At 42.8% G+C, this 72089-nt stretch overlaps 1 pseudogene; it reads right to left on the minus strand.

Moving 5' to 3' along the window:
• Positions 1-1698: 1698 nt before the first annotated feature.
• On the minus strand, positions 1699-41184 carry LOC114261285 (cytochrome P450 76C3 pseudogene; annotated as a pseudogene).
• Between the last annotated feature and the right edge of the window lie 30905 nt (positions 41185-72089).

The raw sequence follows: 72089 nt of genomic DNA on the forward strand, positions 1-72089 counted from the left end.
AAATTTGCTTTCTATTATGGCTAAACACAACAATACACAAATATATCTATATATCATATAAGGAAAAAGGATTTTTAACCCCTAAGTCTTGTGGGAGCTCTAATATCCGAATTTAAATTTCTTGATTTTTTTATTTAAAAAAAAAATCTTAGCATTTATTAACTTATCCCAACTCCCAAACCTTACACTTATAATAACACTTTAATGCATTAAGAACAAGCATAAAAAAAATTTCTTGAAAAGTTCAACACATGAATTTCTTGAAAAGTTCAACATATATGATTTTATCCCTTATAATAACACTTTAATGCATTAAGAACAAACATAAAAGAAATTTATTGAAAAGTCCAACACATATGATTATTATCCCTCATAATAACACTTTAATGCATTAAGAACAAAGATAAAAAAAAAAAATTCCTTGAAAGTCCAACATATATGAATTTCTTGAAAAGTCCAACACATATAATTATTATCAAAATATTAAACTTTAATATAATATAAAAAAGTAAAAAAAAAAAGACATATAAGAAAAAAAAAAAGACATTTAAAATCGCAATTCACATATATAGATAATTGTAAACACAACCCGTATATAGCACGGGTGATATGCTAATATGAGATTATGCGGAATGGGATTCCTTTCTTTGATACCATACCATGTAAATCAAACGAAGCCTACAGGGTTCATTTTGACTATTACCATATGTTCTTCATTTTTATTTTTATTTTTGTTGATAAATTATACGGATAGTCTTTACATTTTGCAACTTGTGTCATTGGGGTCCCTACAATTTCAATTGACTTAATTTTGACTCTTAATTTTAGATTTTACATCAATTTGGTCTAATTGAAAAGGCTGTTAGGATTTTTGACAAAAAATTATCACTAAGTTAATTGAGGTTAAGTTGTTAAATTGATAGAGTTTATAATTTTTTCCCCTAAAAGTATGACACATGTTGATCATGTGTGTATTTAATTGGTCCAATGGGCTGGACACCGAGTTATGAAAAAAAAATAAAAAAATGCTAACAATTGAATTAATTTGAGACAAAGTAAAAATTTTATGATCAAAATTGAAACAATTGAAATTATAGAAATCAAAATGACACAAAAATCAAAATATAGGGACTAGATGTGTAATCCGCCTTTCTTTTTTCCCACTACCATGTGTTCAGAAGGGTGTTGCTATTGTCTCTATGTCTTCTCTCATCATTATATTTTTATTATGCTTTTACCTGTAAACTAAATTGTTATTAAGGTAAAAAAAAAATTTAAAACTAAATAACTTCTCATTATAAAGAGATGAAATAAAAAAAATAATAAATTTTTAAATGAATGTATTGGGAAGAAAGAGCGCTATAAATAGAAAGAAAGGATCATTTGTGATTGCGGTAAAATATGCATCAACTAACAAATGATGTAATAATAATGTAACAAATAGCTTACAATGTGTCCCTTGGAAACATGAAGTAGAAAAAGTCACGCTGTGTTTGGTTGGATGATTAGAGAAAGGATTTGAAAAGAGAAATAGAAAAAGAAAGTGAAATGTGAATAAAATATACCTACATTTCATCTAATTTCACACTTTTTCTCTTTCCTTTTCTCAAATCTCCCAACCAAACACATAAAAGTAAATTGAATTCACTATTATTCTTGATTTAGCACATTGTTGTGTTGGTTGTGATTCCCTCAAGTTCAGTTTCTTTTGGTAGTTGAGATAGCATGAAGCGGCGTTGCCCTTTGCAGTGTGAGACCAAAAGTATCAGTCATGTCCAAATTTTCTGGCGTCAAGCCATCAGGAAGCTTCCAGTCAAAATGATACACAAGTGAAGCTATCATCAAGCTCACAACCCATTGAGCAAGAGGAATCCTGGGACACATTCGACGCCCAGAACCAAAAGGAAGAAAGGGGAAATGTTGGCCTTTGTAGTCCATTTTCGACCCCAAAAACCTCTTTGGCATGAACTGAGTTGGGTTTTCCCAGTAACTCGGGTTTCGAGCAATGGCCCACGCATTCACAAGGACTTGGGTGTTCTTCAAAATCAGAAAATCGTGCAGCTTCAGGTCTGTTTCGATCTTGTGGGGTACAAGAAGAGACAACTGATAGGTGCAACCTCATTGATTCTTTCACAATGGCGTGTAAATAAGGCAGTGCAAGGATCTTGGATTCTTCTATTCTTCCTTCTGCTCTTATTGTTTTTGTGACTTCTTCGCGCACTTTCAACATTATATTGGGATGAAGTAGTAATTCAGTCATCGTCCACTCGACTGTATTTGAATTACTTTCAGTTCCTGTAAGTATCAAATCCTGGGTAAAGAATTTGGTTAGAACTTGTACTAAAGCGAGCCAAATCGTTCTCATTTTTAAACTTTAGTCTGCAAGGTAAAAAGTATTATAGGCAATGATAACAGTGTTCTAAAAGTAGAGTTCTAATCTCTATTGCGCTGGCAAGGGAGGAAAAAAAAAAAACATCATAAGTGAGACTCATTACTATATTAAAATTCTACTAAAACTCTCTTTTTAAAGTTCCAAATCATTTTTTAATTTTTAAACCTTAGTCTAGTAAAAAGTATTATTGTGTTAAGAGGAGGAATCAAAAACCAATTTTCAATTAGCTTTATTAGATCGATGCACCAGCCAACACACAACAAAGCTGTTAAATTTGTGAGAATCTCGTACAACTATTGTGGGGGCTGGATAATTGGAAGAATTAGAAGTGTACTCTAGAAGACAGATATTACTCAGCTCTTTCCTGCACGATTAGGAAGCCGAATAAAATAGATAAGCGAGTAGATACCGAACTATGGAGCCGAGTAAATAAAAGGATAATGAGTGAAAAGTGGACCTGGCCCCGAGGCCCAGGAAACGAGTATAAATAAAGGAACAACAGACTAAGAAAGGTATGTGAGAATTGTTGTGCTTAATTTAGAATATAAGTAATCTTGAGTGTTGAGAATGACTCGTCCGTCGGAGTGCTAATTCCGGCACCCCCGACCGGAGGGTTTATTCCTTTTCGGGTGACTATCAGCGGATCACGAGCGTCTCCCAAGATCAAAAGAGTATTTCCAAACCATTTCTCCACAATTGGCGCCGTCTGTGGGAATACTCAAGCATATCCATGGCGGACGTGACGGAGGACCCTCCAATAGTTACTGATGAAACAACGCAGATAGACAATTTCACTCCAACAAACATGCATGGACCGGAGATTATCCCAGCAAGACGCGCTTTGCACTTCGCCTCAACTTCGACTCCAGAGCATGAGGCAATGCAAGTGATCATGGAACAAGAAAAGCAAAACGAGCAAAGGTTGGAGAACATGATCGCTGAGAACGAGCGTCTCCGTCAAGATTTGGCCTTGGAAGTGGCAAAGTCCAAACAAGCCGTGCGCCAAGATCCGGAACAACCTCTAAAAACAGGTGGTCGACGACCTCGAGCCTGGCAACAAGACGCTGATAGCGACTCCGACTCATTATCCCCGGAGCCCAGAAAGAGGGGCGAACCAATCAGCTCAGTCATGTCCAAAGTTCAACACCTTTCGTCCTTCAAATGGCCGTCCAAAGAAGTGGGACCCCCCGATATGAGACGACGAGATAGGCGCTGTGAATCTCAAAAAGATCACGGTCATGACACCGACAGTTACTATGCTTTGAAAGACCACCTTGAGGAGTTGGTGCAAGATGGTCAGCTCCAGCAATATGTCTGAAAGAGCACAACCAAAACAGTTGCACTGCGGTAGGATTCAGCCCCGCCCGACGTCATTTATATGATGTACAGCTTGCCAACGCCTCCAACTGTGCATGCAATTCAGTCACACCCAGTACCCCAAAAGCAACTAACGCCGGCAAAAAGGCCACGTGAAGCTCCGTGTATTACCTTCGACGATTCCGATCTTATCGACATAACAGTCCCTCACATTGATCCACTGGTCATTAAACTACGCGTAAATCGATTTACCGTTGAGCGCGTTCTCATAGACCAAGGGAGTACTTCGGAGGTTATGTATTACAAGACCTTCATCAAACTCAGCTTCAACGAATCAGACCTGTCCCCGGCTCCTTATCCACTATTTGGCTTCAACGCAAATCCAGAGTATCCGTTGGGAAAAATCACACTACCCGTTTGAGCGGGCTCCCGAACAGTGGATGTGGAAATCTTGGTCGTCAAGCTTCCTTCGCCGTATAATCTCATCATGGGGCGAACTTGGTTGCTTACAATGCGCGTCGTTCCAAGCACCTATCATCAGCTGCTGCGCTTCCTGACAAAACACGGCATTGAGCAAATCCGTGGTTCCCTGCAATCGGCATAGGCATGTTATCTCCTTTCCAGAAAGTCGCCAAAGGAGTTGCAAGTTAATTCCATTAAGGTGCCGGATTGAGACAGCCTCGACGATGTCGAGCGACTCCCAAATGAGAAAGTCGCGGAAGACCTAGACTGAGTTGAGATTGACGGCAATCTATAGAGGTTCTTCATGGTCGGCGCCTCCCTGAGTCAAGCCGACCTATAGCAGCTAGTATCCTTCCTACTCGGCAATCTTGATGTATTCGCGTGGACTCCATATGAAATGCTGGGCGTAGACCCATTTGTTTCGGAGCACCATTTGAATGTTGACCCTAAGTACAAGCCGATCATTCAGAAAAGCCGACGATCAACCGCAGAGCACACTACCGCCATCATTGAAGAGGCAAATCGGTTGCTTGATGCCGGAGCAATCAGGGAAGTGACTTACCCCACATGGCTCTCTAATACTGTGGTTGTGAAGAAGAAAAATGGGACTTGGCGAGTCTACGTCGATTTTGCAGATCTAAACAAAGCTTGCCCCAAAGACTGTTTTCCTTTTCCCAAGATAGACCAACTTGTAGATGCTACGGCGCGTCATCAGCGTATGAGCTTCCTTGATGCCTACAGAGGTTATCATCAAATCGCTATGCATCCGGAGGACCAAGAGAAAACTGCATTCCTCACCCCAAGAGGTACCTATTGCTATAAGGTTGTACCTTTTTGGCTGAAGAATGCAGGGGCAACCTACCAGAGATTGGCCACCACCATGTTCAAGGAGCAACTCGGCAACACTATGGAAGTGTACATTGACGATATGGTGGTCAAGTCCAAGGAAGAGCAGAATTATATAGTCGATTTGGAAGAGACATTCGGCATCCTACGCAAATATGGAATGAAGTTGAACACTTCCAAATGTGCGTTTGGTATTGGCTCTGGCAAATTCTGGGGTTACATTGTCAACCACAGAGGAATCAAAGCTAACCCAAGGAAAATCACAGCAATCCTGGAGCTCGGCTCCCCTCGTTCAGTAAAAAAGGTTCAAAAGTTGATGGGGATGGCCGTCGCACTCAACAGGTTAACCAATCCACAGATCGCTGCCGGCAATTCTTTTATACACTATGGCAGGGCAAGGCTTTTGAATGGTCCGCCGAATGCGAAGCCGCTTTCAACGGCCTAAAGACCTACCTCCGCTCAGTACCACTCCTGACAATACCCTTTGCCGGCGACTCGCTCATTTTGTATCTAGCAGTTTCTGACCGAGCCGTCAGCGCCGTACTGATAAAGAAGAGTTAGGAGAGCAGCAACCAGTGTATTATGTGAGCAAGGCAATGGTCGACGCCAAAACACGCTACCTTCTGTTGGAAAAGCTCATCTTCGCCCTAGTCATGGCGGTAAGGAAGCTGATACATTACTTCCAGGGGCATAGCATTGGGGTGCTAATAGATTATCCCCTCCGATCAGTACTACGCAGTGCGGAAGCATCTGGACGTGTTTCAAAGTGGACTCTGGAACTTGGCCAGTACGATATTCAGTTTCTACCCAGAACTTCAATCAAGGGACAGGTGCTTGCTGACTTTGTCGCCGAATTCACTGGGGGCCTTACCGACTTCAAGTCTAATGAAATTCGACCAAAGCCGAACTGGAGGATTTATGTTGGGGACATTTGGCAGTTGTATTGTGATGGATCGTCCAACCAGCGGGGCAGCGGAGCTGGAGTTATAATCATGGCCCTTAATGGCGCAATAATTGAGCAGGCCGTCAAGCTTGGCTTCGAAGTATCAAATAACGAAGCCGAATACGAAGCCCTTTTGGCCGGTTTACGGAATGCGCATATCCTGGGTGTTCAGCGTTTGCTTGTGTTTTGCGACTCAAAACTGGTGATCAATCAGCTAAAGGGGGAGTACGCGGCAAGAAACGACCGTATGGCGACCTACATGAAAACGGTTAATTCTTTGTTGGAAAAATTTGACCATCATGAGTTGAACTAGATAACACGTGATCAGAACACCCATCCAGATTCCTTGGCTTGCCTGGTCTCCGCAATCAACTCAGAGATTAAACGGACCATCAAAGTAGGTTTCATCCCGGAGCCAAGCATTGGCCCTTCAGAGGAAGTCCAGATCAACGTTATAGAATCTGCACCGAGTTGGATGGATCCCATTGTTGCATTCCTATCTTCTGAACAACTCCTAGAGGACAAGAAAGAAGCGCACAAGCTGCGAATCAAAGCCATGCGATACTACTTGTTGTAGACACCCCATTTTTGACCGTCCTCAAGACTCGGACGTCACTGTTTGAACACACAGTGATTATCCATGATCGTGTTCGTTTGGAGTTCCCGGAAGTCTCGGTTCGCGCGGCTTGCTTCAGGATCCCCGAACTTGACCGTTTAGTGTCTGGTTTTGCACCGAACACTTTTGTTTTGCCTTGAAAGGGCAGGGAATGCCTTATGAGGCATCCCCACACACCACCGGCAGTGGCTGGAGGCCACCGGATGGTCTTTCTCTTCCATCGGCACTTTTGTTTGCCGGTCGGCACACTTTATTGCCGGTCGGCATAATATGTTGCCGGTCGGCACTGTTTTTTGCCGAAATAGCATTTTTGGGCAGCCGACCACTGTTCATCCACTTTATGGAGATATTTTGTGCCAGCTGTGATAGCTGGCACCAACTCTTCCCCCCTCCATACACGTGTATGGAGGGATTTCCCTCTAGCCAAGCTTGTTGTATAAGCTTTGCAAGAGGGAGTTCTATAAGAGAGGGGCTTTCCTCTTGGTTCTAGGTTAGAAAGTTAGAAGAAAAAACTAGCCTTTAGAGATATAGATACATATTATCTCTATATCTCTCTCTCTCTCCCTTCTTGTGTGTGTTTCTTAGCTCAAAAGGTGGTTTTTACCTTACTTTTGCACCATTACACACACCATTACACCTTATTCCAAGATTGAGGGACTTGGGGGGTTGTTTCTTGAGTTTTTGGACTGGTTTTGATCAAAAGAGGAGGGCTAGACCATTTGTTCTTCAAGGGTTCTTCAAGGGTGAGCATCTTGCTTTTTATTCCCCAAACTTGCAATAGTTTTCTACCTATCTTGCTTGCTGTTTTAGCTCTTATGTATAACATGAAAAAGGCTCATATTTTCCTGCTCTAGCACTTTCATTAAGGTCACTTTGTGGTTTGAGTGCAAACTCACCCTTATAGGCCTTGTTTGATCCATTTTGTTGCTCCTTTCATAAGGTTTTGTTCACTTCAGTGTTTTGGTCTTTTGACCACTGAAAAATCAGTGTATTTTAGTGTCAAAAAAGGATGGTTTGAAGTCTTGCATAGGGGAGGGACACCCCTCTCCCTTCATGGTTTGTTTCTTTGCTTGTTGAGCTCAAAAGGGTAGCATGTGTGCTTGATGATCCTTGGCCTCATTTCAGAATTTTTTTAGGCATTTTAGGTCATATATAACCTCGGTTTTTGGTCGGATTTGGGCCTCCTTGTATGCTTGTAATACTTTCTTTGTATTGCTTCATTTTGCTCAAAAATACATCCTATGATTAGGCCATGATCCTTGTGTAAGTTAGCTTAGTTCCATGAAGTTTCTAGTGTTGTTTTTCCATGCTTAAAGTTTGGTGGTTATCCATGTGATCATGCTTGACATGTGTGTTAAGGTTGCTTTGTATTTTGGCTTAAAGGCTTTGAGCATGTTGGCCTCTAGTATGTATGTTTGTGATTACCCTCATGATTTAACATCATCTAAGGACCACATTTTAGTCCAAGAATCATGCTTGTATGTGTGCATGCATGGCCTCTTTCATGCCTTGAGGGTATGTCCTCTTATGCCTAGGAATGAGCCTTAGCGCATATGCTTCATGGGAGATACTTTAGCTGCCATATTAGGGGTTTTTGGGGTCCTATTTTGCATGCAAAAATTCTTTTTTTTTTACTTGCTTTGATCATGCCATGAGAGGTCATGTTGGTGGGGGAAAGTTGTCCCCTTTTGTGCCTTAACTTTGGGACCATAAGTTTGCTTGTTCACATGAGTTGATCGTCTATCATTTTGAGCATGTTTTGGTGCTGTTTAGAGGAGAATAAAGGTCTGCGCCTTTATCACTTTTAGGCCCTCTTGCATGCTTACTTCATGTTTGTTGCATGGTTATTCCATTAAGCCTTGTAGCATATCAATCCCATGGTCGAATTGGTCCATGTTTGCATCATGTTTGTACCTTGTATGCTTGGCATCTTGCATTTTGTCATGTTGGTTGCATAATGCTTGTTGTGCTTTACATCTTGGTGGCATAGTGCATTTGAGCCTTATGAGCATAACATGCATTGCATTTACTTGGTTTGGGGTGTCAAACCAAGTGTGGGAATCAAGGACCATTCATACTTCAAGTGATGTAATGTGTCTCGATTCCCGGTCATCGGGACCTTTGACTCCAACTTGATAAGGCCTCGGTTTTCATTTTGTTTGTTGCATACATCCTTACATTAAGTGGCAAATTTGATCCCTTGAGCCATCATGCGCCATTGATGGCTCAAAGATCGAAGGTCATGCTTCTTTGAGTTCAAAATATGATAAGAAGTATGACCATGCTTACATGTGTCCAAAAACTCCACACCATGCATTGTCTGTTCTCTGTTTGCTGTCAAATTGTCTTCTGCAGGAAGTTTCTGCCGACCGGCAGAATTTAGTGCCGACCGGCACTATCTGGAGTGCCGATAGATCCAATACAATGCCGATGGGAGTTGTGAAGTGCCGGTGGTAATTCTGTCCGGCCGGCGGTGTTCTGCAGAATGCAAGGAACTTGCTCCAGTACTTTGGTAATTTTCAGAAAGACAAGGCAGTACAAACAGAGGCGACAGGAGTACAGTACGGGTTTTCCGGACGAGACGGATTCGAGCATGCATCATTCACGCATCCCGAGGCAGAGGCTGCGGCTACCCTTTTCTTTCCTTCGCCACCTTTCCTTTAATTTAAATTAGAATTTTTTGTAATAATTTCATTTGTCTATTATTTGGGACTGTAATATTAATTCGGACTCTCTGAGTGAGGGTAAACATGTAATAAGTGTGGGTGAGTGTGTGTATGTCTTCCAATCCCCATTTCTTTCTTCCCTTTTATTTACCTGCTTATGATGGTAGATTAGGGCATTTTTTGAAATTAGCATACCATATGATATGCATGCGTGCATTCATGCATTTGTTGACATGCACCGGGCTCGGTACATCATACTAACCGCATTCGTATTTTCAAATTTCAAAATTGAATACATGAATCAGTTGATTGCATATCGTATGCCATATTTAGGTTAACAGAGCCTAACTAAAATTGCATCTTGTATGTGTTGCATTAGGCAAAATAACATGAACTAGGACATGCACATTTGCTAACTAGTTTATTGTTTTGGCACGGAGTACAATGTAAGTGGTTATGCTTTAGCATCCAACATGTGTGTGAATGTTGCCATAATAAGTATGCTTGCCATGCGGCTAAGTGTTTACATGAGATAAATTGCTTGAATGCCTGTGGGTGAAGGTTGGATTGTTTGAGTTGGAAAAACTCATTGAAATCCGTGTTTTTAGCCTACTTGCGAGTAGTAAATTTCAAAGCATTTTCAAAACAAACGGATATGCAATGATTCTTTCCAAATTAGGCAATCTAGTCTATACTTGTTTGCTGCGCGCATAACATAGTAATTCTAGGCTAATGATCGGGATAAGAATACATAAAGTTTTCAAAAACGGATATCACGGTTAGTAGAGGCCGGTCTTCGGACCGGGCGAAAGGGGGTGCTCATAGCTGACCTTCCCCGATCGTACCCAAGCTCCCGAGCCGAGACAACTCCGGTGATGACGGACATGTGGCCTTCGGCACCGAGTCAGGGTTTCCTAAATTCTCCCAAAATAAAATATTTAGGTGGCGACTCTGTATCTGGCAAAGCAGTCCATGTTTGGCACTTCTTTTCAAAAAATCTGTTTCTCAAAACGATTTGCCAGATTTGGACTCTTTGGTTCAGATTAAGAACCGTGACACCAAATCGAGTCCGAACTGTAGCACGAGGCCCGCGGGGGCGCTGTTACAGTTTCTGGCGACTCCACTGGGGAAATTAGAAAGCTTGACTCGAACTCATGATATCCTGTTTTGATCTTGAAAAATCTAGAAATCCCCTAGATGTTGATTTGTGATTATGTATCAATTTTAAGCAGAATATAACAATCCCAATCAAACAATCAAGACAAAGAGACACAGTGATTTAACGTGGAAAAAACCACAATTGGACACCTCCAACTGTGATCAAAAAACCACGGGCAACAGCCACAAGAACAATCCACTAAGAAGAATTAAAGGAATTACACAGGTATACTCTCAATTACCTAGCGAATCCACAACGCCTAATTGAACCAACCTCTATGTGCCTCTTCCAACCCCATCTTCACCACGGAATTGTCTTTTTGATGAGCCACTCCGGATTCCACCAAAGCTTCAGGCTCGAATTCTTCAGAATCCACAACTGAAGAATAACTCTCTCTTTTGTGTATAACAAACAAACCTTTGATGTACTCTCTTTAGATCATGAGTTGAATACTCAATAAAAACATCAAAGAAAACTCCCAAAGTATCCCCAGATATAAACCCTAGAAACCAAAAAGAAGATCTGGAGAAGTTATCCTAAAATCTGTCCCAACACGCGAATTTATAGAATCTGTCCCGCGATCTCCGCTCGAGCTCAACACAGCCCGCTCGAGCGGACTGACCAAAAACTGCGTGCGAACAAACTGAGATGCGCTCGAGCGTAGCAGCATCCGCTCGAGCGTAAAATCACACCTTCCAGTATTTTTACAGGCGACTGCAGAGATGCTGAGAGCTTCCAATCCCCGCTCGAGCGTCCCTTTCCCCGCTCGAGCGGGAAGGCCAAAACTGGAAAAACTGGAAAAATAAAAACATTGAAAGCATTATCAACACAAACTTCTCTGAAAGGCTTGATTCGGGTTGGATTCGCATCTAAACACTCAAAGTCTCACTGAAATAAAAATGCGAATAAAATTACAACTCAAAGGAGTTTTGTCAAACGGGTTTGCCAAGAAATAAAACCTAACAGATCTCATTTATGTGTTTCTTTGCATTGCATGTGCATTGGTGCGCCTAGGAACACAGTGTTTGCCATCTGCCATTCCTGAACGGTTTGCTGGAGGCTTGTCTTGTCAAGGCATGACCATAAGGCTGACCGGCTATGGGCTCTGACAGTATGGGAACACAAACCCCGGTTTACCGGGGCACCCTTTTTGACCATTCGACCTAGTGCATATTCGGAACCATAGTGACCATTCCAAGCTAGGACAGGTTGCTTATCCGATGCTAAGTTGTTTGAAACCGCTGTGTGCGTAGTGAAACCCTAGTTCCTGACAAAATAGGACAGGGAAACCCTACCCCAACATAGGGGTGTTTTGGCTCTCTTTACTTGCTATGTGCTTTTAGAATGTATTTCTGCAGGGGAAATGAACACACCAGTTTGTAAGTCTGGGCATCAGGCCTGAGGGCATCAGTATCAGCTTTAAGAGAATCGGTTATCTGCGGGTATCAGGGTTCAGTATTGGGAATAGAGATTTTGAGAACAGTGATCAGTATCGAGGAACAGTGTGTTCGGGTTATCGACTATGTGTTTTGAATATCCAACTGTATATTATTTGTTTATTTTATGCCGTTGTGCTGTCCAGTTGTTGGTTTATTTATTGCTTTATTTATCTTTTTGCTAGGTAGTTTAGCATCATTGCATCTAACCCAGTAGACATTCCCTAAGCACTCTGGATCAGAGGTCGCCGGCTCCATCGATCTGAGGATCTGATAAAAGGACAACCAGTGTACCATTCTCTACCCCCGGTTACTAAACGGAAAGCAACTAGGCAGAGGACATCGGTTCAACAGTCAGTGCAAAGGGCTTCGTCTACCCCGCCTGTGTACAGTAGGGATCAGGATCCCGTTTCACCCACAGAGAGGGAACGCATACCAGCAATTCAACCAGAGCAGAACAGTATGGCTAGCTTAGAGGAGATGGTGCGCCAACTTCAGGAAAGCATGAAAATGATGCAGCAAGATGCTGTCCGACAGGCAGAATTCGCCAGACAACAAGCTACAATCATGAGTGAGCAAGCAGATTTAATTGAGAGATTGCAACAGCAAACTGGGGCATCACTTTCACAGCAAATCCCTCCTCCATTAAGGGTTCCAATACCCGAAGAGACACCAAACGCCCGGAATGTCCAAGAAGATATAGACATCCCAACGGGGCCGGCTCCACCCCCGATTCCGCCTCAACAATCCAAGGCACCCACCCCCATCAATCTATCGGATTCTCCCGTCGCGTCCGAGGTGGACCCTGTGACATTGAAAATGCACAAGCTTGAAAAGCTGTTCAAGAAATCCCAAGGTACGAAGTCCATTCCCGACATTGGAGATGGATACATCGACACAGCTGTGACGCTGCCAGATCGGTTTAAGATGCCACAAATTGATCGTTTTGACGGATCTGAGGATCCCATGGTACACCTGCGATTATTTTCAGATGTCTTGCGGCCAATGGGCCTCACCAGATTACAAAAGCTGTCTTTGTTTGGTCGAACCCTGTCAGGTGTGGCGGCCGCATGGTATGCCAAGTTGGAGGACGACGTCAAGAGAAATTGGGACGAGATGGCTGAGGCCTTCATCCTGCAGTACTCGTACAATACGCAAATCGAGATCACGACCCGGGATCTCGAGACAACGAGGCAAGAACCCAAGGAAAGCTTCTCAGAGTTTGTAACTAGATGGCGGGCTAAGGCTTCAATGATGACCTTGAGACCCACAGACAAAGACCAGATTCGGATGATTGTGCGCAATCTTCAACCGAAGCTAATGCAAAAGATGATTGTAGTCCCCTTTCCCACCTTTGCTGATCTGCATGAAATGGGGGTGCAGATCGAGGACGCCTTGAGACAAGGTTGGATTGATAATGACCGGGAGCAACCCCGTAGAAATTTCAGTCGTAGTGCTAATGTAGGCCCGAGCGGCGCTACGACTGCCAGGACCTCCGAAGTGAGTATGGTCACCACTAACCCTTCCCCAAGAAACACGGCAGCCACACCATTCTCCGGTGCGTCCGGAAGCAGCTCACAAACAGCCAAGTACCCTCTCAGAAACACCAGAACCTCCGCTCCACTTTATATGCCCCTGTCCAAAGCTTTGGGGGTTTTGATCAGAAAAGGGCATCTGAAGCCCCTAGAGCCGCGACCCTTACCTGAAAGACTACCCGCCACCCACAATCCAGCCAAATATTGTGCGTTCCACCAGCAGCACGGTCATGACACCGACCTATGCTTTCAATTACGTCATGAGATTCAAGATCTCATTGATAATGGGGTGATTTTACCCCCTGAGAAACCCAATGTTACTACAAATCCTCTCCCCACACATAACCAAGTTCCACCACCCAAAAGAATCAACTTCATCTACACTGGGGTCGCATCCTACGATCCTAGTATCTACATCACACCCTCCTACCTGCCTAAACCTAAAGTTTTCCTCCCTGATTGCACCGATTTGTGCATGATGGACGTCTCCATAGCCCAACCCAAGCCAGTGGTGGTGACCATCGAGAACAGGAAATAGGTTGTCAAACCAGGGTCTGCGGAGTCTGAGAATGATGTTGGGAATGCTTACAGTCCGAGTGACTACATTTCACCAGTGGGCCAGAATAGACCAGATGTCGAATTCCCAGTCGGGGGAGAGCTGTGTATAATCTGAGGGGACAATTCAGGACAGGGAATGGGTGATTTGACAGCCGTGGAAAAGGACGTTGTCAAGTTCCAATTTCACGATGACCAAGACTCAGCCATCAACTGGTTCGATTATGAAGAGTCAGCAGAAGCCACGGGGTGGTTAGATGATCAGCCGGATGTGATAGAGGAGTTCCAGTCAGAACAAGGCCCGGCAGGGGCAGGAATGTCAACAACGGCCGGGAGTGTCGAAGAGCAGAATACATCGCCGGAGAGCGCCGGTGTCGAGAGTTTCGCTCGGGAATGGAGCATTTTGGGTACAGGGATCAATGAGCCATCTACTGCATTGACACAGTCAGAACAAGAAAGATTCAAGGATTCTGAGAGGATCAGGAAAGCAAAAGGCCACGTGGGGGTCGAAACCGCCACAAGTACGGAAATGAAGGATGCTGCGAGCATAGGGATAAAAGGTACTGCAAGTATCGGGATAGTTGTGCCAGAACCAGACAGATGCTTGTCGGCTGCAGATGGTATGTGGTGGGAAGACGACGATCTATGTCTTGCCCACACAGACGAGGATTGGAAAGGTAACCAGCCAGATGATACCTGGTATATCGGCGAAGTCGATCACATGACTAGGAGTGGACGGTATTTCAAGCCTCCACACCTAGATCAACCAGAGGCGTCTGGAAAAGATAATGAAGCAGAAAAACAAAAGGAGAAGCAACTCGAAGATGAGGCCGTATTGAGACAATTGAAAAAGATACAAGCAGACATCTCCATCTGGGGACTGCTTATGGCTTCTCGAGTACATAGGCAGGCTGTCCTGTCAGCCATGGATAAGGCCAAACTTTCCACAGATACCACGCCCGAACAACTGGTGGGCTTAGTCTTTTCGGGAGGAAGTTCCCCAGCATTGAGTTTTTTTGACAAAGAGCTGCCACCCGAGGGTGCGAACCATAACAAGCCGCTCTACATCTCTGTCGAGTGCAGGGATAAATGGATACCTGTGGTACTTGTCGACACGGGGTCCGCCATCAACGTCTGCCCGGCAAGGACAGCTTATGCGATTGGTTTGAAAGTCGCAGATTTTGTGCCAACGACCCAGGTGATTCGGGCGTATGACAACACAAGCCGGGAAGTGATGGGGACAGTTAAGATTCAAACAAAGGTTGGGCCAGGACAGCACGCGATAGATTTCCATGTCTTGGAGGTTCCTGCAACGTTCAACTTACTTTTGGGTCGGCCGTGGCTGCATCAGGTAAAGGCAGTCTCCTCTACCCTACATCAAGTGGTGAAATACCCCTATGGGAAGGGAGTAGCCATTGTTTTTGGAAACTCATCAATTCATCCACCACCGGAGGTATCTACGCCTGTTCTAGAAATTGAGCACGGTATAGAAGATGTGTTCATATCAGGTTTTACCTTGGCCGAGGCTCGGGTCGTACAGAACATCATGGCAGCTAACGAAGGGGTGTACATCAGTGCCCAAGCAGTTTATCTCATGAACAAACTCCAGCATATCCCCAGGATGGGATTAGGTAAGAGCGGCAGGAAAGGTGCCGCAGCATCGGCCGAAGTGCCACATAACCCCCATACCTTTGGTTTGGGCTACCTACCCACCAAAGAGGATTGGATAAGGAAAGGAAAGGAAATGGCCGGAAGGGCCAGAGCGAAACAGATGGGGAAGCCCTTTGACTTAATGCACCAGCCCATTCGGGGGACCCTGAACGGACGTTTCGTCCGGGAGGGGGAGGACTTTCCGTTCTGTGGCTTCCCAGAGCCGTGGCTCAACGCGGAGAAGAAGCGCGTACCAGGATTTGAGATTTTCTTTGATTTACAGTTACCTGAGGATGACACCGCCGAAGGGCAGGCAAATTTATCGGCTGAGGCTGAGCAAAGTAAGGAAGTGCAGTCTGAGGACGCCGAAAATGAAATGGGGGCAGCGCTGGCGTGTCTGCTTTCAGATCCTCCGATCGAACAGAGTTGCTTGGGGGATAGCTCCTCGGTATGTGTGATTGGGAATGAAGCGGCTGCGGGCCTACCATCAGCTATTCTGGATGCATCCATCGCACCTTCTCTCATCTGGCAATATGAAGAAGGCTTTTTATCAAGCAGCACCGGGTCAGGTAGTGAGTCGGAATCTGATTCTACCGAATCTTGTACGTCGGAATCAGATTCCAGCTCAACTGAGTCTGAGTCCGGTATTCCCGGGGGTGATAACCCGGATGCCACAGTCTTGTCTAGGTCATCTTTTTCATTTTCTTTTGAGTCTGTTGTAACAGAGGAATCCGACGGCTCGGAAGTATTTAATGAGAATGACGTGGATGTGGTTTCGGAGTACTTTTCTGTGCCTTTGATTTATTGCTTAAATCAGGATTTTCAAAATTTTGATGAAAACGACGAGGAAGAAATTCCTCCGGTTTTGCAACGGTTAATTGATCAAGAGCAGGAAAGATTTGTTAAACCTTTAATGGATGAAATCACTACTGTGAATGTTGGTACTGAGAAGGACCCGCAGCCGGTCCAGATCGGGTCCACGTTGTCTTCTGAGGAACGCGAGCGCTTAGTCGCTTTGTTAAAAGATTTCAAAGATGTTTTCGCGTGGTCCTACGAAGACATGCCTGGAATCGATCCTGAGATTGTACAGCACCGGATCCCTCTTGATCCCGAGGCCCGACCTGTCAAACAGAAGCTCAGGAGGATCTGCCCTGATTGGGCCATTAAGATCAAGGAAGAGGTCACCAAGCAGATTGATGCAGGCTTCCTGTTGGTGTCTGAGTATCCGATTTGCTGGCCAACATTGTTCCGGTGCCGAAGAAAGACGGCAGAATTCGGGTCTGTGTAGACTTCAGAGATTTGAACAGGGCTAGTCCGAAGGACGACTTTCCTTTGCCGCACATTGATGAACTGATAGATTTCACGGCAGGACACGCCTTGCTTTCGTTTATGGATGGTTTCTCAGGCTATAATCAGATAGTAATGGCGCCCGAAGACTGGGAGAAGACTGCATTCACTACCCCGTGGGGTACATATTGTTATCGAGTGATGCCATTTGGGCTGAAAAACGAGGGAGCTACCTATCAACGGGCAGCAACCACAATATTGCATGATATGATCCATAAAGAGGTCGAGGTGTATGTGGATGACATGATTGTCAAGTCCAAAGAAAGAGAGGGCCACTACACCGCCTTACAAAAGTTTTTTCAAAGGATCAGAGAATTTCGGCTGCGGCTGAATCCCCAGAAGTGTACTTTTGGTGTTACAGCAGGGAAGATGCTAGGGTTTCTGATAACGCAAAGGGGCATCGAGGTCGACCCTTCCAAAATCAAGGCCATCTTAGAAATGCCACCACCGAGGACTGAAAAGGAGGTGCGAGGCTTTCTAGGTAAAGTGCAATTCATAAGGCGGTTTATCTCTAAATTAACCTTGACTTGTGAACCACTTTTTGGCCTCCTGAAGAAAGGAAAGAAATTCCAATGGGACGGCCGATGTCAAGCAGCTTTTGAACAGATCAAAGAGTATCTACAGAACCCGCCTGTGTTGTCACCGCCAGAGCCGAGGAGACCGTTGATATTGTATCTTTCGGTAACTGAGACCACCATGGGCTGCATGCTCGCACATGAGTCAGAAGACAAAGTGGAAAGGGCTATCTACTATCTGAGCAAGAAGATGCTGGATTACGAGACCCGCTATACACCACTGGAGAAGGCTTGTTTGGCCTTGGTATGGGCTACCAGGAAGCTGCGGCATTACCTGTTAGCTCACTCTGTAATGTTGGTTTCACGTTTGGATCCCATCAAATATCTTTTCGAGAAACCAACACTTACGGGTAGGCTAGCTCGTTGGTTGCTATTGCTTTCCGAATTTGACTTGAAGTATGTAACACGCAAGTCGGTGAAAGGGAGAGCGGTAGCGGAGTTCCTTGCCGACCACCCGGTTGAGGGGGATGAAGCGGTTGAGTACCTATTCCCAGATGAAGCCATTCTGCATATCGAGGATGAAACTTGGACGATGTATTTTGACGGAGCGTCAAACCAGTATGGGTATGGGATAGGGGTGTTGCTGATAGCGCCTGACGATTCCCGTATCCCTTTAGCATTCAAGCTCCAGTTCAGAGTCTCGAACAATGAGGCAGAGTATGAGGCGTGTATTGCCGGTCTGGAAGCAGCCCTAGAGCTAGGGGTAAGACGGCTGGACGTCATTGGGGACTCGAATCTTGTTGTGTCTCAAGCAAAAGGAGACTGGAAGGTCAAGGAGGAAAGGATGATAATTTACCACCAAACCTTGGATTTGTTAATTCCTCGGTTCGAGAAATTAAATTTCACCCACCTCGTAAGAGAGAACAACAGGTTCGCAGATTCACTAGCAACTCTATCTTCCATGATAGACATCCCGTCGGGAGTCCGGATGCGTCCAGTCATCATTGATCAGAAGTTTACGCCAGCATACGAGTCAATTTCCGCCATAGATGAGGCCCAAGACGACAACCCCTGGTATTACGATATTTGGAACTTCTTGGAAAAAGAGACGTATCCCCTAGGGGCAAGCGCCAAGGATAAGAGGGCCATTAGAAGAATGGCTATTCAGTTCATCATCTGCGGAGGTAAGCTGTACAAAAGAGGTCATCTGGGAATGCATAAGCTCTGTGTAGAAGCTGAAGAGTCGAAGCGCCTAATGGAGGCCATCCACGGAGGAGAGTGCGGTGCACACATGAATGGAGTAATGCTGGCCAGAAAGATCCTCAGACAGGGCTATTACTGGTCGACCATGGAAGAGGATTGTATCGGCTTTGTTCGGCGATGCCACAAATGCCAGATCCATGCAAACCGCATGAATATCCCACCATCCAAATTGTACAACATGACTTCCCCGTGGCCGTTTTCCGTGTGGGGGATCGATGTGATCGGAGCTGTTACCCCGAAGGGGTCGAACGGACTTGAGTATATCCTGGTAGCGATAGATTATTTCACAAAGTGGGTCGAGGCCCAATCATACGCGGTGTTGAAAGCGTCGCATGTCGCAAAGTTCATCAAAAACAACATCATTTGTCGCTACGGGGTGCCAAATGAGATCATCTCGGATAATGGATCCCACTTTAAGAAAGAAGTGGTCGACTTGTTGGAAAAGTATAACGTGGCTTTTCATAAGTCATCTACGTATCGGCCGCAAACCAATGGAGCAGTTGAGGCCGCCAACAAGAACATCAAACATATACTGCGGAAAATGGTGGAGACCTATCGAGATTGGCCAGATAAGTTGCCGTTTGCTCTGTGGGGCTACAGGACTTCAATTAGAACTTCTACCGGAGCAACTCTGTATTCGTTAGTTTATGGAATGGAGGCTGTTCTACCTATTGAAATTGAAGTTCCGTCTTTACGGGTATTGGCCGAGTGTCAGATAGCTGAGGCAGATTGGCAGCAGAGCAGGTTCGAGGAACTAATGCTCTTTGACGAAAGAAGGCTGAAAGCACTGTACCACGTTCAGAGTTATCAGCGCAGGATTGCTCGGGCTTTTAACAAGAAGGTTAAGTCCAGAAATCTAAAGGAAGGAGATTTGGTACTCAAAGACAACCGAACTCCCATCCCCGACCCAAGGGGCAAGTTCAGACCCAATTGGATTGGTCCCTACATTATCAAAGCTATCTGGTCAGGCGGAGCTGTGGTTCTGATGGACTTAGATGGCTTAGAATTCTCTCAACCGATCAATATGGACAAGTTGAAGAAATACTATCCTTGAGAGGCTCGCAAGGCCGAAAACCCGAAAGGGCGACCTAGGCAAAAGTTAGAGCGCAAAAAAATTAGAAAATATAAAAACTGAGCTCGCAAGGCTGAAAACCCGCAAAGGGCGGCCTTGGCAAAAGTTAGAGCGCAAAAGGAGAGTGAAAATACTCGAGCGAACCCAAGCCGGAACTACGTAAGGCTTGATTCCCATGTTTGGGATACGTAGGCAGCTTTATCCTGAAGTTCAGCCATAACACTTCCCCGATCAACTTTGTCCATTTGATCATCTCAGCCATCTTTGTTCATCAGCATTCGTTGGAATCTCCGGTGCGATGCCACTCAGACTAGGGGCAACTTTCCGTTGCAATGCAATGTTGCGGCGCTCTTCAGACTAGGGGTAACTTTCCAGTTGCAGGAATCTGGGGTTGTGCATCTCGAGTGACAGATCTCAGGCGTGTCCAGTTCTGATCCACATCAAAAATATCTTTGAAAAGTTTTAATATAAGCTGACTTTGTTCAAATAATCTTTTTACAACTTTGATCATTTTTGGACCAAGGTGGAAAATTTTCAGTGCCACAACTTTCAATTTCTTTGATTTCAAAACAGAGTTCTCCTGCTCTTACATACAATTGAAGTTGCTTTTTATTACATTCATAGAAGAAAACTTGAAAGTACTAATAAAGCAATAAATCTAGGGCATGGTCAAGTCAGGTGTTCCTGCGCCCCCTCCCAGAGCTGGTCGAAGCCTCTGATGCCAAGCTGGGCCCGATCTGTGCTTCTTCATTGAGCCAATCCATGCACTCGTCAGACAAAGTGCAACTGAAAGTAGGAGCGGGGGCCAGGATTTCTCTCATCCTCCACGCAGTGGCCTGCCAAGCAAGCTGCGCGCCTCGGGCTGGAAATGCAGCAGGATACTCTATCCCCTCTGGCGGGCAAGTCTGATCATGGCCAAATTGGCGTCGAATTCGAAATGGGAAATAGAATACACAATGAGTGAGACCAACCAGTTGAATCCCAGTCTGCCGAGGCATATTGTAACTCATTGCCGGAAGGTTCAACCAAGAGCACCGCCAAGCAATACGGTCTGCGGACAAGTGGCACATCCAAGCGAACCACCATTCCTCATCCAAGGCATTGACTAGACGATGCCGGAAGAAGTAGCCGCGAGCTGAATATGCTGGGCAGGAGTCCACAACCTGCAGCTTATCCATCAGCCACACCTGGGGAGGGATTGAAAATGAGAGAATAAAGAATAGAGAGATGTACGAGGAGAGAAAAGTGAGAATGGGGCTTTGTGAGAAAAGACTGAGCTCGAGGGCCGAGTGATGTGAGCAATACAGAAATGCGAGATTGGGTGGAAAACATTACCTGTAGTAGTAGTGGACTCCCCGCCAATCTAGACGTCTCATGGCGATAAAAGGCGTCTAAGCCCATTAGCGTCTCGGCCAGAGTCATCGCAATGCAGCTCTTGCCCTCCTTCAAGCCTTGGGCGACCTCAATCAACCGGACACTAGCCCCTCCAGAGCCCGAGACAAATAGAAAATGGGATAGCATGCACAAACAGAGGGCATGCCGTTGGAAGCCTTGCCAGTGATGGTTGCTGCGATCACCAGCATCAGAAAATTGATTGGCCAAACTCGGAATGTCTAACATCCCGTCGCCCATCAGAGACCGAGCATCGCGCATGCTAAGTCCGCACATGCACCCTAAGGATTGGGCATGACCAAAATTAAGTTGGGGCAAGAGCTCCTCGTCGCGCTCGGACTCCATTAAAGCTCAGAAATCTTCGAAGGTAGGACACATCTCTTGCCCGGCGAAGCTAAAGACATGTCTCACCGGATTCCAAAACCTTGCCGTGGCATGAAGAAATGGGAAGTGCAAGGGGGTACGACCCAAAGTGAATAGTGCATTTATGCCAAAACCCCGGAAATTCACTTTTTCCGAGCCATCCAAGCTAGCAATCCAAGCTGTGAGATTTTGAGCAAGAAACTCTTCCATTGGAGCAAATCAGTGTGAAAATGAGAAAAACTACGAAGCTAGGATCTTTTGTAGGAGATAAGGTTGAGTGGGGGACAGGTGTCAACATTCTGGTGGTCCCCCTCGTTTAGTGCCGGCCGGCCAAAAAAATCTGCCGACCGGCCATTTTAGTTTGCCGACAAAACAGGCATATGGCCGATAGCCACTCCTTGCAGCCGGTGGTCCCTACACCGTGCCGGTGGGCTTCCTCCTGGTTTCTTGAGCTGTTTATGCTAAGAATTGGGGAACTTCACCACCTCCAACCCCCTCCTCGGCGGTTGATTCTTGCGGAGCCACGCCTGTCTGCTTGACGAGTTTTTGAACATTTGCTTATTGAGTTGTATTTCGCTCTCTTTGAGCTCTTGATTTGTTTATCGAGTTGTACTCACACTTGTTTGGTTGCATCGTGTCTTTGCTTTGCTTATCGAGTTGTAAGTCGGTTCACTACCTGATTATTACGATGGCAAATTTCCAAAATGAGTTCAATTTCGTTCACATTGTGGTGTGATACCCTGCGATGCGATGCACAGAAGATCCACAAATACAACACCTTTTGAACAAAATGGTTCGTTTCATTTCCATCACATGTTTTGCAAGTGCGTGAATTTTGAGAAAGAAAATAAACCTGCCTGAGGCAGTGCAATGTGCTTAAACTACTAGTAAAAAAGAAAATAAAACGTAGAATGGCAGGGTAGCCAAGTATCAGAATTGATACCGGTGAAACTCCCCTTGCGGTTAACGCACCTTCCGCATTTTTGTTCGGGTCAGCCGCGTCGTTGGACGCCCTCACAATACGGGAAATCACACCTTTGAAACGTGAACCTTTGAGTTGACCTCAGGCCACAACTTCTGCGAGCAATGCTCGATGTGTGCGAAGAATGTCCCGCCCCGTATCCTTTTCATGCTTTGTGAACTCCGCAAATTGTTTCAATTATGCTATGTAATGGTACATCCTTTCATTACCTGCGTAGACCGCATATTTTGATTGCGTAGACCGCATGTTTAATTTCATTACCTGCGTAGACCGCATGTTTTGATTGCGTAGACCGCATGTTTAATTTCATTACCTGCGTAAACCGCATGTTTTGATTGCGTAGACCGTATGTTTAATTTCATTACCTGCGTAGACCGCATGTTTTGATTGCGTAGACCGCATGTTTAATTCCATTACCTGCGTAGACCGCATGTTTTGATTGCATAGACCGCATGTTTAATTTCATTACCTGCGTAGACCGCATGTTTTGATTGCGTAGACCGTATGTTTAATTCCATTACCTGCGTAGACCGCATGTTTTGATTGCGTAGACCGCATGTTTAATTTCATTACCTGCGTAGACCGCATGTTTTGATTGCGTAGACCGCATGTTTAATTTCATTACCTGCGTAGACCGCATGTTTTGATTGCGTAGGCCGCATGTTTAATTTCATTACCTGCGTAGACCGCATGTTTTGATTGCGTAGACCGCATGTTTAATTCCATTACCTGCGTAGACCGCATGTTTTGATTGCGTAGACCGCATGTTTAATTTCATTACCTACGTAGACCGCATGTTCTGATTGCATAGACCGCATGTTTAATTTCAATATTTGCGTAGACCGCATGTTTTGATTGCGTAGATCGCATGTTTAGTTTCATCACCTGCGTAAACCGCATGTTTTAATTGCGTAGACCGCTTGTTTATTTCGTTACCTGCGTAGACCGCGTGCTTATGATCAATTTCGTCGCCTGCGTAGACCGCTTGCTCCGCTTGCCTAGTTGTATTTCAATATGCATTGTCATGCTCCCTACTTGCTTTGCGTTGTCACGCGTTTTGGGTACACTACTTTGCATATTGCTAACGATATTGTACCTGTTAAGTTTGTTTTCTTTTCAGGCACGATATTGTATGTACGGTTCATTCGAGGCTGGTGCAACCAGACGAGCCACACAGGTATTGTATCTCCCGAGTGAGACGTATTGAGAATTCCATAATTCTCTTACATCCTTTCTGCATTGTAGTGTAGTTTGGTGTGTGCTAGCTTAAAACTGTTGCGTGTATGCTTCGTTACAGCTTTCTTTGCATGATCATAAGTTATGTCCGGCTCTCTGCATTGTCTTGCATTTTGCCCCTGCCTTCGGGCGCATATCTTGTTTGTCTTGCATGTTTGTCTAAGTCTTCGGCCTTGTCAAAAATGGGTCGTCTCTGGGCTTTGACATTCACTCCCGTCATTGTTATGACTTTCGAGTTCTGTCAAAGAGGGGCAACTGTAGACACCCCATTTTTGACCGTCCTCAAGACTCGGACGTCACTGTTTGAACACACGGTGATTATCCATGATCGTGTTCGTTTGGAGTTCCCGGAAGTCTCGGTTCGCGCGCTTTGCTTCAGGATCCCCGAACTTGACCGTTTAGTGTCTGGTTTTGCACCGAACACTTGTGTTTTGCCTTGAAAGGGCAGGGAATGCCTTATGAGGCATCCCCACACACCACCGGCAGTGGCTGGAGGCCACCGGATGGTCTTTCTCTTCCATCGGCACTTTTGTTTGCCGGTCGGCACACTTTATTGCCGGTCGGCATAATATGTTGCCGGTCGGCACTGTTTTTTGCCGAAATAGCATTTTTGGGCAGCCGACCACTGTTCATCCACTTTATGGAGATATTTTGTGCCAGCTATCACAGCTGGCACCAACTCTTCCCCCCTCCATACACGTGTATGGAGGGATTTCCCTCTAGCCAAGCTTGTTGTATAAGCTTTGCAAGAGGGAGTTCTATAAGAGAGGGGCTTTCCTCTTGGTTCTAGGTTAGAAAGTTAGAAGCAAAAACCAGCCTTTAGAGATATAGATACATATTATCTCTATATCTCTCTCTCTCTCCCTTCTTGTGTGTGTTTCTTAGCTCAAAAGGTGGTTTTTACCTTACTTTTGCACCATTACACACACCATTACACCTTATTCTGAGATTGAGGGACTTGGGGGGTTGTTTCTTGAGTTTTTGGACTGGTTTTGATCAAAAGAGGAGGGCTAGACCATTTGTTCTTCAAGGGTTCTTTAAGGGTGAGCATCTTGCTTTTTATTCCCCAAACTTGCAATAGTTTTCTACCTATCTTGCTTGCTGTTTTAGCTCTTATGTATAACATGAAAAAGGCTCATATTTTCCTGCTCTAGCACTTTCATTAAGGTCACTTTGTGGTTTGAGTGCAAACTCACCCTTATAGGCCTTGTTTGATCCATTTTGTTGCTCCTTTCATAAGGTTTTGTTCACTTCAGTGTTTTGGTCTTTTGACCACTGAAAAATCAGTGTATTTTAGTGTCAAAAAAGGATGGTTTGAAGTCTTGCATAGGGGAGGGACACCCCTCTCCCTTCATGGTTTGTTTTTTTGCTTGTTGAGCTCAAAAGGGTAGCATGTGTGCTTGATGATCCTTGGCCTCATTTCAGAATTTTTTTAGGCATTTTAGGTCATATATAACCTCGGTTTTTGGTCGGATTTGGGCCTCCTTGTATGCTTGTAATACTTGCTTTGTATTGCTTCATTTTGCTCAAAAATACATCCTATGATTAGGCCATGATCCTTGTGTAAGTTAGCTTAGTTCCATGAAGTTTCTAGTGTTGTTTTTCCATGCTTAAAGTTTGGTGGTTATCCATTTGATCATGCTTGACATGTGTGTTAAGGTTGCTTTGTATTTTGGCTTAAAGGCTTTGAGCATGTTGGCCTCTAGTATGTATGTTTGTGATTACCCTCATGATTTAACATCATCTAAGGACCACATTTTAGTCCAAGAATCATGCTTGTATGTGTGCATGCATGGCCTCTTTCATGCCTTGAGGGTATGTCCTCTTATGCCTAGGAATGAGCCTTAGCGCATATGCTTCATGGGAGATACTTTAGCTGCCATATTAGGGGTTTTTGGGGTCCTATTTTGCATGCAAAAATTCTTTTTTTTTTTTACTTGCTTTGATCATGCCATGAGAGGTCATGTTGGTGGGGGAAAGTTGTCCCCTTTTGTGCCTTAACTTTGGGACCATAAGTTTGCTTGTTCACATGAGTTGATCGTCTATCATTTTGAGCATTTTTTGGTGCTGTTTAGAGGAGAATAAAGGTCTGCGCCTTTATCACTTTTAGGCCCTCTTGCATGCTTACTTCATGTTTGTTGCATGGTTATTCCATTAAGCCTTGTAGCATATCCATCCCATGGTCGAATTGGTCCATGTTTGCATCATGTTTGTACCTTGTATGCTTGGCATCTTGCATTTTGTCATGTTGGTTGCATAATGCTTGTTGTGCTTTACAGCTTGGTGGCATAGTGCATTTGAGCCTTATGAGCATAACATGCATTGCATTTACTTGGTTTGGGGTGTCAAACCAAGTGTGGGAATCAAGGATCATTCATACTTCAAATGATGTAATGTGTCTCGATTCCCGGTCATCGGGACCTTTGACTCCAACTTGATAAGGCCTTGGTTTTCATTTTGTTTGTTGCATACATCCTTACATTAAGTGGCAAATTTGATCCCTTGAGCCATCATGTGCCATTGATGGCTCAAAGATCGAAGGTCATGCTTCTTTGAGTTCAAAATATGATAAGAAGTATGACCATGCTTACATGTGTCCAAAAACACCACACCATGCACTGTCTGTTCTCTGTTTGCTATCAAATTGTCTTCTGCAGGAAGTTTCTGCCGACCGGCAGAATTTAGTGCCGACCGGCACTATCTGGAGTGCCGATAGATCCAATACAATGCCGATGGGAGTTGTGAAGTGCCGGTGGTAATTCTGTCCGGCCGGCGGTGTTCTGCAGAATGCAAGGAACTTGCTCCAGTACTTTGGTAATTTTCAGAAAGACAAGGCAGTACAAACAGAGGCGACAGGAGTACAGTACGGGTTTTCCGGACGAGACGGATTCGAGCATGCATCATTCGCGCATCCCGAGGCAGAGGCTGCGACTACCCTTTTCTTTCCTTCGCCACCTTTCCTTTAATTTAAATTAGAATTTTTTGTAATAATTTCATTTGTCTATTATTTGGGACTGTAATATTAATTCGGACTCTCTGAGTGAGGGTAAACATGTAATAAGTGTGGGTGAGTGTGTGTATGTCTTCCAATCCCCATTTCTTTCTTCCCTTTTATTTACCTGCTTATGATGGTAGATTAGGGCATTTTTTGAAATTAGCATACCATATGATATGCATGCGTGCATTCATGCATTTGTTGACATGCACCGGGCTCGGTACATCATACTAACCGCATTCGTATTTTCAAATTTCAAAATTGAATACATGAATCAGTTGATTGCATATCGTATGCCATATTTAGGTTAACCGAGCCTAACTAAAATTGCATCTTGTATGTGTTGCATTAGGCAAAATAACATGAACTAGGACATGCACATTTGCTAACTAGTTTATTGTTTTGGCACGGAGTACAATGTAAGTGGTTATGCTTTAGCATCCAACATGTGTGTGAATGTTGCCATAATAAGTATGCTTGCCATGCGGCTAAGTGTTTACATGAGATAAATTGCTTGAATGCCTGTGGGTGAAGGTTGGATTGTTTGAGTTGGAAAAACTCATTGAAATCCGTGTTTTTAGCCTACTTGCGAGTAGAAAATTTCAAAGCATTTTCAAAACAAACGGATATGCAATGATTTTTTCCAAATTAGGCAATCTAGTCTATACTTGTTTGCTGCGCGCATAACATAGTAATTCTAGGCTAATGATCGGGATAAGAATACATAAAGTTTTCAAAAACGGATATCACGGTTAGTAGAGGCCGGTCTTCGGACCGGGCGAAAGGGGGTGCTCATAACTGACCTTCCCCGATCGTACCCAAGCTCCCGAGCCGAGACAACTCCGGTGATGACGGACATGTGGCCTTCGGCACCGAGTCAGGGTTTCCTAAATTCTCCCAAAATAAAATATTTAGGTGGCGACTCTGTATCTGGCAAAGCAGTCCATGTTTGGCACTTCTTTTCAAAAAATCTGTTTCTCAAAACGATTTGCCAGATTTGGACTCTTTGGTTCAGATTAAGAACCGTGACGCCAAATCGAGTCCGAACTATAGCACGAGGCCCACGGGGGCGCTGTTACACTTGTATCCGCAAGGAAGGCTTTATAAAAAATCCCTCTCTAGCCCATATTTGAAATGTGTGCACCCGGACAAAGTCGAGGAGCTTCTGTCCGAGATACACAAAGGCAGTTGTGGTGCCCATTCTGGCGGATGCTTTTTGGCCCATCGAGCTATAACGCAGGGGTATTATTGGCCGACAATGAGAAAGGACGCCGAATGTTACGCAAAAAAGTGTGAACAGTGCCAGAAGTTCTTCCCGTTAAACCATTTGCCTGCTGAAGAGTTGAACTCTATCACTAGTCCCTGGCCATTCGCCCAATGGGGGCTTGATATCGTAAGACCATTGCAGAGGGCCCCAGGGAACAAGCGATACCTGATCGTCGCAACAGATTACTTCACGAAATGGGTCGAAGCGGAGGCATTAACACACATTCGAGATGCTGATGTTAAGCACTTTGTGTGGAGGAACATCATAACACGATTTGGCATCCCAAGAGCTCTTATCTCAGACAACGGCACCTAGTTTGATTGTGGCGTGTACCGAGAGCTGTGCAGCAAGTATGGTATCCGGCCTTACTTTTCTACGCCGGCTTACCCCCAAAGCAATGGTCAAGTAATGGTCAAGCTGAAGCCTCTAACAAATCCACCTTGGACGGCATCAAGAAGAGGCTGGAGAAAGCCAAAGGCAAATGGGTCAAAGAATTGCTGAGTGTATTATGGGCCAATAGAACTACGCCGAGAAGATCAACCGGAGAAATGCCGTTTGCCCTATGCTTCGAAACCCAGGCGATCTTACCCATGGAGATCGGCCACCTGACCCTCAAGTCGCAAGTTTTTGATACGGGCCGAAACGACATGATGCTGGCTTTGGATTTGTTTCTAATCGAAGAACGAAGAGACCGAGCCCTTGCATCCATGGCACGGTACCAGCAGCAGCTGGCAAAGTCGTATAATCAACGCGTTTAGCTGCGCCGCTACACGCCAGGAGAGTTGGTCCTGAAGAAGGTGCTTCTAGCCGACAGGAAATCGGCCGATGGAAAACTGGGTCCAAACTGGGACGGCCCCTACCAGATTGATTCTATTGCGGGAGCGGAGGCGTACCGGCTGAAAGATATGTCAGGAAGGAATCTCCCACGATCTTGGAATTCAATGCATTTACGTAAATTCTATCATTGACCCGACTTGTGGGACTTGATATTTATACAAATTTCACTTCTGCAATTCGAAGTTTCTTATTTCTTAATCACGCGATTCAGTTCACGAGCTCTCTGGGCCGATTAAGCCTCAAGATTCGGAGCGCCCTTCGTGGATATCACGATTGGCCGATAAAGCCTCCGGATTCGGAGCGCCCTTCGTGGATATCACGATTGGCCGATAAAGCCTCCGAATTCGGAGCGCCCTTCGTGGATATCACGATTGGCCGACTAAGCCTTCGGATTCAGAGTGCTCTTCGTGGATATCACGATTGGCCGATTAAGCCTCCGGATTCGAAGCGCCCTTTCGTGGATATCACGATTGGCCGATGCAAGTCTCCGAATTCGGAGCCCCATTGGCACACGACGTCTTTGGGCCAACAAAGTCTCCAGATTCGGAGCGCCCTTCGTGGATATCATGATTAGTCAATGCAAGTGTCCGGATTCGAAGCCCCTTTGGTGCATGACACCTTTACGCCGGTTAAACCTCCCTATTCGGAGCCTCATCGGCGCATGACGCTTTAGAGCCGATAAGGCCTCCCTATACGGAGCCTCGTCGGCACATTACGACTTTGAACTGATAAAATGCCCCGAATTCGGAACCATGTTTGATGAAGAACTCATGACAAGCCGGCAAAACCCGTTTACACATTAAAGCATGTAAACGTTCGGAATGAAATGCTTATACAATGAAACACGAAATACGTGTATGCCAAATAAATATTCAATGTTTATACATTTATTCAAAAGTTTATGCAAACACGGGAGTGCTGAATGAAAATTACATAAAACATTTTACTCAATCAGGCAATAATTACATAGTTTTGAACGCGCTCTGCGTTCGAACGTTACAATGTGTTTTTATACGGTGTCGCCCTCACCCTCACTCTGCTCGACTTCAAAGGCGGAAAACGGAAAATGGTTACGTTGGTACAGTGGCAACGCCGAATCGACGCCCGCTGTTCGAAGAGCTTTCTTGGCCTGAAGCGCCTTGATCCAACAGTGCTTAAATCCACGATTTTCACATCAGCAAACTTCCTTGACAAGCTTTTCCTTGGTTTTTTGTATCCCTACTTTCCGGCCTTCATGGAAGCCTTTTTCATAGGCCCTCCCCTTCGCGGACTCAATTGCGAACATGCTTGCCATATTGCGGTCGGCAAATGCGGTACTGATAAGCCGCTGGGTAACCCTTTCTTCCACGATTTGGTTAGCCTGTCCGGTGGGTTGTGTCTAAACCGCTTTGACCTTCCTTAGCTCACGCTTAGCCGCTTCCGCGCGAGCCTCCAAGCTTCGAATGCATTCATCCTTCTTCTCTATTTCTCGGCGGGTAGCACGGAGACGCATGTCGATTTCGTAGGCAGTGTAGAGCCCTTTCACCGTACCGTGAATGCCTTCACGAAACACTTCGAAGTCCTGCCGACCTACCATCGACTGCCGGACCTCGGGTGGAAAAATCTGTCGAGCAAACTCAACTGCCACACTTGGATCTCGAATGATCGAGTCCGCCTCTGTCATGGGTCTATTCCCCACGAAGATTGCAAAACTCAATGGGCGTGGGTTCGCGTCGGGCTCCCTTCCAGAACGGGGTTGCGGGGATTTGCCATGTGGCTCCTTGTCCCTCCTAGGCGACCTACTTCAACAACGAGGAGATTGGCGTCTCTCCCGATCCCTCGAAATCCTACCTCCCGCACGCGAAGGTTTGCCACTTCGATCCATGTCTTCTCCCCGCTCAGCTAGCGTCCTCGCTTCCCCTTTGCTGTTAAAAAAGAGTCTATTTGACATTCGCACTTGTTTAATCTTCCTTAAAGAGCTGGACTGAGTTGTTCGCTGAGCACATAAAGAGGACGTCCATTCATTTATTCCCTACGAGGGCAGCACCTCCGAGGCAATCTCATTAATATTGAAAACCTCAACGGCCCGACCGAGTCACGTGTCCCCATCAAACATTGATATTCGGCAGTCTTAACGTCGACAAGGGCAGATTCATCTTAATATTCTTAAGCTCGTGTTATTCGGCGTTTGATGTTCATGAACCAGTTGGGGCAAGGGCAGATTCATTAATCTATTCGGCTTGAGTGCCCCAGCCGTTCCACGAATCGATTCATCAGTACAATATTCGGCACCTCATGAATTCATTTTAAGTAGATCAGATCCATAAATTTAATCGGTTTTTAAGTTCGCCTTCTCACGGGGGGCAAGAGCAGATTCATCAATCTATTCGGCCTGAGTGCCCTAGCCGTCTCATGAAGCGACTCAATATTCATAAGCTCGTGTTATTCGGCGTTTAATGTTCATAAACCAGCTGGGGCAAGGGCAGTTTCATCAATCTATTCGGCTAGAGTGCCCCAGCCGCCCCATAAAGCAATTTACTAATAGAATGCCCACGACCGAGTGCCCCAGCCGTCTCATGAAGCGACTCAATATTCATAAGCTCATGTTATTCGGCGTTTAATGTTCATGAACCAGCTGGGGCAATGGCAGATTCATCAATCTACTTGGCTTAAGTGCCTCAGCCACCCCATGAGTCGATTTACTAATAGAATGCCCACAAACTAATCCTATTCGGCGCCACAGTAATGAAAGGCAAAGCTCTTCATTAATATCAAAAATTGCGTATAAGTAATACTGAAATGAACGGCGCCACAGTAATGAAAGGCAAAGCTCTTCATTAATATAAAAAATTGCGTACAAGTAATAGTGAAATGGAAAGGAAATTTTCATTAATAAATTGAGCGCAAAAGTAACTAATTTATACATGAAAATTACCTTGTACTAACAGAAATCCACTAAACAAAAACATACATTGAAATTGAAAATAATTAATAAAATTAGAGTGTCTCCCAGATTAATCCTCGGGATCAGACTCAAGTGGCTCAACGTCCACTTGCTCGTATGGAATTGGCAAGGCCAATGTAACTCCACCGGCAGCAAGAGCCTTAAGCCATCCATGTTTGAATCCCCGATTCTCGAATTTGGGGACTTCTTCTACGTAATCTTTAAAGGCAACGCTCTTTCCAGCCTCGAACGCTGCAGAAGCCTCAGAGTCGTCTCTTTCCTTGGCCTTCTTCAACTCTTCTAACTCGGCCTCCACCTTGGCGAGCGCCTCCTTGACTAACTTGAGCGATTCCTCGCTCGCATTCGCTCTACCCTCGGCTTCGGATCTGAGTTGGTCAGCAGTCCGAGCCCTCTCCTCCACAGCTTCGGCTCGAGCACTTTCTATTGCGGCCCTCATCGCCTCGAACTCGGCCCTACTCCACTCACCTTCAGCTTCAGACTTCAAGCTGCCAATTCTTTCAATGGCATCGTGATACCGGCGGCCTCGTTCAGCTATCCTTCTAACCGTGTGCAAAACATGGAGTTAGGATCAGCACATGCCAAGAAATATCGTACGAAAACCAAACCAAACAAGAAAAAGAGTCACATACCAAAAGGGCCAACTGGGCAGCTAACGCTATAGCTACCAAATCCGACTCTCCTCGAAAGGTGGCCTTGTCAGCCAGAAACGAAACTAAGGCGGCCAAGCTCAACGTTATGGCTGGATCCTTCCTGGCAGACGTGTCAAAGGAGATCGGCGTGTTTTTGATCTTTGGCTGAACAACGAAAGGAACCACGTCCGATTCCTCTAATCGAGGCCGTTTGCCAGCAGGGCTATCCTCCGAGCCGACTTCTCCCTCGGTGGTACGTTTTTCGCCCTGCCTTTTTGGAATCATTCGTTCTTCTGTAAACTGCTGCTCGACTTCCTTCTCTATCTCGGCCACAATAACTTGAGCTGTCTCGCCTCCAATAACGGTTTGCGAAGACTCAATCAGGGCAGGTTTAGAACGGGCGACCTCGGTTTTCTTTCGGGCGGCCATTCGTTCGGCATTTCTCTTTCGCGCCATCTGCGTAAGATTTTCCCTAGCTATACCTTGAGAAAAGGAGTCGGGTAGGTCTTCCAAATTTATAAAAATATCTCCGAAGGAAAATTTCGCCCGACCTGAAGTGGACGGCAAGTTAGGCTGGTTAAGACTGGCTGCCTCAAACGCTGAGTTTAGAGCTTCGTCGACCTCTTCGGCCTCCGCAGCAAACTCTCTCGTTGGTTCGGCAACTACCTCGACCACCGGCGCTACGTCTTGCTCCAAATCGGAAGCTTTGAGACCAATTTGCCTAAGGGTCTTGAAACTGGGGAAGATTAGAGCCGTAAGGTGATGTTCACCGGTTGGGATGAGAATGTTGTCCGCAGCCGAGAACGTAGTATAAGTAGGCTCGTACTGCAAGAGTATATGGGCGGATCTCCCTTGATTCTGTACGTTTGGACGTCCAAAATACTTTAGTGTAGTCCTAATTTTCGCAAGGACTGCGTCGTCAGCCGAGGTCAAAATCCTCTTCAACTTACTGCCTGCAAAAACAAAGAATTAGACTTGAAGAAAAAGCCGAATAAAAGAAAGATCAATAGACACAAGGGGTTACACGACAACCTGGTTCGCCCCTCTTTTTGGGAATAGGGTCTAGGCGATCTTCGCCCTCGTTGAATTCCCAGTTGCCACAGACATTGACCATTACATCGTCAACTCGTTTGCCAGAGCTAGCAAGCATGGTAACCAAGTGATGGTCGGTGTCCTTGGCCCTGAGAAAATAGCGCCCGAGCCGATCGGAGGATTTGGCTAAGGCGTAGCAGTGCCGAATCGCCGAAATGCCAAGGCTGATCCTAAGGCACCGGTTCAACTCTACGATTCCCATTATGATTCGAAAGAAGTTCACATTGGGTTGGGAAGGAATCAGACCCCAATGGAGGAGGACGGCCCTAAGAAATGGGTGAAGGGGAAAACGAACCCCGCCCTCCGCAATGGATAGGAGAGGAAAAACGATGGTATTTTGGTCTTCCCTCTCCATATCAAGGGTATTGTCCGTTACCAGAGATAGATGGACATCGTCAGGGATAGAGAAATATCGTTAGAACCCAGAAATTCAACCCTCGGAAAGGAGGTCTTTCAAATGTTTAGCCATTCTCGTAAGGACCCAAGGATATTCTAAATTAAAAATAACTATGGAAAATAGGATTACAAAGAAAAGAGAAGAAAACTTACGAAAAGCAAAAGAGACAAGAAGAGACGGAGAGGAGTTACAGAAAACGCGAGTCAGAGAAGAGATACCGACTGGCAATCCAGGAGGCTCAAATATTCGAAAAAGCGTGCATTCGAAGGGACTGAAGTTTCAAATCGTGATAAATGCGAGAGAAACATAATGAGGCGGGAAAGCGTTACAATGATCAAAAAGTATGTACACATTCTGACACGCATCGGGGAGAGGATTAACCGCCTAATTTTTTGACTTCCCAGACTAGAAGCCAAACACGCCGACTAGCTGGTGCTAGTAGGGGTGTTTGGGGGGCAATTATGGGGGCCGGATAATTGGAAGAATCAGAAGCGTACTCTAGAAGACAGATATTACTCGGCTCTTTCCTGCACGATCAGGATGCCGAATAAAACAGATAAGCCTAGTAGATACCGAACTATGGAGCCGAGTAAATAAAAGGATAATGAGTGAAAAGTGGACCTGGCCCCGAGGCCTAGGAAACGAGTATAAATAAAGGAACACACTACAACAAAAAACATTTTTTGCGACATTTTTTAGCAACCAAACAAAATTTTAGTCGCCAAAGATACATAATTGGCGACAGAATATTTATGGTCTCTAAAAGCTAAACATTTGGTGATGAATTTAATTTTTTGGTTGCTGTTGAGTTTGGCGCCAAGTGAAAATTCTGCGCGGGAGTGCTAAAAAATTTTCGGTGACCAAATTTATTTTTGGCGATGGAAATTTTAGTCGCCAATTATATTTATTTGGCGACAAACATTATTTGGTCGCCGAAAATCTGAATAGTATTTATGGCAACCAAATTAATTTGGTCACTAATGAATTATTTGTCTTTACCCTAATTTTTTATTACCAAAAATAATTGACTAAATATTTTCGGTGAATAAAGAATCAATTCACCTTCACTTCTCCATTTCATTTTCTCAGTCCATCAGAAATGCACAACACAGGTATACTCTTCTTCTTCTTCTTCTTCTTCTTCTTCTTCTTCTTCTTTCTCTCTCTCTCTCTCTCTCTCTCTCCCTCTTGCTCTCTCGCTCCGCCGAATGCAAAATGCATAGCAGCGTTGGGCGGCAGCAGCGCTGGATGGCAGTAGATCGCGACCTTCTGCTTGGGTTGCTGCACTATTCTCTTCTCTGTCTCTGATATTCTGAATGTATTCCCTCTCTCTCTCCCTCTCCCTCTCTCGCACCGCCGAATGTAAACGGCACATAAATACTGGGCGGTAGCAGATCGCGACCCTCTGTTTGGGTTGCTGCCCTCTTCTCTCTCTCTAGATTATTGGCATGAATATGACTTTCATTCAATCGAAGGTGGATTGAGATTTCTTAATACTAAAGTTTTGAATTACTCTCTTTTGTGTACATTCATATATTTCTGTATTGTATGTGTATATGTTAATTGAATGGTGAGTTTGCTCGATACTGTTTGTGGTATTGTTCAATTAGTTTTGTTGCACTATGAATTGATTTCATTGAATAATCAAGCTTTTGATCTTCTATTTTTCTTTGTGAAATCAATGGATTTGAGATTTCCTAATACTAAAGTTTTAAATACATACATATATATATATATGTATATATGTTAATTGAATGGTGAGTTTGTCTTTTGTGTTAGTGATTGATTGTTGCACTATGAATTGATTTATAATATTGAATAAATTGAATTTTTGATCTTTTTCTGTGTATTTCAGAGTGCTCAAAATTGAAATTTGAGATTTTTTAATACAAAAGTTTCATATAACTCTCTCTTTAGTAAATGTGCTTATATATGTAATTAAAGGAAAGGATTATATTAAAGTGCGATTGTAATGAAATATTATCTTTAATAGGTTCATATACAGGTTCTGGGAGTTGGTTCATGACCAGGAAATCTTTAGGTCCCTTAAATTAATTGAAACCTAAATGAACAACAAAATGTTCTTGTGTTTTGAATATGCTTAAATCTGACATAGGATCCTTCTTAGCATAACCTTGAGTCTCATGAGGGAAAGCTTGTTTTTATCACATTTGTGGACATGTATATGAACAAGTCTGTTACAATCATTTTAATGGTTTAATGCTGCCTTATAGGTTAGAAATTAGGAATTACTTGACATTTCTTTGATGCAAGCATGGATTAGGGAGTATTATTTTGATGTTAAATTTAGTAGATATATAGGAACACCTGGGATAAAATTGAGTTCCTTCATATCTCCTCTTGTTTTTTTGCTCTGCGTATGCAATATTCTCCTATAACTGTGTTGGCTATTAATCATCCATGGTAAAATAGAGTTTTTAGAAGCGAACATATTAAAGAACTCATATATGTACACCTTTGCTTGTTTCCTTCTTCAACATCTTTATGATTTTTTCTGTTCAAATTGAAATTGCACAGTAAATAATGAGATCTTATTAGTTTTTCCTGGTTTACAGTGGTGCTTTGTAGGTTTCATTATAGTTTTTATATTCTATCATCAAATAGGCCACAATGTTTTCTCCAGTTTTGTGAATTTAATCTATCTTAATTGCATTTTTCAGGTACAAATGCCAATGTTCTACAAATAATGGGGCAAATTCTCAACAAGAAAAGAGAGAGACTTCCTTTTCTGACTCGGGCCCTTTGAAGGACAATGAATGTCGAGATCTCAACTGTACTGTAAAGGAGTATTTGCTTTTAGCAGGATACCGTCTTACAGCAATGACATTTTATGAAGAGGTATGCAAATTGCAGCTTTCTCTTCTTCTTCTTCTTTTAAAAAAAAAATCTCTCATGTTTTGATATATGACTTTGGACTCTAAAAGATGGTGACTGCTGTTGATTGGTCAATCAATGGACATAAAAGACAAAAATGTGACACAAAAATTTAACTGAGTACCTATAAAAAAATAGTTGTAATTGAATAAATTTATGTGTATTCTTTTGATTCCTCCATCAATAAAGAATATTATGAAATAGATCCTTTATAATGTTGCATATGTAGTTGGCTTGCCCAGGAAAGTGATTCCTAACCTTAACAACCTCCTGTGTTGATCAGCGGGGTTTGTTCAGCTTTTGAAATACTAGTTTAACTAATCTGATGTAAAGTAATTAATTTTTCATTTGGTATTTGGTCTCTTATATCGCGGTGATGCATATTCTTGGTGTCTCTACAAAATATATTTACAATAGATTATAGGTTTTGGCTCAGCACATGAACATTTTTTTAACTTTTCATACATGCCAAGTTTTAACTGGTGAATCACGTGTTACTTTTTGATTTTGATATATTGAAATTTTGTAATTCACCGTAGGAAAATTTGCTTCTAATTTGTTCATCTATAATGTGAAACCAATGTTTTCAGACCAAGAACTTTATTATTAACATTTTAACATTGTTGGTGCTCTCTACAACTTGATTGAAACAATATATTCTTTGGATTCATCATTATCAGTTCTTCAGCAAAATGGGCTGGGGTAGTAGAGAACATTTCCATCTCTTGATTCTGCCCTACGTTTTTTAGATTGCTGCTATATTTTGCTTTAATCTAGGGACCAAAGATGTGTTTTAATTTCATTATCCCAATGTTAAACTCTTATTATGTTTGCTAAGAACACTATAATGCTATACTAGAAATGTCACACATCTCATAATTTGCTTTTGCAATATCAGACAACTAATTATCACAATATATCATCGGCAGTATAGTATGATTTGTGGGAACAATGCTAGCAAACTATTCATATTCATTCTAGTTTCTATTTGAGGAACTTTTTGACCTTAATGTAAGTAAAAGCAACCTCAAGTTTAAGATTTAGGTCCTTCTGATTTCAATTTAGTCATGAAAGTAAAGTTAACACTTTGGATTACATCTCATTCCAGTGATAGCTCCTACTCAATTGATATTTGCTCTTGTTTTGGAACCTTGAAATTGGATTTCATTAGTATTCCATAATGACATAATTTGAGCTAGGTTTTGGTTGGACAATATGTGACTGATTTACAAATTTATAGAGATATTGCTTGTAATTAGTTTATATATGCAAAGTTTAACTGGTGAATCATGTGTTACTTTTTGATTTTAGTATATTGAAATTTTGTAATTCACCGTAGGAAAATTTGCTCTCAATTTGTTCATCTATAATGTAAAACCAATGTTTTTAGACCAAGACCTTTATTATTAACATTTTAACATTATAATTTTTTTTTTTCATATGTTTGACAGATTGGCAATGCATGGAATATAGTTCGGGGAGCATCAAAGGATTACATTTTGAATTTTTGGATATATTTTGTCATAGGTTTTTGTTATGAATTTGCAAGCTTGGAAGGTTTTTTGGAATTACATGTTTGAGTTTTTTTCATATGTTTGACAGATTGGCAATGGATGAAATATAGTTCGGGGAACATCAAAGGATTACATTTTTGAATTTTTGGATATATTTTGTCATAGGTTTTTGTTATGAATTTGCAAGCTTAGAAGGTTTTTGGGCATTACATGTTTGAAGTTTGGGATTGTAAGAGATTTGTACTTAAATTGGATGTTTTGGATTTGATATGTTGTTTATATTTAATATGGTACTACTTTTGAATTAAGTTTACATTTTGGATGCTTTGCACAAGTGTGTTAATTTGAATTATATTTTGCTTATGTTTATAGGTTTATGAATTATGTATTGAACAGGGAAATTGTTAAAAAAAATTATAAATAATGAATTTTTGGTGACATGTTTTTTTAGTTGTAAATTTACTTTTGGTGACATTTTATTTATGTTGCTGAAAGTATGTGTCCATAATTTTTTTAGCGACCCAAAACTTGATTGGTCGCCAAAATTTTTAACATTCAACAACCAATTCTTTTAGTCACTAAAAGATATATTTAGCGACGCATTTATATGTCGCTGAAACTTAACATGTCATCAGCTAAAGGCTACTTTTAGTGACTAAATGTTAATTTATGGCGACAAAATTTTAGTCTTTTGGCGATGGAAATATTTGGTCGCCAATTTATTTATAAAAGCAATCAAAATTGATTTGGTCGCCGAAGCATTTAGTGACAGGGCTTCAGCGACCAATTTTGTTCATGTCGCGGATACTTTCAACAACCAAAATTACACTTTTGGTGACTAAAAAAAAGGTCTCTAAAAGTGTTTTTTGTTGTAGTGACATCAGACTAAGAAAGGTATGTGAGAATTGTTGTGCTTAATTTAGAATATAAGTAATCCTGAGCGTTGAGACTGACTTGTCCGACGGAGTGCAAATTCCGGCACCCCCGACCGGAGTGTTTATTCATTTTCAGCTGACTATCAGCGGATCACGAGCGTCCCCCAAGATCAGAGGAGTATTTCCTAACCACTTCTCCACAACTATATTTGTAATTTAAATTATATTGGTAGTTCCTACATTTTATCTTTTATATTATTTTTGTCTCTATAATTTTATTTAACTCAATTTTGACACTTAATTTAGATTTTGTATCAATTAGTTCAATTGATAATGCAGATTAGGATTTTTGAAAGAAAATAGTCACTAAGTTGGTTCATATTAATTCACTGAGTTGAACAAGTTTACAATTTTTCCTATATAAACATAATAAATGCGCTTATGTGCAAATTTTCTATAAAAAAAATACTAACAATTGTAATCAATTGAACGAAATTGAAAGAAAATTATAAATTTGAAGATTAAAATCGAGTCAATTGAAATTATATGAATGAAAATAATAGAATGACCAAAGTATATAGACTACTAGTATAATTTGTCCATAGTTAATCAATATTTCTTTATAGACAAATATTTTAGGAAAAATTACATATTTTAGTTCTTGTAATTTTAATTGGCTCCATTTCAACCACAAATTCATGATTTTGTTTCAATTTGATCCAATTGATTTAACTCTTAGCATTTTTTTTTGATGAAAAATATGTACATAAATATCATGTGTCATATTTTTAAGAGCAAAAATATAAACTTACTCAACTCAGTGAGTTAATTTCAACTAATTTAGTAATAATTTTTCTTAAAAATACTAACGATATTATCAATTGAATCAAAGTGACATAAAATTTAAAATTAAAAGTCAAAATTAAACTAATTAAAAGTGTAGGGAACAAAATGATATAAAGGATAACATATAAGTACTTTCGGTGTAATTTGTTGAGTATTTATCTTAAATTTATTTTTTTATTAGTAGAATTTAGATTTTGTTCAGATGAAATTAATGGATTTTATGTTGACTGAAGTTGAGATTGGGTTCAAACTTCAAACACCCCTAACGACCAACATGGTTTGAGAGAGAGAGAGAGAGCATACCACAAGTAAGATTTTGATATGCTTGCAATTGAATTCAGACTCATTTTCTTGGCTATAATCAAGCAGAGAATCCTACAAGAAGTCCCCATAGCACGGAAAATTGGATTCTCTATGTTTGAGCCGCCGAGTAACGAACCCATCACTGATAGCATCAAGCCAGTTATAAGCAACCTTGGCTCTGCGCCTTAATCCCTGAGGATCAAATGGCTTCAACCATGGAAACACATCAGCAATGTTAAACTTCCCATCAACCACCATCAGTGTCTTCACCGCATTCAGGAACTCCTGTACCTCACCAGACTCGAACCCAGCCACATTTACAGAGAAACAAGTGTTCGACATCTGATTCAGAGCAGTAGTGAATGCCAACTCTCCGATCGCCACCGCTCGATCTCTCCTCTCTCTAACATGTTCAATCATCTCTTCCACAGCTTTGTGTCTGAGTCCTCGCAAGGTGTCTAGCTTTTGTGGGTGAGTTAGGTACGTGTTCAATGCTCGGCGTATGAACCGCCATTGATCGCCCGCGGAGATCCAGAGCACGGCCATGTCGTGGTTCTCGAGCGCAGTGACAGCATCGGCGACGGTTCTGCCAGAGAAAGCCTCGTCATGCTTCTGGAGGATCTCTCTGGCTACGTCTGGTGATGAAGCCACCACGCTGGTTTTACTGCCGAGACGTATGGACATGAGTGATTCGTGGGGCTTTGGACCGACCTCGAAGAGGTTGCCGAAGAGAGAGAGGCCAATGGGGCCTGGTGGGAGTGTTCCTCTTCTAAGAAACAATGCAAGGCCGTGGATAACTACAAAGAAAAAAAGGGAGAACAGCAGATAACCAAGGAACTCCATTTTAAGATTTATGTCATGTTCATCTCTATATGAGTTTTTCTCTCTAATCTGTGATCATATTTATATAGGTGTGTGTACATTTAAGGCTACAATTTTATTTATTTTTTCAGTTGGGATATTATTTTGACCCACACGTATTATTATTTTTTTAATATATTGTGACCCGTGTATAACTCTTTTCTGGGGTTGGGATCGCCCCTCCTTATTTTTTATATTAAAAAGTAAAATATTTATTTAAAATATTTAAAATTTTTATTAAAAATAAAAAATATATGAACAATAAAAAATTTAATTCAAAAAATTCGAATCAAGATAAATAATAATTGGTCTCCTAAAACTTTTTGTAATGATATATATATATATATATATTGAAACAACCTTTTTGTAACTATGGAAATTGATTTTTTTAATACTTTTTGGGTTGAAAAACGCAGGAGCAACTTACCAAAGGTTGGTAACCAAGATGTTCAAATACCTGATTGGCCAAATAGTGGAGGTTTACATCGATGACATGGTTGTGAAGACCAAGGAACCTAAGGGTCATCTTGCCGACCTAAAAGAGGTCTTTGATATACTCAAAACATACCGGCTCCGACTCAATGCATTGAAGTGCGCTTTTGGAGTTGGATCAGGTAAGTTTCTGGGATACCTGGTAACAAGAAAGGGCATTGAGGCCAGCCCAGATCAAATCAAGGCCATCCTAGAGTTGAAGAGCCCGACGTCGGCAAAACAGGTGTAGATGCTAACTGGAAGGGCCGCAGCCCTAAACAGATTCATCAGCAAAAGCTCAGACAAATGTAAACTTTTCTTCAACCTGGTGAAGAAGGCCACGGACTTCCTATGGACTGAGGAATGTGAGGCCGCTTTGGCCGACCTAAAGAAATATCTGACAACGGCTCCAGTCCTCTCAACACCTGAACCTGGGGAAGAACTGTTTTTGTATTTAGCAGTTTCAGAACACGCAGTAAGTGTAGTGCTAATCCGAGAGGAAAAAGGGGATCAAAAGACTGTTTATTATATAAGCAAAACCTTGGCCGATACAGAAACAAGGTACCTACCACTAGAGAAATTAATGCTGGCTTTAGTAATGGCTTCAAAGAAGCTGAACCATTACTTTTAAGCACACAAGATTATAGTGCTAACAGAGCACCCATTGAAGTCCTTTTTACAACAAGGAGACTTAACTAGAAGAATAGCAAGATGGGCAGTGGCCTTGGGCCAGTACGACCTGGAGTTCAGGCCGAGAACAGCAATTAAGGGCCAAGTTTTGGCCGACTTCGTGGCCGAATTCACGCCAGAATCCATAGAACATCGGGCTCCGTTGAGCCAAGATGAACGATGTCCAAGCAAACAAGGAAAAGCCCAGCCAAAGGCAAAAGACAAGGAAAGGAAAAACTCAGACCCTGCAGCATTTACATCGGCGACTCCTTTCGCCTGTTTTTCGATAGGAGCTCAAACCGGCAAGGAGCGAGGGCAGGAGTAGTGTTAATATCTCCTGATGGGGAAATATTGGAACAGTCTATTCGATTAGGGTTCAAGGCCTCGAACAATGAGGCAGAATACGAAGCATTGATTGCAGGACTAAAGCTGGCAGTGGCAGCAGAAGCAGATGAGGTAATAATTTTTTGTGATTCACAACTTATAGTAAATCAGACAACAGGAGAGTTCGCAACCCGAGACGAGAGGATCTCGGCATACGCAAAGGAAGCCATCAGACTGGCTGCCTCGTTTTGCAACTGCCGACTTCTTCAAGTCAGCCGAGATGATAACAACCACGCCGACGCATTGGCCAACTTGGCAAGTTCTATACAAACTGGAAAAACAAGGACAATAATGATTGACTATCTGTTAAGCCCGAGCATAGAACGACCGATCACAGAACAATGAGCAATGTGTGTGGACTTGGGACCAAGCTGGATGGATGCAATTGTTGCATTGCTAAAAGAGGGAAAACTTCCAGAAGACCATAAAGAAGCACACAAGGTCAGATTGAAGTCAGCAAGATTCAATCTGACAGCGGACGGACATCTCTACAGAAGGTCCTTCACTGGACCCCTTTTAAGGTGCGTAAACCCTTTGCAGGTTGTAGATTTTCTATATGAAATTCATGAAGGAATTTGTGGAAGCCACGCTGGGGGCAGATCACTAGCTCACAGGGCCATTACCCAGGGGTATTGGTGGCCCTACATGCAAAAAGATGCCGAAGCCTACGTGAAGAAGTGTGAACAATGTCAAAGGTTTGCACCTTTGATACACCAGCCAGCCGCTGACCTGAACCCTGTATCTAGTCCATGGCCATTTGCCCAATGGGGCATGGATCTCATTAGGCAGTTGCCCCAAGCAACTGGGCAAAGGAAGTACTTGCTGGTAGCAACAGATTACTTCATGAAGTGGATAGAAGCAGAACCTCTTGCCAAAATCCGAGATGTGGACGTCAAGAACTTCATATGGAGAAACATCATCACTAGATTTGGCATTCCAAGAGCAATAGTTGCCGACAACAGAACGCAGTTTGACAGCAAACTCATCAAGAACTTCTGTGCGAAATTCAAGATAAAGAATTACTTTTCAACATAAAGTTTTCCCTAAAGCAATGGGCAAGCAGAAGCAACCAACAAAGTAGTTTTGGATGGGATAAAGAAGAGACTGCAGGCAGCAAAAGGAAAGTGGGTAGACGAGTTACCTAATGTACTCTGGGCATATCGGACTCCGTCGAGAAGAGCAACAGGGGAAACCCCCTTTGCCATGGCCTACGGCACAGAAGCCGTCTGTAGAGGCGCCCGCGTGGGGGGGGGGGGGGAGGCCTCGCTACAGTTCGGACTCGATTTTGTGTCACGGTTCTTAATCTGAACCAAAGAGTCCAAATTCGGCAAATCGTTTTGAGAAACAGATTTTTGAAAAGAAGTGCCAAACATGGACTGCTTTGCTAGATACAGAGTCGCCACCTAAATATTTTTTATGGGGGAATTTAGGAAACCCTGACACGGTACCGAAGGCCACATGTCCGTCATCACCAGAGTTGCCTCGGCTCGGGAGCTAGGGTACGATTGGGAAAGGTCAGCTATGAGCACCCCCTCTCGCCCAATCCGAAGATCGGCCTCTACTAACCGTGATATCTGTTTTTGAAAACGTTATATGTTCTTATCCCAGTTATTAGCCTAGAATTACTATGTTATGCGCACAGCAAACAAGTATAGAGTAGATTGCCTAATTTGGGAATAAGCATTGCATATCCGTTTGTTTTGAAAAAATGTTTTGGAATTTGCTACTCGCAAGTAGGCTAAAATACGGATTTCAACGAGTTTTTCCAACTCAGACAATCCAACCTTTACCCACAGGCATCCAAACAGTTTATCACATAAGCATCTAGCCACATGGTAAGCATGCTGTCATGATAGCATTCACACGTATGCGATATGCTAAGGCATAAAAGCTTACCGAGTACTCCGAGCTAAAACAATAAACTAGTTAGCCAACATGCATGGTCCTAGTTCATGTCAAATTGACTAATGTAACACATACAAGATGCAATTAGAGTAGGCTCGGCTAACCTAAACATGGCATGTGAAATGCGATCAATTGATGCACGTATTCAATTTGGAATTGAAGTACAAATGCAGTTAGCATGATGTACCGAGCCCAGTGCATGCAATACTGATGAATGATGCACGCATGCATAGCATAAGGTATGCTAAATTAAACATGTCCTATTACTAACCATCAAAGCAGGTAAGTAAAAGGGAGAAAGAAGTGGGGGTTGGAAGGCATGCACACACTCACCCACACTTATTACAGATTCGCCATCGCTCGGAGGGACCAAATAAATATTACAGATAATTAACCTACAAGCTAATTAGATATTACAGGCCATCTAATTAGCTAAGCAAATTAACTAATCTAGGGAAAACAGATAAACCGCCTCGGGAAGAGAGCCTAATGCAATGCGTGCTCGGTCCTGCTCGGAAGTACACTGCCATGCACAAGCTGCCTCTGTTTTCCTTGCTATACTCCTTTGAAGACTGTCAAAGTCTCAAAATTGCTTCTCTGGATACTGGGGAATGCCACCGGCTGGAAGGAATCATCACCGGTTGTGATCTGGTGGTCATCCGCCAAGAATGCATCCATCGGCCATCGATGGGTTGCCGGTCGGCACTCTATGCAGTCGATCGGCAGAAAGTGCCTGCAGAACCTGTTTGACAGCAGCAGAGGACAGAACTTTGCATGGCAATGCAATTCAAGCAATGTATGCACCTACCAAGCCCCTTTTCATGTGTATGACTCAAAGGGACATGGTCCTTGGTTCTCGGACCACCAATCGCGCATTTCAATGCGTGATGGCCCAAGAGACCAAGCGTGCACGTTTTGATGTCAAATGCAATGCAAACCAACAAACCAAAGCCCAATTCCTATCACTAGATCAAGGAACAAGACATGCATACTAGATGCAATGCAACCTAGGCATGCGAGCTAAGGATGCAACATGGGAATGCAAGATGTACATACGAGCATGCAAACAAACATGCAAGATAAGCATGCAAGCAAGCAAAGGATGGACTTAAGCTACCAAATCAACCTACCAATGCAAGCTATGCATGTAACCAGGCCCAAGGACCTAAAACATGATCATATGACCCATGAAGCAAATGACCAAATTGAATCAAAACAGTCCCAAATCATGCAAAAGTAAGCCTTAAAAACCACTTAGATGACATCTAAATGACCTAATCCTAAAGGCTTACACAATGGCACAAACATGAATCATGAAACATCAACTTTTGAAGCATCAAAAGGGCCATGAAATGCAAGCATATGAGCATGCTAAGTGGGCTGAAATGACATGGAGGATAGTTCCAAACCACTAAATCAATGCAAGAATACATGCTATACATTCATACACTTAAGGTCAACAAACCAAAAATGCAAAGAGGGCATATAATGCATGTCATGGCCGACCAAAATGACTAAGGACAGACCTCAAACATGGCAAAATAAGCACAAAAGCTTCACAAAGCTTGGCCTAAAACATGCTAGAACAATGGTTTACAACCCAAGGCATGTTAAGGCCTAAACATGGCATTACAAGGTAGGTATGCTAAGCATGCATGGTGTACCAAAACCAACTAAAAACAGAGGCATATTATGACATAATAAGCACAAAAATCAGCTAAGACATGGTCGACATGAAGCTTAGCTAGGTGCTCCCTCAAGAGGCCAAAAATGGTCCTTTTCAAGGATAACAAGAAGAGGGGGTGGCCCTCTCCTTCTTGGGACCTCAAGGCACCATCCTCACGTCTGAAATCCCTCAAGATTTCAGTGGTGTGGAGGCCCAAACACCAAGGTCTCGGAGCTTACACAAAATGGCACAAAATGGAGCCTTACAAGGCTTAAGAGGGGTCAAACAACCTCAAACCACAAAACACTCTAAACAAACTATTTAGAGGGCCTAAAAATAGAACTTTTTTATGTTACACACAAAATACAAAAATAGTTGTAAGGTAGGTAAAAAAACAATGCAAGAAAGGGGTAAAAAGGGGCAAAGTTGTTACCCTTGAAGACTTTCTTCACAAATGAAGCTCTAGCAGCTTCTTTAGCTCCAAACCAGCTTCAAAACCTCCAAAACAACCCTCAAAAGGCCTCAGCTCCAAGGGATGGTGTGATGGTGGGTGCTTGTGAGCAAAAGTAAGACAAAACACACACACTAGGCTCAAGAGAGAAATATAGAGATGGAATAGATACAAATTCCTAACCCAAATATCAAAGCTCTCTAAAAATGTTGTCTAACCCTAAATCCAAGAGAGGAGACTCTCTCTCATAGAAAACTCCCTTTTGTAAGGCTTCCAAGACAAGCCATCCAAGAGGGAAATCCCTCCATACACGTGTATGGAGGGGAGCAGAGTGGGTGCCAACTATCACAGCTAGCACAAAATATCTACTAAAAGTAGATGAACAGTGATCGGCCATTCAAAATTGCCATTTTGGAAAAATAAATGGCCGACCGGCAACAAAGAGTGCCGACCGGCAATATACATTGCCGATGGCATAAAATCACTGGCCGGTGGCCTCAAGCCATGGCCGGTGATGTGTGGGGATGCCTCACAAGGCATTCCCTGCCCCTCCAAGGCAAAACACAAGTGTTTGGTGCAAAACCAGACACAACACGGTTGAGTCGAGAGGTCCTGAGGCAAGGCGCGCAACCGAGACCTCTGGGAACTCAAGACGAACACAAACAAGGGTAATCACCAAGTGTTCTAATGGTGATGTCCAAGTCTTGAGGACGGTCAAAAATGGGGTATCTACAGTTGCCCCTCTTTGACAAAACTCGAAGGTCATAACAATGACGGGAGTGAATGTCAAAGCCCAGAGACAACCCATTTTTGACAAGGCCGAAGACTCAGACAATCATGCAAGACAAACAAGATATGCGCCCGAAGGCAGGGCAAAATGCAAGACAATGCACAGAGCCGGACATAACTTATGATCTTGCAAAGAAAGCTGTAACGAAGCATTACATGCGACAGTTTTAAGCTAGCACACACCGAACTACACTACAATGCAGAAAGGATGTAAGAGAATTATGCAATTCTCGATACGTCTCACTCGGAGGATACAATACCTGTGCGACTCGTCTGGTTGCACCAGCCTCAAATGAACCGTACATACAATATCGTGCCTGCAAAGAAAACAACTCAACAGGTACAACGCTATTAGCAACATGCATGACAATGCAAAAATGGATGCAAAATGATATGCAATATATACAAAACAATGTATAAACAATGCAAATGAAGATGCAATGTAATCGAAACAATGCAAACTATATGCAAAGCAATTGAATCATGATCCAATCATGAGCGGTTCGAAACCACACCTATGTCAAATAGATTGATGGAGGTAACAAGTCTGTCTACCATAGAACGGTCAACTGAACTATGAGTAATGTAGACAGACACAAGAACAAGTATTGGGGGGGATGACACAGGTGGGGAAATGACTCGCTGGGAAAAGGACTACGATCCTAATGCTGGACGCAAAAATTACACTACAATGTAATATATACAATGAAAATGTTGGGGAAAATGGCAATGGATAAGGCACGCGGGCCAAACCAAATCTTGCCTAGGAAAAGCATGTACGCATACAAGCCACGTCTAACATAGGACGGTCCACTGAACTATGCTTCGACACGAGAAGTATGGGCACATACCGGACCAAGCTCAACATGGAAAGGCGCAAGCCATAAATGGAAGGTGATGTAAGTTACAATGCAATATCTACAAATATGCAATGGAATGGGAATGCAATATAATGGATATGGCCTGCGGGCCAAACCAAATCTTGCCTAGGGAAGGCATGTACGCATACAAGCCGTGTCTAACATAGAACGGTCCACTGAACTATGTTTCGACGTGAAAAGTATGGGCACATACCAGACCAAGCTCAATCATGGAAAGGCGCGAGCCATAGATGGAAGTAATGCAGTGAATGCATGTAAATTACAATGCAATATCTACAAATATGCAATGGAATGGAAATGGATACAATGGATATGGCCTGCGGGCCAAACCAAATCTTGCCTAGGAAAGGCATGTACACGTACAAGCCTCGTCTAACATAGAACGGTCCACTGAACTATGTTTCGACGTGAAAAGTATGGGCACATACCAAACTAAGCTCAATTATGGAAAGGCGCGAGCCATAGATGGAAGGTGATGCAATGAATGCATGCAAACTACAATGCAATATCTACAAATATGCAATGGAATGGAAATGGATACAATGGATATGGCCTGCGGGCCAAACCAAATCTTGCCTAGGAAAGGCATGTACACGTACAAGCCTCGTCTAACATAGAACGGTCCACTGAACTATGTTTCGACGTGAAAAGTATGGGCACATACCAAACCAAGCTCAATCATGGAAAGGTGCGAGCCATAGATAAAGGTGATGCAATGAATGCATGCAAACTACAATGCAATGTGCGCTAAATTACAATGATGCATGACAATGCAACTATTTACGATGGTGCATGACAATGCAACTATATATTTTTTGTTTTGTTTTTGTTTTTGAGATGCAAATGCATGATGATGCATGATTTTGAAGTGCGCGACAACGCGCGGCTTTTGAGATGCACGTGAACTTAAAATGCGCAACAACGTGCGGTTTAAGACATGCATGACAATGCAACGAACTGTGCACATCAGTGCGCCAAAGGTCTTGCACCTTCCAAGGATTTAAGGTCTCCTAGACTGTATATATTGCACAAGAAATGCATAACAATGCAAGTGAACTTGAAATGCGCAACAACGTGCGGCTTAAGATATGCATGACAATGCAAATAAACAGTGCACATCAATGCGCCAAAGGTCTTGCACCTTCCAAGGATTTAAGGTCTCCTAGACCGTATATATTCTCGATATGTCTCATTCGGAGTATACCATACCTGTCTGGTTCGTCGGGTTACACCAACCTTAAATGAACTGTACATACAATATCGTGCCTGTAAAGAAAACAAACTTAACAGGTACAATGTGATTAACAACGTGCACAATAATGTACTTGAAAATGCGTGACAACGCAAAGCAAGTGGGAAGCATAACAATGCTGTGAAGGCACAATGATGTAAGTGGAGCACGCGGTCTACGCAGGCAACGAAATTGATCATAAGCATGCGGTCTACGCAAGCAATGAAATTGAACATAAGCATGCGGTCTACGCAAGCAGAACATGCGGTCTACGCAAGTAATGGAATTGATTACAAACATGCGGTCTACGCAAGCAAAATATGCGGTCTATGCAAGTAATGAATTTGAACAAACATACGGTCTACGCAAGCAAAACATGCGGTCTACGCAAGTAATAAATTTGAACAAACATGCGGTCTACGCAAGCAAAACATGCGGTCTACGCAAGTAATGAATTTGAACATAAGAATGCGGTCTACGCAAGCAAAACATGCGGTCTACGCAAGTAATGAATTTGAACATAAGAATGCGGTCTACGTTGGGAAAGCATGCGGTCTACGCAAGTAATGAATTTGAACATAAGAATGCGGTCTACGTTGGCAAAACATGCGGTCTACGCAAGTAATGAATTTGAACATAAGAATGCGGTCTACGCTGGCAAAACATGCGGTCTACGCAAGCGAAACATGCGGTCTACGCAAGCGAAACATGCGGTCTACGCAAATAATGAAGTTGATTACAAATATGCGGCCTATGCAAGCAAAACATGCGGTCTACGCAAGCAAAACATGCGGTCTACGCAAGTAATGAACTTGATTACAACCATGCGGTCTACGCAAGTAACGAAATTGATTATAAACACGCGGTCTACGCAAGTAACGAAATTGAACGTAAGAATGCGGTCTACGCAAGGAAAACATGCGGTCTACGCAAGCAATGGAATTGATTATAAACATGCGGTCTACGCAAGAAAAACATGCGGTCTACGCAAGGAAAACATGCGGTCTACGTAGGTAAAACATGCGGTCTACGCAAGGAAAACATGCGGTCTACGCAAGCAAAACATGCGGTCTACGCAAGTAATGAAATTGATTACAAACATGCGGTCTGCGCAAGCAAAAACATGCGGTCTACGCAAGTAATGGAATTGATTATGAACATGCGGTCTACGCAAGAAAAGCATTGCGGTCTACGCAAGTAATGAATTTGAACATGAGAATGCGGTCTACGTAAGTAATGAAATTGATTACAAACATGCGGTCTACGCAAGCAAAACATGCGGTCTACGCAAGTAATGAAATTGATTACAAACATGCGGTCTACGCAAGCAAAACATGCGGTCTACATAAGTAATGAAATTGATTACAAACATGCGGTCTACGCAAGCAAAACATGCGGTCTACGCAAGCAAAATATGCGGTATACGCAAGCAAAATACGATTGAATGCATGCAAAATGCAATGAGATGCGCGAAACCACGCGATGCTTTTAGACAACGCGAGTGCACAAGACAGTGCGATGGAATGCATACGAAATGCAATGATGATGCGCAAGACAGCGTGATGCGTTAGACAACGCGAGTGCACAAGACAGTGCGATTGATTTGAAATGCATATGACAGTGCAATTGACATGTGATGCACATGGGGCAACTTTTGAGTTTTGTAAAAGCCAAAAGGATACGGAAAGGATACACCTTGCACGAATTCGAGTGCCACGCACAAAAAACACGATCCGAGCACGTTTCTTGCATTGTCTTGAGAAATAAATGCCCCAAACTATACATCTAACCCAAACAAGGTTATAGGAGGCTCACCGGCCATCAAGGGAGGTCACCGGCCATCCACCGGCCATCAAAACATCTCACCGGCCAAAAGCAAAACAACTCAAACAAACCACTGCCCATTTTGAACACTCAGCTCGTAACACAATGCTTGGTTTAATCTGCATACAGCCCACACAGCTCACAACTGATTCTGAACACTGCTCATTCTGAACTCTACTCATTCTGAACTTCATAGTCCATAACACAGTATTCTTAGTTCATTCTGCACGCGGCGAAAACAATTCAAATCTGAAAAGATGGAATACAGAGGTGGGATCGGCTGAAGTTGAAGCACACTCAGATGTAATCTAGAACCCATATGTTCACTGTTTCCAAGTGACCCGGGTTGAACTCCTGCGGTTTTACAAAAGAACCAAACCTGTTTTACAGAAATGTGGAGAATGGCACAGCACTCTGAGCACAAAACGATTTGAGAAAAAGGATTTTCAACTGAGTATTGAGCCTACGACTGAACACAGCAGAAAGGACTCAAACAAAAAGGGTACACGACCTAAACACAATGAGACACGCTCGGAAAAAAACCAAAACAAAAGTTGAGGTGAACAAAACGAAAGACACAACACGCGGGCACGTTCAACGAAAGACCTCAAATTTCGAGGAGCTAGTTCCTCCGGGTATATTTCTCACCTTTTCTGATTTGTGATTCTCACATCACTCGGCCCTCAGGCTTGGTTTTTTTCTCTCAAAACCCTTTTTCTTACTTTTCTCTCAACTTACACATCTCTATTCTTTATTCTCTCATTTTTCGTCCCTCCCCAAGGTGATTGATGAATGAATAGGAAGTTGCGGGTTCATGCCCAACGCCGTTAGCTCACAGCTATTTCTTCTGGTGGGTAGAGTGCCCTCCTGACAAGTATGTTGACGACGAGGGAAAGACAGAACACCTGACTCAACTGTGCCCCTAGTTCATCATTTTGACCATTTTTTGTTTTGGTTTTCTACTACAACATTTTTGACCAAGATGGGAGTCGGATTAACGTACTTGTTCGATTTTTGATTTGAAAACCATGCAAGTCAGACTATAAGCACTGAAAATTTTCCTTTTTGGGTCCAAGAAAATGGTCCAGTTTTGGCAAATGGAATAGTTTTCGAGAAAATAGTCAACCTCAGTAAAAATTTTCAAAAACTATTTTGCAAACAGTCAATGCTCAACGAGCATGGAACTTACTCTTTGAGATGCGCAATCTCGGATCGGAGGCAATGGAAAATTGCCCCTGGCTTGAAAGGGGTGGATGGCAACGGAAAGTTGCCCCTGGTTTGAACGGCGACTCATGGCAACGGAAAGTTGCCCCTTGTCTGGATGATGCCGCAGCATGTTGTAAACAGTCCTTACCAGTGATGATCACGACCGAACTTTCTCAGATACAGAGAAGACGAAGATGGTCAAAACCAATATATGGACACAGTCACTTTGAAGGTGTTGAGCGACTGGACTTTGGGACGAAGTTGCCTATGTATCCCATTGTCACAACCGAACTATCGGATTCGGGGAGGGCGAAAATAATCAAAACCATTACATGGACTGAGGCGCTATGAAAGCGTTGAGGGCTGGACTTCAGGATGAAGTTGCCTACGTATCCCAAACATGGGAATCAAGCCTTACGTAGTTCCGGTTAAGGTACACTCGGGTATTTTAACCTTCACTTTTCAAGCTCTAACTTTTGCCAAGGTGCCCGATGCGGGTTTTCGACCTTGCAAGCTTCTTTTCATTTTCTTTTTTTGTTCTTCTTTTTTGATTTTTTGTATCTTTTCATTCTCTTTTTTTCTTTCTTTCTTCTCTTTTTTTTGATTTTATTTCTTCTCTTTTTCTTTTGCATTTTTTTGTATTTTTCTCTTGCTCTAACTTTTGCCTGGGTCACCCTTCCGGGTTTTCGGCCTAGCGAGCCTCTCAAAGGGTAAAAGTGTAACAAGTCCATGCCAAATGGTTTTTGAAGTTGAAGCCTCTCTGTATCTAGGAGAACGGCTGTTGCAATGATTTGTAGGAGAATCCATCATGGCTGCTCCACGAGCTTCTTCTGGTGAGATCTAATCTTTTGATTCGACTTTGATGCCTCTTGCTCGAGGGCTGCTTCAAGACTGGCCACACGGGCCTCACATGGCGGTTGACCGTTGAACTTTCTGAACGGGTTCAAGGTTCGAAAAAGGACGGGTTAAATCTTGAGGCTGAGAGCGATCCTAAGCTGCACAATCTCAAGAGCGATTCCACACAGGTCTTCACAGGGCCGCGCAAAACATTTGTTTTTGACAGTTTTTAAGAAAGCGACAAATCGCTTGCGCCGAAGATAGGGTGGAACCAATCTGGATCAAGCCATGGTCCTTCCCAGTACTCACGCTAACAAGCATGGTTTCATTCATTAAGGGCTTAGCATGCCTCTCTTTCTCTCAAATTGATCAAAGTTTTGCAAAACCAGAGGAATTCCTTCCTCTTCTTTTTTTATCACCGCAGTGTTCAAAAGGGTTTTTTGAAAAACTTAGGTTAATGCAATGAGTTTGGCGCGCAGGAGAGCAGGCGAGATGTACTGTCAGCCCATTCAAATCCTCTGGCACAACCAACTTACACTGAAAGCAAGCATGAAAATGAGATAGCCACAGCTGTTTCATTCAGATTTGTTGGTATAACTGGCCCCTCGGCAGAAACAGACTCAAAAATAAAAACGGGTAATTAAAAGACAAAACGGTGTTCGAGGCAACAACCCTGGAATCACCTGGTATTCTATACAAAGGGGACTGACTCGATACAACAAGACAGACCCTTAAGCAAAAAGACTGACTCAAGATAAAGAGACAGACTCAAAACAAAAGACTGACTCGATACCCAAGCCAGAATTTACAAAGCTAGCGTTCACAGATGCTCAAAAATGCGTGCCAGACGCCACATCCAAAATACACCGAATGCCGCCCGCAGGTGGTTCACTTTCTGATTACATACTTGCAGTATCTGTGTCCTCAAAATCCAATAACTGGGTGGTAACGGACTTGGCTGAGGTGGGCGGGAGGATAACCTCGTTGTCAATCAAATCTTGCACCTCATGACGGAGGCGGAAACAATTGTCGGTTGCATGGCCTGTCTGCTGGTGGTACGCGCAGTACTGGGCAGCATCATGCGTGGCAGGGAGATTCTTCAGGAGAGGTCGAGGCTCCAAGGGTTTAAGGTGCCCCCTCTCGGCAAGGATCTGAAGTGCCTTAGACAGAGGCATGTAGAGAGCATGAAAGACCCTGCGCCCTTGGGGCAAGTATTTTGAAGTCTGAGCGTTCTTACTAGACGCACAAGCGAAAGGGTCGGCAGGCGCCACCTTGGCTTTCTGATCTTTCCCGGGTGCAGGGCTGGGAATAGGAGGAACTGTTCTGGCATGACGGGGCCTATCCCGATTTTCTGACTGACTTGAACTACCCTCAGGTGGAGTAGGGAAAGCATCCTCCACAGTTTTTGCCACAACTGCGGATATCTGTTACTTATTCATCCCCCCGGCCTTCAAAGCCTCGACTGTCCGCAGTAGTTGTTCAATGGGATCGGCTTCTGCCTTCATTTTGTTCTTATCTCTGGCCTCAGCCTGGTTAGGGGTTTGGGTTACTACTTCAGAGTGAAGCCCGGTTGTTGCTGACATGTCGTGGCTGTAGCTGGAAGCCACCTCTGGCTGGCTGAGCTCTATCACAATCCGCCCCAGTAGCGGGGGCTCCTGTGGTATGAAATTCCAGGCATACGGTGCCGTTGGTGGCGAAGTCGACATTCCATAGGCCAGATCGGCCACGGATCTCTGGAGATCACCTATCATCCCTATCAATTCAAAGGTGGTGGGCTCACGAGCCTGATACAACTGGGTTGCCCAGACTGGGTGTGTGACAGGTGACCTAGGCGGATGCGATACATCAACATTGGTTTCATCCCGCGGGGTGATCCCTTGATCTAGCGTAGCTGTCATAACCACAATCTCTTCTGAATTCTGCGTCGTCATAAGTCTTGCCTCAATCAAAGGGGAACACTAGCTATTCTGTACCAATTCTCTGGATACTCTGAACTGAAAGGAAAAACAAACAGTATTTCAGCCTAAACAGATCAACCACAGGTGTAGCCGAACAACTGCACTCTATTGCCGATCACTGTTCTGCAGAATCACTGTCCCCAAAATCAAACTTGGTACCCGCAGATAACTGATCTCTCAATAACACTGATACTGGTGCCCTCGGGCCTGATACTCAATCTTGCAAACTGGTATGTACTTTCCTGTAGAGATACACTCTAAAAGCACATAGCAAGTAAAGAGAGCCAAAACACCCCTATAAAGGGGTAGGGTTTCCCTGTCCTATTTTGTCAGGAGCTAGGGTTTCACTATGCACGCAATAGTTTCAAACAACCTATATCGGGTAAGCAACCTGTCCTAGTTTGGAATGGTCACTATGGATTTCGATATGCACTAGGTCGAATGGTCGAAAAGGGTGCCCCGGTAGAACCGAGGTTTGTGTTCCCATATTGTCAGAGCCCATAACCGGTCAGCCTTATGGTCATGCCTTGACAAGACAAGCCTCTGGCAAACCGTTCAGGAATGGCAGATGGCAAACACGGTGTCCTAGGCGCACCAATACACATGCAATGCAAAGAGACATATAAATGAAATCAAAACAGGATATTACGAGTTCGAGTCAAGCTCTCTAAATCCCCAACAAAGTCGCCAGAAACTGTAGACGTGCCCGCGTGGGGAGGGCCCTCACTACAGTTCAGACTCGATTTTGTGTCACTGTTCTTAATCTGAACCAAAGAGTCCAAATCCGGCAAATCGTTTTGAGAAACAGATTTTTGAAAAGAAGTGCCAAACATGGACTGCTTTGCTAGATACAGAGTCGCCACCTAAATATTATTTATGGGGGAATTTAGGAAACCCTGACTCAGTGCCGAAGGCCACATGTCCGTCATCACCAGAGTTGCCTCGGCTCGGGAGCTAGGGTACGATTAGGGAAGGTCAGCTATGAGCACCCCCTCTCGCCCGATTCGAAGATCGGCCTCTACTAAGCGTGATATCCGTTTTTGAAAACGTTATATGTTCTTATCCCAGTTATTAGTCTAGAATTACTATGTTATGCGCACAGCAAACAAGTATAGACTAGATTGCCTAATTTGGGAATAAGCATTGCATATCCGTTTGTTTTGAAAAAATGTTTTGGAATTTGCTACTCGTAAGTAGGCTAAAATACGGATTTTAACGAGTTTTTCCAACTCAGACAATCCAACCTTTACCCACAGGCATCCAAACAGTTTATCACATAAGCATCTAGCCACATGGTATGCATGCTGTCATGATAGCATTCACACACATGCGATATGCTAAGGCATAAAAGCTTACCGAGTACTCCGAGCTAAAACAATAAACTAGTTAGCCAACATGCATGGTCCTAGTTCATGTCAAATTGACTAATGCAACACATACAAGATGCAATTAGAGTAGGCTCGGCTAACCTAAACATGGCATGTGAAATGCGATCAATTGATGCACGTATTCAATTTGGAATTGAAGTACAAATGCAGTTAGCATGATGTACCGAGCCCGGTGCATGCAATACTGATGAATGATGCACGCATGCATAGTATAAGGTATGCTAAATTAAACATGTCCTATTACTAACCATCAAAGCAGGTAAGTAAAAGGGAGAAAGAAGTGGGGGTTGGAAGGCATGCACACACTCACCCACACTTATTACAGATTCGCCCTCGCTTGGAGGGACCAAATAAATATTACAGATAATTAACCTACAAGCTAATTAGATATTACAGGCCATCTAATTAGCTAAGCAAATTAACTAATCTAGGGAAAACAGATAAACCGCCTCGGGAAGAGAGCCTAATGCAATGCGTGCTCGGTCTTGCTCGGAAGTACACTGCCATGCACAAGCTGCCTCTGTTTTCCTTGCTATACTCCTCTGAAGACTGTCAAAGTCTCAGAATTGCTTCTCTGGATACTGGGGAATGCCACCGGCTGGAAGGAATCATCACCGGCTGTGATCTGGTGGTCATCGGCCAAGAATGCATCCATCGGCCATCGATGGGTTGCCGGTCCGCACTCTATGTAGTCGATCGGCAGAAAGTGCCTGCAGAACCTGTTTGACAGCAGCAGAGGACAGGACTTTGCATGGCAATGCAATTCAAGCAATGTATGCACCTACCAAGCCCCTTTTCATGTGTATGACTCAAAGGGACATGGTCCTTGGTTCTCGGACCACCAATCGCGCATTCCAATGCGTAATGGCCCAAGAGACCAAGCGTGCACGTTTTGATGTCAAATGCAACGCAAACCAACAAACCAAAGCCCAATTCCTATCACTAGATCAAGGAACAAGACATGCATACTAGATGCAATGCAACCTAGGCATGCGAGTTAAGGATGCAACATGAGAATGCAAGATGTACATACGAGCATGCAAACAAACATGCAAGATAAGCATGCAAGCAAGCAAAGGATGGACTTAAGCATGATTTAGACAACTCTAATTAGGCCCAAACAGTGGCCGTAAGTGCTATGAAAAGGGGACTAAACACACATACATACATGCACATGTTAAAGGGCTAACACTCAAGCACAAAAGGGCAACTCTCAAGCACACTTGAAAGAGGCATAACATGGACACATGGCATGAATTATAAGCCTTGAAAACATGTAGGAAATGATTCCAAATCAACCTACCAATGCAAGCTATGCATGCAACCAGGCCCAAGGACCTAAAACATGATCATATGACTCATAAAGCAAATGACCAAATTGAATCAAAACAGTCCCAAATCATGCAAAAGTAAGCCTTAAGAACCACTTAGATGGCATCTAAATGACCTAATCCTAAAGGCTTACACAATGGCACAAACATGAAGCATGAAACATCAACTTTTGAAGCATCAAAAGGGCCATGAAATGCAAGCATATGAGCATGCTAAGTGGGCTGAAATGACATGGTGGATAGTTCCAAACCACTAAATCAATGCAAGAATGCATGCTATACATTCATACACTTAAGGTCAACAAACCAAAAATGCAAAGGGGGCATATAATGCATGTCATGGCCGACCAAAATGACTAAGGACAGACCTCAAACATGGCAAAATAAGCACAAAAGCTTCACAAAGCTAGGCCTAAAACATGCTAGAACAATGGTTTACAACCTAAGGCATGTTAAGGCCTAAACATGGCATTACAAGGTAGGTATGCTAAGCATGCATGGTGTACCAAAACTAACTAAAAACAGAGGCATATTATGACATAATAAGCACAAAAATCAGCTAAGACATGGTCGACATGAAGCTTAGCTAGGTGCTCCCTCAAGAGGCCAAAAATGGTCCTTTTCAAGGACAACAAGGAGAGGGGGTGGCCCTCTCCTTATTGGGACCTCAAGGCACCATCCTCATGTCTGAAATCCCTCAAGATTTCAGTGGTGAGGAGGCCCAAACACCAAGGTCTCGGAGCTTACACAAAATGGCACAAAATGGAGCCTTACAAGGCTTAAGAGGGGTCAAACAACCTCAAACCACAAAACACTCTAAACAAACTATTTAGAGGGCCTAAAAACAGAACGTTTTTATGTTATACACAAAACACAAAAATAGTTGTAAGGTAGGCAAAAATACAATGCAAGAAAGGGGTAAAAAGGGGCAAAGTTGTTACCCTTGAAGACTTTCTTCACAAATGAAGCTCCAGCAGCTTCTTCAGCTCCAAACCAGCTTCAAAACCTCCAAAACAGCCCTCAAAAGGCCTCAGCTCCAAGGGATGGTGTGATGGTGGGTGCTTGTGAGCAAAAGTAAGACAAAACACACACACTAGGCTCAAGAGAGAAATATAGAGATGGAATAGATACAAATTCCTAACCCTAATATCAAAGCTCTCTAAAAATGTTGTCTAACCCTAAATCCAAGAGAGGAGACTCTCTCTTATAGATAACTCCCTCTTGTAAGGCTTCCAAGACAAGCCATCCAAGAGGGAAATCCCTCCATACACGTGTATGAAGGGGAGCATAGTGGGTGCCAACTATCACAGCTGGCACAAAATATCTACTAAAAGTAGATGAACAGTGATCGGCCATTCAAAATTGCCATTTTGGCAAAATAAATGGCCGACCGGCAACAAAGAGTGCCGACCGGCAATATACATTGCCGATGGCATAAAATCACTGGCCGGTGGCCTCAAGCCATGGCCGGTGATGTGTGGGGATGCCACACAAGGCATTCCCTGCCCCTCCAAGGCAAAACACAAGTGTTTGGTACAAAACCAGACACAACATGGTCGAGTCGAGAGGTCTTGAGGCAAGGCGCGCAACCGAGACCTCCGGGAACTCAAGACGAACACAAACAAGGGTAATCACCAAGTGTTCCAATGGTGACGTCCAAGTCTTGAGGACGGTAAAAAATGGGGTGTCTACACCGTCATCCCACTAGAGATCGGCATCCCAGGTATTAGAACCCAGGGAGTAGAGAATGGGACTAATGACATACTTCTAGCCCGAGATTTGGATCTCTTAGAAGAAAGAAGGGAAAAAGCTGCAATTCAGCTCGCAGCGTACCAGCAGCAACTTGCTAGAGCTTACAATAAGAAGGTCAATCCAAGAGAATTTCAGGTCGGCGACCTAGTCCTGAGAAAAGTTGTTGGCAATAAGAAGGACCCCAGAGAGGGCAAGCATGGCCCAAACTGGGAAGGACCCTACAGAATCACTTCGGTATTGGGCAATGGAGCATACCGGCTTGAAGATAATGAGGGCAAAGCATTGCCAAGACCCTGGAACACTTGTAATTTGAAATTTTTCTATCATTAGATGTTCCTTGTTATTTTTTACCGACGTCATCAATAAAATATTAGCAGAGTTCTCCAAAGACTTGTGAATTGATAAAAGATGCATAATGTTGTTTCTGAATAATGAGAACCCAAGTGGAACTCAGGTTCACATTGGGGGCAGAGAGAAGACAAAAATGCTTAACGCTTGTTGAAATTCGTAACAATTTACAAGTTGAAGTTAAGCCGAGATAATTGTTTATCTTCACTTGTTGAAATTTGTAGCAATTTACAAGTTGAAGTTAAACCGAAGTAATGCTTAACGCTTGTTGAAATTTGTAGCAATTTACAAGTTGAAGTTAAGCCGAGATAATTGTTTATCTTCACTTGTTGAAATTTGTAACAATTTACAAGTTGAAGTTAAGCCGAGATAATTGTTTATCTTCACTTGTTGAAATTTTTAGCAATTTACAAGTTGAAGTTAAGCCGAGATAATTGTTTATCTTCACTTGTTGAAATTTGTAGCAATTTACAAGTTGAAGTTAAACCAGAGTAATGCTTAACACTTGTTGAAATTTGTAGCAATTTACAAGTTGAAGTTAAGCCGACATATATTATTTAACACTTGTGGAAATTTGTAGCAATTTACAAGTAGATCACTGTTTGGCACTTGTTATAACTTAAGAAAAGTTTACAAAGTTTAGATTAAACTAGTATATATTTATCCTTGTTGAAATTTATAAACAATTTATAGGACAAGTACTTGCCGAAGTAAATCGTCAGGAGGCATAACCGAGGTGTGTCACCCCGAGAAGATTGTACAAAGAAGGAAGAGTACATAAGACATGCAAAATATTCTAAGTATATAATCATGCAAGAGCAGTTAGAAGAAGACAAAGATACAAGCATTCACTGAAGGAAAGTTATGTTAAGCATTCAGTTGAAACAGGGGCACATCGGCCATATGAAAAAGCTTACATCGTCTAAAGGAAACAAAACAGTATAAAAGACAAGACAGAAAAAACATGAAAATTAAGCTTCATCAGCATCAACAGCAACTTGGGTTTGGACCTCAGAAGGATCTGAAAGAGCTACCTCGGCCGCTTTCTCCTTCACGACCTCGGCATCAATCTGGGCAAGGGTTTCATCAATGCTTTTTTCGACTACAAGAACGTCGGAGGATGCCTGCTCTGGGGTTGTTTCCTTGACAACCACCTCGCCCTCTTCATCTTGAGTCAAGTCCAGGACTTGCTCAGTTGAAGGAAGGGACTTGGACGCAGTAGCCTCCTTTGCTTTTCTCACCAAGGCATCATTCTCTTCCTTATCTCCAGATTTTGAATCTTCATCGGACTGAGCTGGTGGAGGAGGTGGAGGGAATGGAAGAGGAATATCATCGGCATTCCTCAGAGGCGAATCATCAGGGATATTGAGTTTCTTCAGAAGGGACATCCAACCAAGGGTGAAACCCTTGTTGCATGCCTGCTTCACTTGAAGTTCATAGGCCTTAGTGACATCGGCCATACCTTGAGTGTACGCCTTTTCGTCAACCTCTTTGATTTCGGCGTCCTTGGTGGCCAGAGCCTCCCGAAGCTCCTTTTCGGCCTGGGCCATTTTTTCCTCTACTTCTCTCTTCTGAGACTCAGCCACTTTCCTAATGGCTTCAGCAGCCTCAGCCTTCTCTTGGGCATTGGTCTGGGCTTTTATTGCAGCCTCGGCTTGGTCCTTCAGTTTTTCCATCTTCGATTAAAGACCTTTGTTGGTCTTTTGGAGGGAAGAGAACTCCCTCTTCATCTCAACAAGCCTTTCCCGATTCTCAAAAGACTGCATTGAGAATGAGTGGGCATGCTGGATGGCCTGAAAGAAAACAGAGGTGTTAGAGAATACTCAAAGTATAAAATAAAGGGAAGGAAAGAAGAAAAAAATACCAAATAGAGAACATTTACTTGAACGGAGTGCTGAAGCATTAGAGCGTAGTTCTCATACTCACCGTACTGGGCGTTTCGCTCCACATCGCTTGGAAGAAGCAGAGCGGTACTGAGTGTGACGCCGACGTTTATATCATCGGCGCTATCACTTGCCATGACAGGCTTGTCTTCCAGAGTAATTGTGGGGGCCCATGGGGCATCGGGCTTTTTTGATCCCGAAGTTGTTGCAGAAGAAGACCTCGACTTTTTTGGTTTTTGGGATTCTGGTGGTTGACACTCAGAGTGCCTCTTCCCAGCGGAAGGCTGAGATTTATCAGTCTCAGCCAACTTTGAAATAGGCAGAGTGTCTTCAAACTCAACCTGAGCTACCTTAGCCTTTGGTTGAGCCTTCTTTATTCTTTTCGGCTTCGATGGAGGTTGGGTTTGTGTTGGCTGCTCATCAACAGATGATGGAATATTGGCCAGAAGATCTTTTGCAACAGGCTTAGGGCAACCCATCTCGGCAGTAAGGACAAGTCGTCGCCGACGTTTTCGTTCTGATATTGGGACCAGGAATGGAGCCGAAGTTGGTGGTTGATTAGCTAGATCAGATGTTGATTCTTGATCTGTTCGTGATGTGGATGCAGTCAACGGAGTTGTAGCAGAGGGTGGTGAAAGGTTTTTCTTCTTCCTTTTGGGAACGTCGGGCAAAGTTGACTTGTATGATGGAATAAAATTAAGAAGCATAGGCGCTTTCCTTTTATGGACTGGTAAGTCAAGAAGTTTCTTCAAATCTTTGCTGGGAACAAAGGATTGGCGAAAATCTTTCGGTGGCTTATGAACAGCTGCAAGAAGAACAGACGTCAGAAACAGACAAAGTATTTAAGACTTAGAAAGAAAACAGACAAAGCTGAATACTGGGCTCTTACCCTTGCCCTCTAAAACTGATTGGGGAAGAGGGTAGAGATGGATGTCCTCGTCTGGAGCAAACTTCTAATTTCCCGAGGTAATGAGATAGTCATCTCTAGCCCCCTTGTTGGAGTCTGGGAGGTCGGCTGCGATTTTGAATTCTGTAGACCTCGGCTTAAGGTAATAAATGTAGCCTTTTTCTTTCAAATTAAGGGCACACATGGTATAGAAGTATTGGATATCGGCTAGGGTGATCCTGGCATTTTCCTATTTAGCTAAGGCTATGGCACCAAAGATCACTCGATAGGAGTTGATTGCCAGTTGCATGGGGTTCAACTTATAATAGTAAAGAATCTTGCGAAAAAGGATGTTGAGTGGGAGCCGGAGTCCGCACTCAGTAAAAGCTACAATGGGAAAGGGCATGGAGTTTTCTGTAGGCATGATGGAGTCATCATCCCCAGCCAGCCTCAGCTGGACATCGGCAAGGATGGAGAACTCTTGCCTAAAGTACTCAAGTTTGGTCGGGGTATCTACCCTATGTCTCTACATACCTATGATATCGACCTGAATTAGAAAGGTTGAAATTCAGAAAGAAGATGTTTCTTATTGATGGAACCTCGGCAAAAACCTAGGTTTGGGCTGGTACAGAAATCTGTAAGGAATGTTTCGGTTTTTCCCTAAATCGTGGGTTCTACAAACAGATCCCAAACCTAAAACTATGGAGATGAAGATCAAAGGCACAGATCTGGAAAAGACACAAAAAACAGAAAGCAAAAATGAAATTTCATAATCAAGAACAGAGATGGTTTATCAAGAGCATAAAGAATACAAGAAATACAGGGCCAGGATTAGTGACAAAGATACAGGGAAGTAGTGAAACAATATGTGTGTTCAAGATATGGGCAAGGGCAAAATCATGGGAAGGACACATTCAGGTGTATGAATCGCAAATTAAAAGTTTCAACAGATGCAGTAAAGGCAACAAGTAATGAAGAATATCAACAGAATTGAAAATGAAAGGAACAGTAGCTTACCAGAAGAAGTAAGGCCGAAATAAGGTTCGCCGAAGTCAGACAATGGTTGCAGGAGTAACAGAGTAGCAGAAGCTTCACCAGAAAGACGAATGAAGACAATTGCAGAGCTTGGAGCTTAAGTAATGGGGGATTCGAAAGAAAGAGTTTAGAGAGAGAAAAAGCAAGAGAAATCAGATGCAAAAGTGGAAAAATGAAGAAAGGGGGAAAGGTTTTGTCAAAAATGAAAACGGCGGAAAAAAATAATCAATACGCTTAGAAGAACGTATACGTCAGATGGCACACGTGAGAAAGAGACGGCTTACAGGCGCGTCGCAGGTACGAACCAGTAAGAAAGAAACGCGTGGTTAAAAACGGTTGAATTATGGTGTATGACAGCTCATACGCATGGAAGGGTTTTTGAAGTTTTTGTTCTTCAATAAAAGGATATCGGCCAAAATAATGATATCGGCTGAGATACAGAAAACCGACGTACTGGAAAAACGGAATGATATAGGTTCCATCACCTCAGAATGCCGAGGTAATAGAACCTAGGGGGCAGTTGTGGGGATATATTTTCTGAGTACCAACACGTGGCAAGGTGACGCCGACGTGTCAGCCGAGGTGCCACGTGTCCTGGTCATGACGCCGAGGTGATCTCAGCAAGGCCGAGGTTATTTTCGAAGATATCGAAATCCGAGATAAGAGGATAAAAGATAAGGGACAAGAGTCCTAGAATAAAGAGGAGATTTAGCCAAGATAAGGATAAAAGCTCTTAGAGAGTTTATCTTTATCTCTTAAAGAGTCCAAGGTAAGTACTGAACAGGAATTCATAGAAGTCAGGCTTTTATTGGGATTTGGATTGAGGTAACTATAAAAGAGAGGCACCCCCGTGGGTCTAAGGTACGCAAATTTACGCTTTGAGCAGTGAGTTTAGCACTTGATTATCTTGGAGAGATATACTAACTTGATCGTCGGAGTGCCCCCGGGTGGAAGAGCCACCGCCAGAGCCTTTTCTTTTTGTTACAGGTTAACTGAAGCCATCTATTTTGCCAGTGCTCTCTAGCTGATTACTAAACGGGCAGTATGGTCAGAAAATTACTCACACAGAATGAGTTTAAAACTAATCATAGGGGTTGTTTGGGAAAGGATTCTTTTAATCTTTTAGCTTAAAATTTACAAAAAAAAATAAAATAGGCTAAAAATAAATAAGACAAAATATCACATCAAACTTACGATTATTTTATTTTTTCTCTCACAAACATCACATCCATTTACAAAAAAATCCAACTATCTTTCCAAAAATAAATATTTTAGCCTACTAAGACCATCTCCAACGCTGAATCAAATTCAACACCAGATTTGAATTTGATGAAAAAAGGTAACTTTTATCTCTCCAATGGTTTCACCAAAGTAATATCAAATTGAGAATGGAGCAAAATTTTCACCAAATCGAGAAACTAGGTTAGGTTTCACCAAAACACTGTGCGTGTACATTGAGTGTGAGTCCTATCGGACAACTGGCCTGACGTCCGACCGGTTGTCCCACCGGTTGTCCCTTGCATACTAAACTCCCATTCTGTCGGTCCAACCCTTTTCTTACACTGATACGCATACAGTGGGTTTCTAGTAAAATGGTAGCTCTGGTACACAGCTTTAGAGAAACCAATTTCTCTCTCTACAAATAGAGACTACTTCCTCCTCTAGTTTCGAGGCAACAACCCATCCCTGTTTTCTTGCGAAGTTCAGTTGAGAGTGGTGGTTCTGCTTTTAAAAGAATGGGCTAGAGAGAAAAGTGAAAAAGTTAAGGCTTTTTTTTTTTGAAGGAATGTGGGTGAAAAAAGATGTGGGGTTTGTGCCAAAATTTGTAAAGCTGTAAAGCTTTTGAGCAAAATTTCACTCAAATTTGAGCCAAATTTTCATATCATATAAAGCTTTTAAGCAATTTTTCACTCATATTTGACCAAAAAAAAAAAAAGAAGAAAGAAAGAAAGATTGGTAAAGCTCTTATACATCTATAAAAAGAGTAAAAAAATGCAAAACAGTATTGGAAATCCATCTTCCATTGAAATTTGAATCTGTTTAAAAAATCTGTCAAAAGTTTTAGGATAAGTTTTTGCAATACATCATTTGTAAGTTTTGTTCTAGAAATTTGAATCAAAGCGTCAAAAGTACTTGTGGAAATCCATCTTCCAAGAGCAATCTCTCCTCCAATCTCTCATCATCTTTGCCAGCCATCAGCAGTAACCAACAAACTCTTTCTCTCTCTCTCTCTCTCTCTCTATATATATATATATATATATAAATTAGATACTAGATAACAGTAGATACGGATTCCAGAGAGACAGGAATAATCAGATTTGCTACTCTACACGCTATTTGCCTGGTGGATGAGGTGGGCCTTCATGGCCAGTGTGAAAAACTTGACTCATTGCTTGCTTGCTTTCTCTCTAGTTCAACCCTCATTCTCCTCCTCCTTTGTCTGATGCTCTGGTTCAGACTACTTAGGAAACAAAATGGAAATTGAAATGGAGGAAAAAAAATTCAATCCATTAACCGGTCAACTGGCCGGTCGTTTCACCGGACGTCCCCAGTCTTTTGATGCAACCATTGGAGCATCTCGTATCAAATTGAGAAAATCACATTTTTTTCCCCTCAAATTTGATGAAAAAAAAGGTTCATCGTTGGAGATGCTCTAAAGTGACTTACTTACTAAAAAGGGTGACCATGGTTCAAATTGGTTGGATTTGAGATAAAATCAGGATCAATTCGTTATTTACAATTACATAAAAATTGAAACCAATTTAATTCATTTTAGAAAAATACTTAGTAGCTCAAATTTGTGTGACCCGAATGGCTTGAATGTATTAAAACAACAAAACGACGTCGTTTTGAGACATTCGAGTCGTTCAGGTTATGAAAATTCAGCTACCAAGCATTATTGTTCATTTAAATCGTAGAACCAAATCGAACCAAACCATCTGAACACGGTTCGATTCAATTTAAAACCACAAATTCACATAATTTATTAACAAAAAAAAGTTATATAACATTTTTATTTCATAATTTTTCAAAACATAAACGTAGCGGTATATATAATTCCACAATAGAGGCAACATATATAGTTCCATAGTAGTAGCAACAAACAGAGTTCAAGGCCAATTCATGCCCAAACAGAGTTAAAAGAAAAACAAAAAACCATTAGTAACATATCAGTGCTTCAGCTCCACAATAGGTTTTGGTATTATTATATATATATATATATATATAAGAGATAGGATAGCATGCATGAGAGTTTATGATATGAACATAGTCTAATTTGTATACAATTTAGATCCATTTTTGTTGGCTTTTTGGCTTTCGAAGGTTATTATTGTAATTGCAAGCATGCCAGCAAGGATCAATCAGTCCCTACAGAAATTTAATTGCCAACCAATTATCAGACGATTGTGTTTTAGTTCTCTCAACCTCAATGAAGAGGACTTTTACCGGTGGCTTGATTTAGGAGAATTAAACAAAATATCAATCAAATAAAGAACAACTGAAGCATTTCATTAGAATGAAAAAACTTACAATGATTCAAACTCAGCCTCGTAGAGGTTTACAGCGACAATCTACTTGAAACTACTCCTATGAATGAAGTGTAGTGCAGAATTTAAAGTATTGGAATGTAAATAATAGGACATGTAAAACTAAGTAAAGTAGAATAAGACTGGTTTTTGGATCTGAGTCTGGGGGGTTTTTCTAGGGCCTTCTCTGCTATTTATACTGCTTAAGGATGACCATCGAACTGTATTTCCAACCGTCGAACTGCTCCTCCATGATCGCTGATCATGTTGCCTCAAGATTAGCTCCATTACGCCATCACTTGCAGTTAGGTTTCCCTTCTGAATTTGAATTCAAATGTGAGTAACCGATGATGCCATATCACTTTGTATCTCTCTGCTGATCCACTGCTACTCAGATCTCGTAACAACCAATATTAACTGACACGTGTACGATCAAGATCGAAGATTTGAATAGTCTTCCCGTATTACCCTTACTTTGCCATGCGTCGAATTGTAATTGGCTTGTACAAAATATGTAGCCAACATTACCCCCTGCACTAATATACCCAATCCTTGGTGATATTAGTGGATCAAGGTCTTTTTCCTATGTCTTAGAATGTGCATGGGTTTTGCATTTTCCCAGAAATGCAACTGTCATTTATCTGCATTAAACTCTCCTTCAATCTTTTGAACCCCCCCATCACCTTAGCATTCGAACAGACTGATACATTTTATGGCCGAATCAATTTTCTCCTCCAATGATTGAACACACGAAGAGTCATATGACGATGCTGTTCCTCCTCGAAAGAACCTCCATGTATTAATTAGCCACCTTTACCCACCTTTCTATATTTAGGTTATGGATGCCTTTGCAAATTATCAACCCTTGGACTTCGAACATATTGCCCTTAATCCTTCGATTCAGAAACTCACAAATATGGACATGGGAAGTTCTTCTTCTGACTCACCCTTGGACTACGAACAAACTGTTCTCAATCCTTTGATTTAGAAAGTTGCAAATATGGACATGGGAAATTCTTTTTCACAACCCTCTGCATGGGATAAGGTTGCGACTTCCTCCTCTTCTGGTGCTTCCGATTGGACAAGCTGGTCAAAACCTGAGGCCTGTGATTTGAGGAAACGAATCAACCATCACTTTGTCGAATTTACTGACCCTTTAGAGTTCCCTTCTTATGCACGAAGCTCAGAGGTCTATCCCTACGTGCCCATTGACCATTGACGCAGTTTGGAGGAGAATCTGCTTGTCACATGGTATACATCCTCCATACCTACAAAGATAGTGCACGTCGCCCGATGCTTAGCAGAGGCACAAGGGTACAATCCATCATTTTTTGCCCAGAAGGCAAAGATTTGTTCTTTTGACTGGCTTGATTATATTAATGCCCTTGTTCCATCTCCTGAAATAGAAGCATCCATACCTTCCCCTCTATTAAATCCTTGCTGGACAGAGAGATTGAGGCTTGCCCTTTTCGCGGATAAGATCTTTCCACCCTACAAGCCTCCCCCTTCCCCTACTCCAACTGAGCAGAAGCAAGCTCAACTTCTTCTCGCGTCTTTTTCTCACTTGCCATTCAATGTTCTTGAGGACGAAGTCCCTTTCAAGAACCTTCGATGGGCTTATGATATTCTGACTCGGGTTCATGTTCTCAATTCCCTCGCCCAAGTAGAGCTTCATATGTTTTTGGAACAACTTCCATTGCTTCTCCACTGGCATAGGACCTCTATGGCCACCACACAATCTTTAGGCCAACTTTCGTCCTTTCGAATTCATGTCCAGTACGAAGCAGAGAACTTCATTGAAGAATTCGATGATTTCAAGAACAAAGATTCTGTGTACTGGGATGACTTAGAGATAGACGAATTGGAACAAGGATTAAGAGAAACAGTATTCGAAATAAAGCCTGAAGAGCTCTTTTACGAAATGAGAGCACATCAACTCATGCAGCCAATATTAGAAGAAATAGAGGATAGAATAAAGAAAGAACAGAAATTCATTAATCATTGTTGGACTAAATTTCATGATCTTGTCATTTATTCCATTCCCTATTTTTATGAGCTTGAGTTTGTACCCAAATTGGGCCATTCGATGTAACTGCTTTGGTTTTTAATACCATTAGGACTTTTTCTTTGTTTGGTATGGTTTGATCTTATCTCCATTTGTCTTTTAAAAGCAAATTCAGAGCTTTGAACTGAACAAGCTTATCCTTTGAACTTGGACTCGATTGTTTTAAATGAAACACTAAAAGAACCAACAATGAACCTATCCAATTTATGGAATATAGTTAACAATTTTTGTTGATTTTATTTAAAATTGGTACTTCGAATTTAACAATCTTACTCTTTAAAGCTTGTTTCGATCATAACCAACATATGGTCATGGTCAGTATGATCAATCAGTTTTAAACTGACCATTTTTCCTTAGAATAACAGTTTCAAAAAATATGAAAGCTCCTTTTTAGGACTGCACTGTTTTAGTCTAGAAAGAAAATCTTTCTTAAATACAAACCAATTATTGATTCTGATGTTTCGAACAGCAATTCCCACCCTTAAGGAATCTCAAGTCTTGCATCAAAGGACATTACTTTCATTGAGAAACCTAAAACAAGTCTTTAATTTCTTCGAAGTAAACTAATACTTGAGCACTCTTTCATCCATAAGTATGAAATGTACTTCGAAGCTGATTTTTTAGCTTCGAAGTCATTTGTTATTTGACTTTTGGCGCCAAAACTTGGTTTCGAAGCTAAATACTTATTTTGAAGCTGGCTTCAACATCTGGGATGTGTTTTTCCCTCCAAAAGTATCAGTATTGGAGGAAGCTTAGTACTTAACGAATTACGCGACATGTCTTCCAGACACAAAAGTTTTTTTTTTCTTTTAAAAACCCTTTTTATTTCGTGCTCTGAAATCATTCGCTCACTCAATACACAAACCCTTTACCTCTACCGATCTTCCACTTCTCTCTGCTTTCCTTCTCAGCTTCATCCTCCAAAAAAGTGTTCTATCAATGGCTTCCTCTTCATTGAAAGTGCCAGTCATAGAGCGTGCGAACCCATCTGTAACCCTGAAGAGAATCATTGATGTAGAATGTGAGAAGTACAAGGCTAGGGAGAAAAGTGCCATCGATAGACGCATCTTCATCCCTCGTCATTATGAGCAACAAGACTATGTGCTTGGGCCAATATTCAAGGAGATCCTTACTGAGCTTTCAGCTCTATATCCTCGTCTAGAAGACCATTGTCTTCTTTACGAAGGTGGCCTTGACTGGAGGAACTGGAAGACGAATCACCCCCATCGATGTTGGCCCACAGTGAGACCAGAGTGGCAAGAATGGTATGATCGAGTTATCCCTAATAGGATTCTGGACCTTCAAGAACTCTGCCTTCTAGATGCCTTCCGATTATCTAGGTTAACTATTCCTGAAGACCCTTTCTTGATTCCTGCTGCTCTGTGCTTTTGGAACTCTGTTTTTAATTTTTTCCAATTTAGATGTGGGATGATGGCCCCTACTGTCCTTGACATTTGCCATCTTTTAGGATTATCTCCCATTGGATCCCCCATTGGATCGGATTATCCTGACCTAACAGTCCCCTTTTCCCTTCCTTCTCTTAACTCATCCTATAGTGACTTTATCAAGACTGAGAATAGAAGAGAGAGTCCTGTGACCGATAGGGAATTCTTTTCTTTCTTATTATATTGGCTTTGCAAATTCCTTTTCTGCACTTCCTCTTAAAGAATCATGCCCGAATTTGCCCCTCTTGCCAAAGCCCTTGTTTTATAAAAGCGGGTGGCTTTAGCTCCATACGTTCTAGGTCACGTATATAGAGCTTGTTCTCTTTTCTGTGAGAAACCCTTAGATACCAATTAAGGGGGGCCATTCTGGATTCTTTAGCTTTGGCTTTTTGCTTATTTCATTGAGTTACAATCCAAATGCCTTAAATTTTTTGAACCCAACCCTCCTACTCATGGCATGAGACTAGCCAATGCTTCACTTTATCCTTCTACTTTTGCTTTTTACTTCTCCTTCTTCCACCAACTTCCAGTTTCTCCTCCTTCCTACTGCTTCCGTCCTTTCGAACCCATCACCATTGGCCCACTTTGGTTGAGGAATTTCTTAAGTGATAGGCTCTGTGCTTCACCTGCTCATAAAGACATATGGGCTTCTATTTTAATCCCTAGAGAATTATTCATTGGGACCTTGAACCCTAGAGCTTATAAATGCATTGCTGAGCCCTACTGTCCTGCTCAATTTGCTAGACAATTTGGCTTCTCACAAGGCGTCCCAATTCCCCGCTGCAGTAATACCAATTTAAGCCTTACCACCAGGGATTTGAAAGTTTGACGGTCCAGACTGGAAGAGGCAACTTCTAAGTTTATACAAGATCTGATTGATTTTGAGTATATCCCTTTTCTTCCTCAAGGTAACATGTTGAAGAGGTACCACAACTGGTGGGCGACCAATATGGAA

This window comes from Camellia sinensis, chromosome 11, assembly GCF_055761805.1.
Source record: "Camellia sinensis isolate YWXY chromosome 11, ASM5576180v1, whole genome shotgun sequence".
Classification (NCBI taxonomy): Eukaryota; Viridiplantae; Streptophyta; class Magnoliopsida; order Ericales; family Theaceae; genus Camellia; species Camellia sinensis.